The 72,089-nt window shown below is 39.0% G+C and overlaps 1 protein-coding gene across 1 annotated transcript; it reads left to right on the forward strand.

Moving 5' to 3' along the window:
* The first annotated feature begins 2,471 nt into the window (after window positions 1-2,471).
* On the forward strand, window positions 2,472-43,547 carry rybpb (RING1 and YY1 binding protein b). The gene is made up of 5 exons (XM_077198104.1): window positions 2,472-2,786; window positions 3,410-3,535; window positions 33,409-33,681; window positions 33,765-33,860; window positions 40,278-43,547. Exons 1-5 carry the CDS (start codon window positions 2,761-2,763, stop codon window positions 40,525-40,527), a joined length of 771 nt encoding a protein of 256 aa, XP_077054219.1. The 5' UTR covers window positions 2,472-2,760; the 3' UTR covers window positions 40,528-43,547.
* The last annotated feature ends 28,542 nt before the right edge of the window (window positions 43,548-72,089 follow it).

The following is a 72,089-nucleotide window of genomic DNA, read 5'->3' on the forward strand; positions in this document are numbered from 1 at the left end:
CGTTCTGTGACACGTGAAATGTTTATACAACATTCAGGATAATGCAGAAAGAGCCATTCACTATAATGACGATGTGTCATGCAAAGAAAATGGATTCCTTCAAATTATAGTCTCAAACCTATACATATCCATATCTATATAGTCTACCGTCAAATATACTTTAGTATATTTAGTTTAATATATTCATTAATAGTATTAACAATTAAAAATATATACCATATTAATTACAATATAAATGAGAAATAAATACGTTTTAAAATACTTATCTAAAATATGAACATCCTGAGCCATTTGTGTGAACCAAATAAGAGAAAGTTTAGCTTTTTATAATTTTTTCTTTTGAAAAACTTTTTCTTTGTTAAAACCCATGTATTCAAACACTGTGGGCTGTTAAAATGTATCATCAAATAAAGGTTGACCAGCCACATTGAGAACAGAAAGAAACCATGTTCTCGGTTTCTGTCTGTTTCATCTGTTCGCTAGAGTCTCAGTTTTGATTGCAGCATTCATCTGAGTCATCTTTCTAATTCACCTACTCCCACATCACATCTCATTGATCGTGAGCTATAAATCTGTGACATCAATCTGGTACCAGAGGTGACAGCCAAATGTACTGTTCTAATTTTAAGACATCACAGACAAGCTCTAAATTAAGGATCTGACAGGTTCTTACAACTTTTCTACAAGTAATCTGTAATCAGTTATGAATCAGTGTTTGAAGCAGAGTGTTAACTTGATTTTTGAAAGCTCAGGTAATCAGTACTGTGTAATATTTCATGTTTCGTCTGATGTGACTAAAAACACTTTGACAGCATCTGTGTTGTATTTAGTATATTTACAATTGTGTGATTCTAGTATCATTTTCTTATACTGTATTACTATTTGAAGCTCTTGGCTTTTCCGAACCTTAGATGTTTGTATTCTCAGCTGTCCTGGATTTTGTAAGGAACCATCTGCAAAGAATTCCAGATCAAACCTCCGATCAGCATCAGCCGGTAATAAACTTGCAAGAGTCTGTCATGAAGTTGCAACAGAGAATCCAGCAGCACATGGAGAGAAAAGGGGGCACAAAGGGACTGGAACCCCAGAGAGCAGCTAATGATTCACATTTCATATCCCCCCACACAGGGGCCCTTGTGTCTACCATGAGGGGCCTCTTCGAGCGTTTGTTTTCACTGTGCAATCCAAAAATAAATGGGAGCCGCAGATGAGGACTGGACACTTGAGAAATTGAAATCATGAAGTCCGTAAGAAAAACGCTAAAACCCCTCATATCATTGTCTGTTGCTCAAGTGTGTTCCCTTCATGATCGCTGTGTAGTGATTGGATGGTATGTGTTTCGCACCAAGAGAAACTGGTGAGGTCAATTGTGTTTATAGAACTACTTGTATCCTCCATAAGACCGCCATGCATGTATTTTGGCTCAATTAGTCATGCTTGTCAAAGCAGATCAATAGCCATGACACACAAAATATCAACATGCTGATGTCAGTGATAACAAAATGGCATTGATTTTGGCAATGATCTCATGTATTCATTCATTTATAAGTTCAGCATTTTAAGATTAACTTCTGCATGAAATAAAAAGTCATCCTCTATTTGGTAAACCAATTCAAATCAATTTACTTTTTTTTTTTGAGCTTCTAATTTTGAATCAAAATATAACTTGATCTTCTGGTAAAACAAAAGACTTTTCTGGTATTATGCTTTTCCCAACAGTATCAAAGCTTAAATGAATCTGATGTGGTCTGGTACAAGTATGAGCTCTCAGAAAATTCCAGTTTACAAGTTGTAATTACAAGTTCTACGAGGATGTGAATGCTTTTTGCAAATTGGAATCTCGTAATTACAACATGGCGTGAACACACCTTGACATATGCCCTGTCCAACTTGTTTTCATTAATCTGTTTCACTCTACACACAATAACAGAAGAAAATATCCATTGTTACATCACGACTTTAACAAGTAGACAGGCTAAATATTCAAAACATTATTTGTGACATCAAAAACATCTTAAAGTAATAATAATAATAATACATGAAATATTATTTTTATAACTAGTTGTTTTATCAAAAATCTGAAATAAAATAATTAACAACAGGTTCTTCAGTTAGGCTATCCAAGACTTAAAAATATACAATATTGTAATCAGTGATAAAAAAAACAGCTGCTACTATGGTAAACTTGTTGCACACTGAAGAATTAAAACTGGTTATGTGGTCATTTAGTCCTTGCATTTCCATGGCTTACTTTTTATATATGATTTGAGGTGGTATACCACAAGACAAAGTAAACTCCTGTATTCTTCAGCATCAAGGTGTCCCAAATTGAACTTGACTTTTCTCCCCATATATCCCAACTCAACGCACGCTCCCCAGTGCTGCTGTTGATATATAGCAGAGTCATTAAGTCATCGAGTAGGTCTCTCACTGCTGCTTTCTCTCACTTCGACAGGCACACAGTCTAATTACGTTTGGCAATCGGAGAGTGTAGTAGTATTACTCAATCCGTGCCGATTATTTCTGGCGAGACTTTTAAACCGACGACAGCGGTGATTGGGCGGCGCAGTCACGGGGTCCGCAGTCTCTTCGCCCTGCCTAGAGTCAGTCAGTCAGTCGGGGGAAGGCGAGACTGCCTGCAAGCGCTTCTCTCTGTGTGGATCCACCATACACACACATACACGCTCACACGGACCTTCACACACAATTATTGTTAATTACTGAACCATTTTCGGTCTTTTGAGAGTCTGTTTTTCCACCATGGGCGACAAAAAGAGCCCGACCAGGTAAGAAACCGTAAGCAGTCGATAGTTTCCGAGGCGATTTTGGTGACCGCGCGGCTGTTTTTCGCTCGGTGGACATTCGGATGCTTTTCTCGAGGAGTGTTTCTCCTTTCTCTCAGAAACAAGCGCAGCTATGGCGGCTTTCTCTTCTTCACATATGACTCTTAACACTTCTCAGTGCCTCTCAGACAAAGAGATGTTCCTCCTACGGGATACGCCTGGCCTCTTCGGACGGGTTTTTTGGTCGAAGTTCAACGTTAAATGGACCGTTTTTGACATTCAATTTCACGCCGTTCACCGACGCGATATCTTTAGCTCGCTGGCTAATGTTAGCTGTCGTGCCAGCGGACACCAGTCTAGAGAGTGTATTATATATGTGTTAAGCCCGGTGACTAGGAGCTGTGGAGAATAACCGGGGCTAGTTAGCTGGTTAGCGTGTATTTCCAGTATTTTCCGGTTCTAATAAACCGCCCTCGCGCGTCACGGGTCGGATTTTCTGTCACTTTCTGTGCCACTTCGGTTACGTTAAACGAATTCGAGACAGAAAAAAGTAGGGGTGTAGGGTGTTAGGAGGGCAAACATGGAGGTTGACCTTTATAATTTGGGTTTCTTTTTTGTTATTTAAGGCCAAAAAGACAAGCCAAACCGACAGCGGACGACGGATTTTGGGACTGTAGCGTGTGCACTTTCAGAAACAGTGCCGAAGCCTTCAAATGCAGCATCTGTGATGTACGGAAGGGCACGTCTACCAGGTATGGGCATTTACACTGTACTTCTGCAGCATTGCAATCCTTATCTCATCCTCACTAATGCAGCTGGTTGTAATGCTTTACTTGTTGATTTGCTCTTTAAGATGCATTGAAACACCAGTCCTCTCATGCAAGTTAAATGTAATTTATTCAGTCTGATGACTGGCACTAGAATGGAGTGTGGCAGCCAGCCCGTGCAGTCTCTGCAGTGATGGGCAAACTTTCTTTGTCCTGCATTAGCTTGAACACAATTTATTGCATTGGATTTTCGTGCAGATGCTTGCACTGCAGCTCCATGGTCATGCATGCTTGCAGATGCTTACCTGCTATTGCAGTGCTGCAGTGTTTGCATGTGTGGCACCAGTCAGATTTCCAATTTAAATCCATGGCTGGCATTGGTTGGGTTTGATCAAAGGTATTTCATGTCTGGGTGTGTGTAGAATGCGTCAAACTGTTTTAAAGGCATTTGCTGTTAAGATCAAGAACAGGAAACGAAATGTATTGGGCTTTCTATCTTATTAAAGCGGCTGCAACAGTTTAAAGGTCAATCAGGTGTCAGATTCTTTAGGATGTGCCATTTGTTTTGACACATCTGCAAGTGTAACAATATCTGCTTGATTTAAGAATTAGTCTAACATGGTGCTCACTTGAAATAAAGCTTAGGGTGAAGAACCAAGCTTTAATGTTGTTTTTTCTGGTTTGCCTAATTGAATGATTTCATTACTCTCATTTCTATTCTGCTCATTTGGAAGCTGTCCCTAATGGCGCTTTTCCACTGCATGGTACGGCTCAGTACGGTTCGGCTCGGCACGGTTCGGCTCGCTTCGCTTTTCCACTGCGTGGTACGACTCGGCGCGGCACGGCGCGGTTCGCTTTAGCTCGGTTGCTTTTCCACTGCAGTTAGTACCGCTTCAAAGTGGGTGGGATTATAACTGAACGTTATAGTTTATCCGCTCCTCGGCAACTAACAAGAAGAACGTCTGCGCTTCTTGTCCACTGAACACGATTCAGCCATTTCTTTTTTGGAAGTTTTTTTTCTTCAAGCAAGTCAAGCAAGTAGTTTTAAAACATTGGAGGCTGTTACTGGCTATTTAAATCTAGCGGGTTTGATGTCTCGCAAATACAATGACGCTGGTTGTGACAATTCTGTCTGTCTGACCAATCAGGGATCTACAGTGCTTCCACGTCACATTTTAGTATCGGTACGGTACGCTTGGAACCTCAACAGAGGTGGTACCATTTAAAGCGAGCCGAAGCGAGCCGTACCGTACCGTACCATGCAGTGGAAAAGTGCCACAAGTGAGCCGTACCGAGCCGAGCAGTACCGTAACATGCAGTGGAAAAGCGCCAAAGCGTGCCGTACCGAACCGAACCGTACCATGCATTGGAAAAGCGCCATAACAGGTCTAGGTGTGCTTGTCCATTCATAAAGGTAATTTATTCCAGTGTTTCTCATTTTTTATCCTGGAGGCCACTCTTATGTGACCCATAGTTTAGGATGTCTGGCTGTATCCTTTGCTAATTGTCTGTGTTGTTAAAACTATTTACCATGAGGATCAACTTTATTGATGCTATAGTTCTTTGCCATTGCCATTCCTTGCCATTTTTCCCAATTCTAATGGCTTCTAAGCACCTGATTGGATGTCAAAGTGACTACAGGCTGCACGCTCCTGTATTATTCGCCTGTTGTTTCATTTTTCTTATTTGACCATGCAATATATTTGATGTACTGCTTTTTGCACACTATATTGTAGGTCAGTATGCTGATCATATTTTAGGTGTACATCAAATATATTGAAAAAATGGCAAGGAACTATAAGCCACTGATTAAATCAACAAATGAATGTGTTTGGTTTGCCTGAAATGCCATCGTGGTTGTATTCCTGTAAGTGTATGTAGCTGTGTATCCTCAGTTACGTATGTTCTACGTTTGTCTTGTCTGCGCTGTGTTTATGATGTGTAAACCCGCCAACACTTCTCATCAGCTGACTGATGTGGTGTCTACAGCTATGAGTAATATGCGGCTACACACAGTAATCCCCGAGCTCTAACCTTTTCATCTGCTCTTTTACACCCAGTGGTTTTCTGACATTTGGGGGAAAGAAGAGGTGTCGGGACAAGTCAGACACTCCAAAGCGCCTCATTTGTCAATAACGATTAGTCAGTTTATTCCCTTCGAAAACCCAGCTTAGCTCATGGATCTGTTTGGAGAAATCAGTTGCGTAACGTTCATAGTAAAGACAGGAAATGATGCCATGCTTGTCGGAAACCCCTCGTCTCACTCTCGCTGGCAGCAGCCCAGCTCCTATCAGTCTGCTAAATAGAAATTGTACGATATTGCTGATGAGAGCCGCTCTGTCTCTGTTTGATCTGCGCTGTCAAGCTTTGATGGATGCGATTGTTTGCTGATGTAAGAAGCCTGGCTCCCTTTGTAATGAGGACTAATTATCCATCTTGTCCTCGTTTGATGTATTCCAGTGGTGCACGGGGGGGGGGGGGGGAGTTGGGTGCTCGCAGAGAAACGATGAGCTCTCTTACAAGGGTGCAGAAGTAAATGCTCCCAGCTCAGCACCTTTTATCTCTGTTTCCCTCAGTGAATGGGTCTTTGTGGTGTGATAACGCATTCCACTCACCAATTATTTTATCTATGTTGGTCTTTGGAGTTCAAAGAATGCACTAACCACCTGTGCAAGGATGTATGTAGATTATCAATGCATGTTGTTGTTTTTTCATCATGTAAAGAAAGTGTGTTTAAAGTGTCGGAATTGTTGCATTGCTTAATCTGATTCCTGAGCACATTGGGTTCAGGCAGATTGATTATTTTAATGCAGCATGCCGCAAACTTGGCTGCAGGAGATTGTGCAAAAGTTGGTAGACTTTTAGGATGATAATTAAAGGCAACTTTTAGGGATAAATGTTAATTAAGCATAACAGATTCTCTTTTGCTCAACTGAATCACTAACTAACAGACCTCAAAGGTTTGGATGTTCACTTATCGACTGGGCAATTTGACGCTCAACAATGTGCTAATGAAGTGTTGAGTGAATTATATGTATGGCTTTCATGCTGGTGTATCCGCAACTTGCAAGATTGTATGATTTGGATGACATCTTTGCCGGAGGGAATGTCTCTCGTTGTGTTTTTTCCCACACAGCAGCTGCACACTTCATAAACTCATTCGCTTTGTGTTGCCATGGCAGTAGAGGTTATCTAGGGTTATGCTACTGTCAACCCAGCAGAAATTGATCCTGAATCACTGTGGGCTTGTCGTATGATGTTAGACGTGTGGTCTATATTATTTGTGAGGTAGCACTTTTGGATTCAAGTTGTCTTAAGATGGCTTTAATCTTCCATTCTTACTAATCTGAACTAAAAAAAAACACCCTCAAGCAAAACTTCAGAACAATCTTCTTTCCTCTTAGCCCATCGAAATCAAATTCCCTCACACTCCATTCTTTGCAGACCTTAAAGCATCATGTTTTAATATTAGATTGGAATCCTGAGAACAGGAGTGAAGAATGCGACACCTTGTTTCAGTATCAGATTCCCTGGTTTCTATGTTCCAAGATGCATATCAGTCACCCACAGGTTAGAGGGAAGAATCCATTAGGGGTTTCTTAAGTTGATTGATGTGCTGGATCATGGGGAAGTGCCATTTGGCCTTTGTGTTACCTTGATCTTCAATGCGGTGTACTTTTACTTCCCCTGAAGCTCACTGCCAGGTCCCAGACAAAGTTTTTCATCCTTTAAACTAGTGTTCAAGTAGTTTTGTTTCTTCCTATGTCAGTATTGATAAAAAATAAACATTTAAGAGACAAGAAATGTTTTACCACTCAATGATAGAGGTGGGGAAAATCGATTGACAGATGCATTGCAGTTCCTTTACGGTTCTGGACTAAGCCGCAAAAAAATCATTCGTTTTTTATTTATTTTACATTATTAAATATTCTGTTTATTGATAAAGCATACACAAGAAAAAAACATTACAGATATAGATGTTTGCTGCAACCTTGCAGAAGTGGATTTTTAAATGCATTTGCAGTAGCATAAATACATTTAAAGGGAACATGTATTTATTAACTCCTCACTGTATATGTATTTACACACACTCAATAGTTGATTAAGTCTTGTGCACATCCACAGAAATCAAGACACGCACTGATTGACATAGTTGAATATTTTTCCGATATGTTATTTCATTTACACTGAATGAAAACTGCAGAGGCCCGCCTCTTATTGTATTTATATTGATTGACCAGAGCAGACATTTTAATAGGGCTTTTTTTAACTTATATTTAATATTTAACTTTTAAACTCTTTAAAAGATTTGAGTCGCTGACTCAAAATTCAATCAAATGATGAGGTGTCTTCAACATTCCCACACATACTCAGACTGTTGTAGTGTCTCTCTCGTGTGTCATGTAAAGGTAGACACACAGCGCAAGCCGATGGAATATTAAGTATGTCACGGTGCAATAATTTCATACAATCTTTGTGATTCCATGGGAAATTGAGACTTTAAGTGACTTGTTCCGCTTGGAATAACATAATATTGTCTATGACACTATTGATTCGTGCAATCAACCAGGATGGCAGAGATTCTTTGTGTAATTGATGGAGTAGAGATTTACAATCCAGTAATTTTCTTCGCCATTGCTTGAGTGCAGATTGTTGAGGATAATGAAATTACATAATCAGACTGCTAACACTGTCAAATTCCCCCATGCCTCTACAAACACACTTAGACACACTTTTGCTTATCCACAGTTATCAGCATTTATACCTGCTCTAAACCACAGGCATAAGCTTTTAATCTATGCCAGGGTTTAATTGAGGGTTTAAAACTTCTGAGATTGCAGACATTTAAGCGAAATGAGGCACTAGTCATTTTTCGCTAGAGCAAAAATGAGAGATCGGAATGCATGAGATTATGTCTTGTAGAGGTCAAATAGGATGTGTTGAGTAGTGATAGACCAATAGCCAGATTGATTCATCAAACAATATATGGCCATTGAGATTGGCAGAATCTACCAACAGGTAATGAACATGTTATTGTAAAGTATTTTAGTGTCCAACACTTAAGTTTTTCACTTTTATGAAGACTGCATCTTATTTGCTGTCCTTATAGTGGGGTCCAAAAGAAATCGTTCTATTTTAAATGCATGATTCCCCCCCCCCCCCCCCCCCCCCCCCCCCCAATCCAACGACAGTATTGTTAAGTAAATTTTAGAGATTTTCAGAGTATTCTCAGACTTTTGGACTTCTCTGCCCTGGTGATACCGGTTGATGCTTAGTAGTAGTGTGTGTGTGTGTGTGTGTGTGTGTGTGTGTGTGTGTGTGTGTGTGTGTGTGTGTGTGTGTGTGTGTGTGTGTGTGTGTGTGTGTGTTAGTTATAGGGATGGCTCGATACTCGATACACAATTTTGGCTTCGGTACGATACCAGGACCTAATACCTTGGTATCGATACTAAATTGATACCACAGGTAAAAAAAAAAAAACTCTCTCAAAATTTAAGTGACACTTCAAAAACACTGCTTGAAACTCTCCACTACCAAATTTGCTAATAAAAGATATCAAAATGTAAAATAATAATAATTCAGTCAGGGAACATACAGTAGGTTAAATTTGATTTTGAAAAAAACCATGAAATTATACAATTAAAATAGGTTAATATCTATAATAATAGATTAACATATAATAATAATAGAATAATGAAATGACATGTAAACCATTAGCTGTCATGCATCAACAGAGAATTATCAACATTTATTGCATTTATTCATCTTGGTTTGGTTACTGTCTGGGTTCATATTACTTTAATGCATTGCTAAACATGTATTAGTATATTTAATTTTCTAGGTCATTTAATTACTGATTGATATAGATTAATAAATGCTATAATATTGTTAGGTCTAGTTACCTAATGAATGTTGACAAATGTAGCTTAATTGTAATATTAGTAATATTTATATTACTACTATTACTCTCTCTCTCTCGGCTTATTCCTCTAGGGGTCGCAATAGCGGCTCTAATATGCCATTCATTTTACTATCACTAATACTAAAATTAATATTATTCAAATTGTTGTTCTTTATTCATTCAAATTCAATTAATATATGTTTGTTTGAAAATGCACCAATTATGAGACCTAAACTTAATTGGTTCTAGCCTGCCATGCAAGCAGATTTGAGCTTTCGTGTTTACCGTATCATATATAATTGATAAGCTCTTACGTATGTGCGCTGTTCAGTGTTCAATAAAAGTCTAAATTAAATCAGTTGAATGATGGACTAACCTGTCGATCTCTGAACTCTTTGAACAAGTCAGGATGAGCAACTGACAAGTCAAGTGCTTAGGCAGATTTGATTTGTTGCCTCCCCGTTTGTAGAGTGGTGCATTAGATCTGTTTCTTTACTTGTCTCATTACTTTTGTAGGCAAAGTAATGCCTTATTTCACTCATACTGCTCGCTCTATTTATTATTTTCGGGCGTGTAGAAATTCGAATGAGCTTCGTTTGATCCATCGTGTTCCTCTGTTGTCGCCGTTTGCCGGTTTCGCATGACCCGCGTCAGTTTAGGTAGCGCACTGCCGCCTAGCGGTGAACTTCGAAACAGCAGCGCATTAAATACCGAAATTGAACAAAATTAGGATATTGAACCGTTTGAAATATAATAGGCTATATACCGGTATTTTTGCAGTACCGGTATACCGCGCATCCCTAGTGCGTGTGTGTGTGTGTGTGTTTGTTTGTTTGTGTGGGCTGCAATAGGCTTGAAAGTGATTTAGCAACAGAGAAAGTGCTGGACATGTGATTCTGAAGGGAGACAGATGACAAGGCACCAGAGAGGAGATAAAAAAGGCCCCAAAAGAATGGAGAGAGTGAATGAATGCAAGAGAGCGAGTGTGCGTGTTGTACGTGTGCACGCTGTGAGGAGGGGGTTGTGAGCCACTGCATGCTGAGCTTGATAGACGGCTGTGTTGGGATGTGCTCACTCAGCCAAGAGGCTCTCAGAGGGAAGGCAGAATGGAGCACATCATTACCCAGCACTGGGCTCACCCTCCTTCAACTCCCGCTCTCCTCCGCATGTCATTCAGTCAGCGAAGCAGAGGAGGCTGCCGTTCGCCTGACTCATGCATCTCTCACGTAACACAGTCAGTGACGTTTGGTGACCACACTTAATCAGCTAACCGAGTATGAACTGATGCGGTTGTGCCTCGCTGTAGTCTGCGGAGCAGAGCGCTGATGAAGATGGTAAGGCAGACTGACTGGTAGAGTGACTGACAGCTTGTCTTGATTGGAGCTGGAATCTGTTTTTGCCGGAGGAAGTATAAAGCTATTACAATCTGCAGCTCTGCTTGTATGTAGATGTTAGCGCTAAGAGGATTAGTCAGCCTGTCGTTATTGTTTGCTGTTTTTCTATGACATTAAATTCTTTAGACCATAAAGGCATGGATTTGCAGATAATGTATGAAAGTGATGGCAAGGGAAATATCTTTTCTGTGAACTCTTCATGTGAAGGTTTTCTTTTACAACAGCAGTCTGTCACGTAGCCCCTAGAAGTTTTTCGTCACATAGCCTAGTCACATACAAAATATCAAATCAAGCAACATCTGAAAATAAATGCTGCTAGAGCCATTTTTAAATTACTTTAACTTGATTTGAAAAAAAAAAAAATTCATTAAACAAATTTTATTTGACAACCTGTCTCCAAATACAGTTTGTCTTAAGGACCGTGCTTCTATTGTTTTAATAATTTTATACTTTATGAAATGTTCTGCATGCAGATTGAGCTTCAAAAATTTATTTAAATGCCACTTGCTTTTATATTTTAATGCAGTGATTTAAAGTGTGACTTTAATGTTCAAATACTTTGTAGGCCCACAGTCTCCAGATATTTTAGTTGTGTTGGAGTAACTACTTAGTACTGAAACTTTTCTCTCAGTGCAAAAGTGAATCACAAAGGAGCAGTTCAGTGACAAGACATGGTTTCCTATTTGAACGCTTAACAAAAAGTGCTTCTTTGTTGCATTTCTACTTATTAGTTTAGCAGAGCAGGCCAGTCTAGACATAAATATTCAGTAAATTGTTGTGTTGAATAGGGTGCATATTGCACAGCCTTTAGCTCGTTCATACTAATTTGAATAGTGACCTGTAATTATACAGGTCAGAGGCAACGGTAGGACACAAGGTTGAGTGAGTCTGATAAAGTATCACTCTTTCAGGTCATCATATGAAAAGAAACGCATGACAAGCCTCTGCTGATAGATGGATCCCTATGTGGGTTACACACAAACTCTACACCTGGTTTGCAGTCTGAGTGATGAGGGGAATTGTGTGGTTTTCTTTGGTGAAAGGTCAGACAACACAGGACGCTTCTTTTGGATGGATCAAAAAGAGAAAGAGATGTTAAGAGAGAAAGAGATGTTCATGTTTGATTTTTTGCTAGTTTTAGACAGGCCCACACAGAATCTGTGCCTGATTTCCAAATACAAAATGCAGGTCATGTTTTTTTATGCCACTCCATGAACAAATTGGGTTGCGAGGAAAAAACCCTGGTACTACTTGCAACGGTCTCTTTTTTTGTATTTTTTCCATTTTATTTACTTTTTTTATGTTATCCGCTAACTAACTGCCCTGTTTTCACATTGCATTTCACATCCACATCTTGTGAGAGCAGTTAGATTTTTCACCACTGCTGAGATCTTCTCCCCAGAGAGCAATTTCCTCAGGGAAGAAGGAGGGCAGATCCCTCCAGAAGGTGGAGATGAATGTTTAATGTCCTCCACCCAGTCGAGAGCGACAGCACGGGAGCCCAGGGCCTGTTCTCTAGGTGCTCTCTTCACTATCTCCGTTCTGTACAGCAGGCACAAAGCCACTAATCGCTTAGTAGAATGGCTTATGGGAGCCCAGTCCCAGAGCTTGTTCAACACGCGCGCACACATGGCAGCTTCATCATCCCCCACCAGCCAAACGCTTAATACTGCTACGCCAGAGGATCAAGGCGCTCCGCGAACTGCCACTGCACATAACTGTCGCGTTTGCCGTGATGTAAGAGGCGAACCATGTTAAATCTAGTGGTGAATCTCACAGATGCTGTCAGGAAATGTCTAAAAAGTTAGCATATTTTTAGGACAAATATGAGTTTTTTTCACTGCTTTCTTTTTATTCAGAGTCCTCCATCTGAGATGAATTAAATCCATAGGCTCAGTAGAGAGTATGGGTTCAGTTTAACTAGCCTTATCCTTTAAATGACAACAGCTTGCTTATTAGATTGCAGTCTGCCAATAAAGGTACAGCACCTTGTAGTCCAATACCAGGCATAAGTATCAGATATGTATCCCATTGACCTGACTGTCCTCTCTCCAGGGCACTTTGTGGCCTCATAGCATGCAAAAGTCAATGACTATGATTGCCTGCTTATTCTGCACTTGAATTGGAGAGCTGTTAATTGAGCACTTTTTGTAGCCTCTCTTCACCGGAGCGTTCTCTCATTCGGTCTTGCCTCTACATGCAATCGGTTTCATTTAATGCAGCCATAATTTACTGCACCGCTAACGTTTGTGTAACTGAAGCTTAGACTGGAGCCTCACCGAAATGCCAACCTCTCTAGGAATTAAAGAGCCTCCATGTGTGGTGTCATTAATTGCAGCGCATCAGTTTAAAGTGACACGTACCACCATGGGGGGCTTTTTAGACCAAGGCTTGTTTTCACACAGTTCTAAGTTTACAAAATGACCAGTTGTATATTTTTTCCAAATAAAATAATTTATATAATGCCTTTTAAAAAATATTTATAATCTACTTCAGTTTGAAAAAAAGTAGTATTATTATATTACATTTAATGATATACAATAATGTATGTCTAAATTGGGTTTTCACAGATAAAAGGACAATACTCATTCCTCTACTCCAAAAATACGTGACCACACTTCTAAATAGACTCTAGTGCTCTTTCTTGCTACAGCGGCCATTTTTTCGATTGCTCTAATACATTTAACTAATGATTAATATTTAATGATTGTTTAGTTGTCCAATGTTGAAGAATAGTTTTCTTGGTATAGTAGAACACTATAAACTTTACATAGTGAGGTGTTGCTCTGAGAGATCTCCTAATAAACAGAGAAGGAGATAATGGTATTTTAATCTTAAGAATAATGTACAGTTTCTCCTAAACCGCTGACCTTCTCTGAACCGCTATTTGATAATGATAGTTACATCTCAGTAATTATTTTATTTTTGTATATTTTGTTTTGTTGTTTTAATATTCAACAGAGAAAGGGGAATAGCCATAATCGCACTAAGCCAAGTCGCAATTTCGGTTTAATTTTGATTAATCATGCAGCCCTGGGATACAGTGTTCTACACAGTGCGCTATTTTGTGTACTGCAGATTTTGTCAAGTGCAAGTCATCCAGATGTTCCATGCATAAAGAAAATGCTCAATACACAGTCAGTATAAATACTCTATTCAGCAGAAATGGACCTTAGTTAGAGGTAGGCAACATTTAATTTAATGCAAATGAAAATAAGGTTATGAGGGAGGGAGGTACAGCAGTTTGTCTTTAGATAGCAAATTTATTTGGATTTTTGTCAACAGGAAATGTTTTGAAAAGACGTACTGTTTTGTCAGCTGAATGATAGACACCAAAGTATAGGCTACAACTGTAAATTGTCTTTCACAGCGTTGTGTTCATTCAAGTGAAATTAAATGTGGCATAGCCTATCCCCTGACTAATCCATAAGAGTAGTATGAAATTCCAAAACACAGTCCCTCAACCACAATGACCACTCTCTCATCCAACTCCATTCAAGTTTCCCTCGACTTGGCAACCAACATCTGTTCGCTAATGTGAGTTTGGTCAGTGTCCATCTCAAACTGTATGCCATTTCTCTCTTTCCATTGGAGAGGTGCCACCTGTGTTCATACTCGAGTCCCAGTCAACAGGGTGAGGTTGTGATGAGGCATCATGCGTCGATCAATAAATAATGCATTGTGTGTGTTTTGTCGTGCTCAGTGAGTGTTGACAGTAGGGTTGTAATGGTATGGCAGTTTATCACGATATTGACATGTACGATTATCATATCGTGAACATTTGAACATTAACAAAAATTAAACCAGATCTCACCTGTGCATATGTAACTTTTTTTCCCTTGACTGCTTAGACTCCACCCATACCTGTACAGCAGAGAAAATGTCTGAGATAGAGGCTGCGAATTCTAATATCTCTATCCCCCGCCGGAGAAAAAATTGAGTTAAAATCTCCAGTGTGGGAATACTTGGGTATACAATAAATGCAGGGTTGTCCTTGAAGATGGATATCCAGTTGTGTTCAGAAATAGGGCTGGATGATTAATCGAAACCGAAATTCAGAGCCTATAACCGACGTAATTTTACCATGTCGGTTATTTCGTTATTTTAATCCTATTAATATTTCCGCCCACTGTGTGTTAATGTACTTTCCCCTTAAAACATACTACCGCGTAGTCACGTAACTGTCTCCACCCCGTCCAGTCTGTGAGATTGAAGCAACATGAGCCCCTTTCACACAGCGCGTTGATCCCGGGAAATTGCCAGAACAAACACCTTCTGTGTGAACGCAAACACGACCCGGGATTGATGCCAGGTTGGGGACATAGTAACATTGCCGTGTTCAGTCCCGGAACGCCCGCTGTGTGAACAAAAGCCGTAATCAATGCCGTGTCGTAATGATGGCGCTAAGCCGGGATCGTTCGCCAGTGTGAAACGGTTCGTTATGCGCTAGTTTATGATCGAATCAGAGAAAAAAAAATGCACAAGCGTGGTTTCTCGAGAGAAATCGCAGCTCATAAGCAGACTATAGACGCCGCTGGGACATGTCATGTGTCTTTGCGGGTTGTGTGTGTCTGTGTGAACGCACTCTCTTGATTCCGGAAAATCACTGGCAGTGTGAATGAACCAAAGTCAAACGAACCCGGGTCAAATCCCGGGCCACTTTATACGTGTATTTTCCGGAATCTCTGTGTGAAAGGGAACTCAAACACTGAGTCAACTCAGCAACAGGAGCCGCTTGTACCAAAGAAACACGCGGAAAAAAAAGAGAGACTGACAAACGCCCAGCAACACGTGCCTCCACTCCACAAAGCAGGTTTCAATAACACAAGCATTTACAAATGCTACATAATATGAAAAGGATTCGTTTTTTTAGTTTTATACAAGTTATATTTTACTTTTAAGATGGCAATATTTACAATAATTTATTTTGTTTACAAAAAGAAGTATTTTCTACATTTATAGGAAACTTTCTTTTTGCATTAAAACTTAATCACTTTTTTATAAGACGTTTTAATTTCAGGCATTGTATGCTTTGTTTGATTCAATTGTTTGAAATATTTAATAAGTAAGCATTAAAAGCTATCTGTGCGTTTCCTTATTTTAGAATCACAAAGATAGGATTATGCATTCTTTCATTAAAAAAAAAATAACCGTGAACATATTTACAGTATAATCCTTGCCAGTGACACATGAGAAAGAATTTTATTTGAATAATCATTTAATAATCGTAATCGAGGTAACTTGTTCGATTAATCGTGATTATGATTTTAGCCAAAATCGTCCAGCCCTATTCAGAAATGTGGACAAAGAGTGGCAGCAAAAGGAGGAAATACATCGAACATGTTCTCCCATATTCGCGAACACCATCCCTCCCTGCAGATAAAGTTCCATTTATAACTTAAGGCCATATTATTTCCGTGTTGCTGAGGGAATTTACATTATAACGCAGATGTCACATAAAATGCACGATTTGATAGATGGATGAATAAATCTAAAATGTAGCTGTGCAATAAATCAGATCGCTATATGAGTATATACTGTAAATCTATATTCTGCGTGTCTGAGTGAATGAGCAGCGCCATTTCTCCTAGTACATACTCAAGTATGTGTGACGCTCATGGTGTTTGAATTGTCTGCCGTCTCACTCACTGTATGAGGACGCAAACACAAGAAACATATCCAGAGCTGCTCTGAGAGAACTGAATGAGCATTTCATTGTTTCCCCTACAATGTATTCAGTAGCGGCGCAGCGCGGCCGCTGGTTTTTAAGCGCCGCTGCAAAATCACGACATTCACTTCATTCACTTACACACCCAAAAACACTGTCATGGCGACCGGCGGCGCTGCATGCGGTGGCTCTGAATCCCCTTGTTAACAAGGAGGAAAGAGCCACATATGGAAATATTTTCGATTAGTCTAATGTCACGTTGCCACAAGGGGCCGTTCACATAGCACGTTTTTTGCGCGTGCAAATTCATTATTTCAAATGCGGCCGGCGCGCGCGTTTTTTCAAGCGCGCCTCTGTTCATGGTTGCATAGCAACGACAGACGCCACGGGAGAGCAAGCGCTTGTGGAAAGGAGAAAGCGGTACGAACTGCGCTCTCCATGAGGACGAGGAAGTATCACCTACTGCTCATAGTCCTGATAGTTAACGTTAAATCATATTTAATTTTTCAGATGAGTCTACTAAACTTGTTGGTGTCCTTCAGACATCATTCTAATATGATGATACGTGATGCTCTTTTTTTCTTTCTTTTTTTCTTCTTTTTTTTAAAAGATTCTTTGATTTAATAAAAAGTTAAAAACAACATCATGTAATAATATTTCACTATATTAGGCTACTGTTTTTTCTGTATTTTTGATTAAATAAATGCAGGCTAGATGAGCATAAAACTTCTTGCAAAAACAAAAAATACCCCCACAATATCATTCAATTACCAAAGAGCCTTAGAGATCTTCTATAAAAAGCCCAGAAAAATTAAGTGCTCACAGATTGGGTTTGGCCTTTCCCATTAAGATAAAATTTTCAATAAATTTAAAAATAATCTTTTTCTGGGTTGTGCTGTTTCATTTTTCCCCTAAACAATTTCTACCAAGCTGAAAATGAACACAAAAGAAAACATGAACAATCCTGTCTAAAATTATAAAATTAAGGTATCTGTTTGTGACTGCAGTTCAAGGTACGTGCTGCAATAATCATGCCTTGAATCAGTTGATGGTATGTCATATTTGTTTTTCTCAAAATGTCCATTTCTATCGACAAAACTTGCCAGATGTCATGGTTTAAGGGGTTATTTAAAAAAAAATCTTCCAGGGTGCATGCCCCCGGACCCCACCACGCGCGGCTTGGTAACAACCTCGGGCACATAACAGCACCTCTGCTGGAAAAATTTCTAGGGGAAACACTGCATTTCATAATTTTATTTAAAAGAATCATCGTCAAATACACTCTGACTGAAACTCATAGATGTTTAGTACAACCTGTCAAAATAAGTTCGGTTTAGCTTAAAGGGGCATTCGGCAACTCTAGCCATCTCATCGCTGATTTTCACTTTTGTTGTCGTGTGTTTTCTCAACGAGCTACCCCTACAGCTATGAGGCGTATATTTCACAACAATGTCGTAAAAAAACTCACTTGCGGCACCCTCCTCCCCCTTTCTACCGCTGCTCATGTGCATTTGTTATTATCGGAGCCGGCCAACTTTATCGTGTGGAGCTATGTCTACCGAGGTGGGTAATACATCAAACACATTGAGGGCGGCCAGTGTGTTTAAAAGGGGCCGAATGCCCCTTTTAAAGAAATAATTACTAAAATATATTATTACTATTATTATTATTATACAATAGAATGTAGCCAACTTAAAATTATAACAACAACAATAATAATAAAGTTTATGTAAACATTATTTAAGAAATAATATAGTTTTTTTGTCTAAATTTTTATTATTTTAGTTTATAGTTTGTTTGTATTAAATCATAGAATCCAGATAAATTATACCAGACAACCCAGAGTTTCTGAGGAAATAAAAAAAATCTCATACCGTTACAACCCTAGTTGACAGCAGTCCTGACATGCCATTGAGCTCTCGTGGCCGAGTTACAGCTGGCACTGATTCATGGCTCAAACACTCAGCCTGTTTCTGTCTCTCTAAACTGCCCTTGATACAAATCTCCCCTCGTGGCAGGAGATCCACCAAGGGAAGGTTAATCAAATCAATCACAGGCGTGTCTGCCGCTAGACTCCCGGGCTGACCTCAGGTTGGAAGGGATTTCTGGATCCCCCTCAGGAGGTAAACTAAGCCAAGTACCTGTTAAGTGGAGGATCGTGCACTTTTGACAGAACTCCAGTCTGGATTAGAGCAAATTACCCAGTGCTAAAGGTACTACAGTGGATAGACTGAACGAATGGATGCATATATATGTTATTATGGTGTAATGGTTCTCTGTAAAAACAAAACAAAAAACATACCGTTCTCCACCCACGGTTTGGCACACATTTACACCGCGGTTAATCTCAAATCAGAAGATACATCTATAATATGGTTTGGTGAAGAAAAAGAAAAAACACGTACAGAGTTCCGCTAATGTATGTTTCTGTCAATGGATATGTGCCGCATGGGTTTCACGTCAGACTAGCTGTCCAGTCAACTTTTAAGTATGTAAAACTTAGGCCTAATCTGTTGTGGACATCACAATTCCTCATGTTGGTGTGTTGTTGATCTGCATGGCAAGTGAGGGAGATACGCTGCTGATAGAAATGCTGCCTGTTGGCCTGTCACGATAAATAAATAACCGTCTGATCGCGATTACTTTGATCTAACCGCAGTATTTCAGGCAACCACCATTATTGCACTCATTTATATGCCTGCGGCATATAGGGGAGCCATGGACCAAAAGATATAGACAAGCACTAAGTTTTCCTGCAATATTTTCAAAGTCATCTGAAGGCATTTCATAGCTTAGTGTGAGGGACAGAAGTATATTTACATAATTAAATTTAAGTTCACGGAAACTCGTCTTCCCTCTTCTACAGCTGTCAATCATTCTCCATTCAGCATTCAAACAGCTCACCTCGTCCGGTTACGACAGGGTGCACGGTAATACACTCTCCAATATGATATATTCACGTTATAATGCTTGATCTATAGAAAAGTGGCTGTGGATTTGCATAAATTACTTTAATATGCTGGGGTTTGCTGTTTCTAAACGACTTTCTACCGTGAGCCCACATAGCACAAGGACTATGAATTGGCATCAAACGCACAATTACTGGAATTTAAATCTATGAATAACCAAATGATCAATAAACTGTTGGACCGATACACTAGGATTTGTGCGCTCAACATTTCTTCGCTTTGTGCCGTGAACTTTTAAATGCACACTTGCGCTGCGCACTATGACTCCATGTTGCTCTAAGCACATCATTCTGCACCCACGATGCGCATACACACTTTGTGCCGCTTTGTTTTGAAGCATTTAATTTATATTATCACGGTTTTGCGAACCGAAAGATTATTAAAAGCCTGTTTTGTTCTGTCGTATCTATCATATATTGTTGCCCCATTAAAAAGCTGCACAATACAATTCAAATAAGCATATTTTAATTTAATATTATTTGTGTGTGTGTGTGTGTGTGTGTGTGTGTGTGTGTGTGTGTGTGTGTGTGTGTGTGTGTGTGTGTGTGTGTGTGTGTGTGTGTGTGTGTGTGTGTGTGTGTGTGTGTGTGTGTGTGTGTGTGTGTGTGTGTGTGTGTGTGTGTTTGTTTGTTTGTTTGTGTGCTGGCCTAAACACTATCAGAATCACTGACTTGCACTTTAATATATTTTTTCCATGAATGAGTATTAAATTAATATATCTTTTCCATGAATGAGTATTAAATTATTCCCAATAGTCCATTCTCTTAATTTCATAGCTTTTCTCTTGTTGTGCTGCTTCCAGCAGTGTATGTTTATGTTAGAGCTTTTATCCAATTATATTTCTGCCGTCATGTGTTGCCATGGCTAAAAAAATCTGCCTTGATGCCTTCAGAGTCAATAGTGCGGCACCTGTAGCTTACAACGAATGGCAATGAAACTGTTGCTTTAACCAATCAGATAATCAGTCAGATTTAATCAGCCAATCAGATTTCGCTTTGACTGCACTGGAGCCATCTGGCAGGCGTACAATAACGTCAGCATTTTCACATGCTTTGATTGGATGGTCAGAGTGCGTACTTTTACTGGTAGTCAAAGCTAGCAAACTGCATAAACTAAAATATATTCCTGTAGATTTAATAGTTTTTCAACCCACAAATTAATATTTCTTTCCCTCCTCGACCCCCGGCAGGTTCATACGTACTGGAAAAAATCCCTTATTCAGCCATATCCAGCTTAACGCAGAGTCACGGCACACTGTTCGATCTGTCCGGGTAAAAACAGAACTGACTGTATTGTATACCAGGTATGATTTTGAAGGCAAAAGTCCCGCTGATCTCATTGATTTCGTTCAAAACTTTGTGTGAGAGCATGGGTCACCTATACACATCGTCATGTGTTGTGGTGGCTTTCCCTGTGTCCACTGCTTCTGTCGAGTGGACACTCTCAGCCCTAAAGCGAAGTAAAACTTATGCCAGAACTACGAGACAGACTCTACTTTCAGCATTAGCCTCGATGGCGATAGAAATGGTTGTTGGGACTGAAACGCACAGATAACCTGTACAACTGAGTAATTTAAGTCTTTTTTTTTTAGGCAAGAAATTAGGATGGATTTTGTGAAAAAAAAACACTAACGCACAAGCCGAACTCACTCGCTCCTTTCTCTCTACCGGCCTTTTCCGAACTGACCGCATTAACACATTAACTGCCGGTGCAACATAAAAACAATAATTTCACAACAATTATAGAGAGTCTGTGCGCTGCTACACTAAGTTATTAATTCAGGTTGGACACCACTGAAGGCCTAGGTGTGAAATGCACGGCCCGCCACTGATATTCTTTAGATTCATATAGCCTATAAATATAAAAATTGTTAAATGTATAAGAGTACTAATAGTAATTCAACCCTCTACAATGCGAGTAAATTTCACTCTGGGCAACTAAATGTCTAGGCATAAGAAAAAAATTAGATTGGTTCCGGTTTCCGACCGACCCTGTCAATTTATGTGCGACCCAAATTTATTTTATGAGCTTGGGGAAGAGATAATACAAATTAAATAAATACACAAATAAAAAACTTTGAGGCGAACTATAATTTATGTTTTTGTACAGCACCGTATTTGTATAGCCTGTTGTCCTCCAGCAATGCTAACAAACGAGGCAGCCACGGGCGTTCACACATCGTTGTTGTCATATAGATGCACTGCTGCAGGCGAAAGTATAGGCTTCACCGTCTCAAAACTAAGCCCTGTCTTGCTCTCTCTCCCTCGCACATATTAATCAAAATAAATCGACACGATGGCAAGGTCGGAAGACTAAAGTTTCATGTAGAGCATTCGGAGATTTCTTTTTTCCTGAATTACCGCTGGAATTGTGCTAAAATACGTTGCCTTATCTTCTCTGAAAAGCGTTCCACACATTCAGCTAACATATAAACCACACTTTAAATAAACGAAAAAACTATCCAGTGATGAAATGTTTTCTGTGATGACACTAATCTTGTGGGATGTCCTAACCGCCGGGATAATCACACAACGCGCACACGTCCGATAAGGCTTCGTCCAATTCGCGAACTAATGACTCATTTGAACCGATTCGTTTTAATGAATGGTTAAAACAACTGATCTTTCCAACACTGAACTCACGAGACGTCTGACGTCCCGTTTGCCCCCGCGCACACATTTAAAATCAGCGTGTGTGTGTAACATGCTGGGACACACAAGGTTGTAGAGTACATGCTACAGGTAGGCTATGTTATGAAAAAATAGAGTAGCTTTTCCATCGCTACTGTAAATAAAAATTAAAAAAATAATAATAATAATTTCCTTCCTATCCCTTGCTGTCACTGGACAAAAAAAAAAAAAAAAGTCCCTACCGACCCATGACCTCAACTGACAACCAACCAGAACCAAACTTTTTTTTTTTGCCCTATCATTGGCTAATAAATTCTTAGACTTTACTAGCCAGTGCGTGTTAGATGCCTAGTATAAGTTTAGCATAGATATATTTTCACTCGTTGAACACACTGTGAGAGTTTCGCTCTCCGTCAAGCGATCTGTACCTGTATTTGACATACCGTAAACTCTAGTGTGAAGGCGCACGACGTCGCGTTTCTCTCACACACGAGAGACAGCGAGAGTCTTACATAACACGCAAAATCGGCGCGCTACATGTAAACTATATTCTTGTTTGTATTTTTCTGTCAAAATAAGAGTTCATCTGCAATTATTCAGCTCTTAAAGGGGTCATATAATTCCATTCTCATACAAGTTAATTTGATTCTTTAGGGTCTAAATGAAAAGTTTGTAATATACTTTAATTAAAAAATTTTGTTAGTATTGTAAGAAAACACAAATTTTACCTGGTCAAAAATAGCTCTGTTTTCAACACGCCATTTCAGTGCATATTCCTTTAAATGATAATGAGCTTCGCTCACTCCACCCCTCTGTTCTGCGGGCGTTCATAACAGCGTTATGACCACACCGCACGTGGAGTGTTTCCTTGACAGCAGTTGAGGGTATAGGAAAAAATTGGCAGCGGGAGTCTCTGAGGAGGACACATCTGTGCAACCTTATCAGTTTGAACCGGAGTCGGAACAAGATGACGGCCTGAAGAAGTTCGACAATTAAGGCTCGAACATGACGTTTCTGAATGGTTGGTTATTATATTGTCACTTTGATCTATCTTTGTGTACTGGCAGGGTAGAGTAACTTATTGAGATGTACGAACGCTATGTGTTTACTGATGTAAGTTATACATACTCAGTTTGTAATAACACAATAACCATAACGCGTTGTTCATTATAAACGTGGGATTATGAATTCTATTGAGAACGTCGTACATAGAAAACATGCCGTATGTACCCTGAGTGTAAACCCTTAGCCGCATTCATCGTGAAGCGATTTGCAAAGATTAATATAAAGGTTAATACAATTTTACACTTACTTTTTCTGGAGGTTCAGCAGGGAGATTAGAATAGTTGGTAACGATTCTTTTTTCAGGAGCAGCTTCTTATCAAAATCAGCTTTATAAGTTACTTCCTTCGTTAATAAAGCAGTCTGGTGAGAAAAGATTTGTGAATCGCGCAAACATGAAAGCATTGACGTTGCTCGTGGGGAATATTCCCTTCGAAAACAAAACTCAGCCACTGTGTCTTCAGCGGTTCGGATTTAGGAACATCAAAATTACTGCTGTGTTCGTTATTACACCCAAGAACAGAACACCACAATCGCTTAGACGCCATTCTGATCCAGCGTATCAACAATGACGGACTATGATGACTGACAGCACGCTCAGGGCAGGGATCTGTTGAAACGCTGCTGTCAATCAACAATCGTGGGATGGGCGTCCGATTTAGTGACATCACAAAATCGAACGGCTCAATTTGAGGCTGGGGAAAACATATAAGGAGATTAAAACAAAAACACTGGATAGATTTTTATCATTATATGATGGTTGTGTATAGGCAGTGCCAACACACATTTCAGTACAATCAACTTGAAAAAGTGCATGTACCATTATATGACCCCTTTAAGAACAAGCAGAAAATATGCTGGTTTCTCCGGGAGTGGGCAGAACTAGGCTAATGCACAAACGGCATTGGATGGTGCTCATCCCAGTTTTAATTTCAGCAAATCAGTTTGAGCGAATGCTGACAACGTGATTGTAGCAATGTTCAGGGAAGAAGGAGAGGGGAACCGGCGAACAATCAAAGAAACTTTATTTAAAATAAAGCAAACAAACCAAAATACCACCAGCAGCCCCTCGCGGACGACTGCTGGCTACCGAAAATAAACATAAAGAACTGCCAGCAGCCCCTCGCGGACGACTGCTGGCTAAAATAAAATACAAAAACCAAACACAACTAAAATACAGGCCTTTTCCTCTCTCGATCATCAACGTCGTAGCTCCTCCTTTATGCTTCCGCTCCTCCGTGAGAGATGCGAGACCGTTGTGCTTCACAGGTGTTGCTCATTAGCAATCGCACCACCAGCCTCGCGCCGTTCTCTCACGTCCCTCGGCCGTCCTGTTCGCCACATACCCCCATCGCCCCTCACAGGCCCGGGGGGTACCCACAAGTACCCACGAAAATAACATAGGGTAGTATTTTAGTCCTGACTAAATTAAATACATCGACTATAAATCCAGATTCCTTATAATTAAAGCTATCTTTTGTTGTTTTGACAACAATATTAATCACAGACACATATGGCTGCTGTCACTTTAAGAGCTAGTGCACGGATCCTGTTTTCATTATACTGTCACATGCATTTTATGCTTATTTAAGGCATAACCGACTCTGTTGGATACCCACCAAGACATCATTTTGCTTGTTTTTGTCTGTAAACGTGATATAATCCGTGAAAAAGAACTTTTGTTACTCACAGGCTATTTGTGAGGCGGCTTTACTCTATGTATGAATGCAGAGAAAACCATCTGTCAGAGAGCGTGCGAGTACTGAATAGTTTAAAATCGCTTGAATGTTTAGCGTGGTAAGACTTAAAAAGACGAGCGAATGGTAAACTTAAGTGACAATGTAATGCTCGCCCGAATATGCCAGTGAATATTCCGTCATGTCCCAACTCCTAAAAGCGTGAGTATAGTATCGCCATCTTCTTGGGCAGACGGCAGGAGTCCCCCGCTCCCTGCTCCTCCCGTTCACTGGTGGACGACAGCAGGCTCCGGCCCGCGGCGAGCGGCGGCGACTCCTCTCCCTCCCGGATGGCAGCCGCCCCTCCAATACCCAGGCGGCCGCAGCGAGCTCGACCTTCCCACCGGCAACTCACTCCAGCGCACCGCTTCGAGCGTCCATGGCTGCGAGTCCCCCACTCCCTGCTCCTCCCCTCGTTCGGCGGATGGCAGCAGGCTCCGGCCCACGGCGAGCGTCGGCGATTCGCGCACCATGCTCGATGGCACCGCGGATTCCCCACACAACGGGGACTCTCTGACAGTGCGTTCCTCCCTCTTCCCGGTTTTCGGCATCAGTGTAGCAATGTTCAGGGAAGAAGGAGGCGGGAACCGACGAACAATCAAAGAAACTTTTATTTAAAATAAAACAAACAAACCGATACCGATCCCGACACCGATGCTTAATATACTTAATATAAGACAAAGATAATTACAAACAAAATGGAGCAGTCTGATGCAGCCCACAATCTTAAATTAAACATTGTCCAATAGTAAACTTTGGAGGACAACATAAACATTTAATCACCTGAAATAGAGAAGTCTGATGAAACTTAAACCTTGTCCAATACAAGTCTGAGCAGGACAAAAATTAAATAAATAATTTAAACTCCTAAAAGAACAAATTGAAGCAGTTTGATGCTACTCATTAGAAGGGATGGGCATTTCAAGGAAAAATGATATTCGAAGATAGCTGGTTATTATTCGAAAATCGCACCCCTCCCCCATATGCACGCCCACATGCATGTATAGGCCACACACGAGAAAAGCGGAGTGGTCTGATGTTTAAATATAACTTAAAAACGTAAATATTTCATATTTGTTTTATATAACGTTATTTTTTTTATTTCATCTATGTTGGTTATATGAAAAAGGAACCGCATGAGATGGCTAAGATAGGATCATAAGATGTCCAATATATCAGGAAACATTTGGAGTGAGTCAGACATGATTTTGACCACTTAATTAAGTTTTGTTTTGCAGAAAGCCATTCTTTAAAGTGAATTTCGATTTTGTAAACATTGTATCTTAATTTCAATCAATGTTTCATCAATATGCGGAATATAGGCAATATTACGATAACGCTCATTATGGTTTAGTATTTTCTCCCATATAAATTTAAGTAATTAAATTAATATATGTGATTAGACTAATGGCTTAAATGAACTACTACTAGTCAACTAGAAAAACTTTAGTCTTGCACGGGCAGCCCAATTTATTTCACATATTTCCTAACCAGCGTGTCACTGAGGCGTTCTGAGCGGGCGGAGCTGTGTGGACTGAGCGAGCGAAGCGCCTACTCTTCAGAAAGCCGATCTCTCTGGAGGACAATGCTGCTCCACATGAGATTACTTTGAAACATACATGGCACATAGCTCATTTTTTTCATTGTTTCTCGACACATCATAGTAATTCCACACCGGTGATGACATGACTGCCCAATCATTTAAATTCCCACGCATCATGTACCTTCTCACGTTTTGACGTAATCAAATTGTGATCGGTTTGTGAGATCCGCCAAGTTTAGTGAGTACGGACGAATCATAAAATGTGAATATCGGCCGATGCCGATCGATCGGAGCATCACTAAGCGACACTGTTATACAGCGCTGAGAGATCCAGTAAACAAAGCATTTGAATTCGCCACTGAAGTAATAACATGACTGCGAGATCTAGTGAGAAGCATTACAATTTCTCCCGTTATTAACGGATCAAACAGCGCTGACGTGGAAACCAGGAGAAACATTGTTCCATGAATGAACTAGTTATAGGTTTTAAGTCCACAGATCAGCAACAATCACCATGGATTTACTGTAGTAACACTCACTGTAACCATGGAAGATTGGCAGAAATAGTAAAATGCTTTGAAGTACATCACACATCTTTTCCAGCACTTCAGAACTCAAATATTATCTTTGAGTATATTATATTTAAATGTTATTTTTAATGTGATGACCAAAACATTATTTGTTCATCCTTCAAGATTACCCCCATTTATAAAACTAAAAGTTTCAAGATGTAGGAAAACTCACACTTATTAAAAAAATATGTTTTCTTTTAATAAATAGGAAGTTTCTCTGGCATTTTTCTTTTCTGCTGTATTGTATCGAACCGAACCGAGTCGTGACACCACTGTATCGTATCAAACCGAACCGTGAATTTTGTGAACTGTTACACCCCTAATACATGCATGTATGAATGTATGTATGTATGCATGCATGCATGTATGTTTAGATTTGATAAAAATATATGTGCTGATTTTTTCAAGAATTACTTTTTTATTGCTGATTTATACACTCACTAAGTTTAATAAAAAATGGCCATAGCTTATGATTATATATTTTTATTAACATGTTTTCTCTATAATGAAGTAGTGTGTATTTAGTGGATTCTGGATTGTGTTAAACAAATAAAAAAGTGACCATTAATTCATACTGTATATGAATGATACATTTTATGGTTTTTTCTGTGATTGGCCAGTTTGTGATTGGCCTGTAATGTTATGCTGCAAAATTATAATTTACAAAGGATTAAATTTATCAGACTTATTTAATGAATGGAGTATACAAAAAAATTATGACAAAGCCCTAAAACAGACTAATTAATCGGCATAATCGTCAAAGCCATAAAACAGACAATTAATCACCATAAAACAGACAATTAATCGCCATAACCACAATAATTTTTTAGACAGTTAATCCTCAGCCAAATTTCATAATCATGACAGTCCTAGCTGCCTGCATCATAAACATCTCTTGTCTGGGAACATTCTGGCTTCCCAATTCATTATAATTGTGATGGTCAAAAAATGTATACACTTTGTAAACTTTGTTCAATGCGAGTGCCGTATGCTTAAGACCAGGGGTCTTCAACAAGTCGCTCGCGAGCTACCAGTTGCTCGCGAGCTACCAGTCGCTCGTGGCATGATTTGAGGTAGCTTGCAAAGGGGCCGTTCACATATCGCGTCTTTTGCGCGCTCAAGTTTATTTCAAATGTAGGAAGCTCATAATTGAAGCGACACGCTCATTTTTGCCAGGCTGAGAGAGATGAAAAAATCCATTAGCTACTAAAACTTCTGTCATTGTTGAGAGAACAGTGCGTGGTTGCATAGCAACGACAGACGCCATGGGAAAATCTGACCTAATTTTACTATTATTAATAAAAGATAAGCTAATGTGCATTGTAAACGTCAGTAATTTATCTTTTTTGACTCCTTCTTTTTATAAATATGATTTAAAGGCTAAAATATGCAAGGTTACTTTTTATAAATCTTTTTTGTCAAAACTTTATTTGAACTTGTAGGCTACATGTTAGTAGATAACATGTCGCAAGACATCTGGCCATCATTTTTAATGTTGTTATTTTAATGTTTATGTTAAAGTGCATATTAATGCTAATTATATTTGTTATTTGCTGGTTTTCGACATAAAACTTGGTGAATTGATTTTATTGTGTAGTATTAGTACTTTTTGAACAGGATTCTGTTTGATCATTTTGGTCACTATAATCATGAAATGCCAAATTTTCATGCCATTTCATCTCTAGTTATATAAAATACACTATAAAATCAACTATAATTATGTGTTTGTACAGTAGGCTTTAATATGCAAAGTACAATTATCTTTAAAAAAATTAACCTCTGATTCTGTTCTTTTCTCTGACATTTAAGGGTGATATAGGCCTACAAAAACTCTTAGGTCTAAAACAGTTTAGATAATTTATTAATATGAGAGTTATGAGACATTATTTAAGAGATTTAAGTATTGTAAAGCTCACATAGCTCTCGGCCACTGTCTTTTTTAAAAAGTAGCTCTCAAATGAAAAAAGGTTGGAGACCCCTGCTTAAGGCAATTCATGTAATATGACCAGTCGTGTATGTGTCATCAACCAGGTGTTGATAGTGCGCATGCGCAGATGAGACCAAAACAGCACACATTGCACACTCGGTGCTAATTCGGACAGAATCAAAACACTAACGAAAGCGCTGGGTAGGGCTTCATAAGCATGAAAGACAGTTGACGGAAATGTGCGTGTTTTTAAGGCTTGCCAATTTAAACAAGCGCACGAAGATGCGCATGACAACTTGTGCTGTGTGAAGTTTTCTGAGTGCACATCTGAAGCATGTAGGCATGTCTTAGTATCTTTGTCAAAAATATTGATATTTCAATATGTATTGATACTAAAATATCTGAAACGGTTCCAATACTCCTTTTCGGCAATATCGATACACTGATACCAGCGGCACGGCTTAATTTCGGCGCGTGGTTACAGGTATTGTGCGTAATTTTTCAGTCCCGTCCCATTTACTCAATGTCCGTCTTGTCCAGTGTTCAAGTAAATACAGTCAGTTTTGGAACGGAAATAGTTGAGAGAAAATGCATGTGGTGTAACAGTAAATTCGATTATAGAAGATCATAACACAGTGTTAATCATACTCTGCAATGCATATGTTGCCTTTAATAGCATTAATGTAAAAAGATAAATAATAACTCTTAAAATTGTTTGCTTTTCCTTAGTTATTCTGCAGTGTATTAGTTCCTGATCTCTCTTTTTTCTTCCATTGGCCAGCACAGACCTGATGCATACTATTCCCACATGGTCTAGAAGATGCTCTTCAGTATCATTTGCCAGTGGGCCCTAAAGCTCATCTAATTCCTTGCAGAGGTTGTATTGATTGGAGTTGTGCTGGCCTTTTGAACATGATTCCCCATTATGAGGGATTGATTGGCTTCACATTGGCTGGTCTCTGTGAAAAAGGCGTCTATCACATCAGTCATAGGGTGTGAAAGAACCACCGCTATCTAAGGGCCACATGTTTTCTTCAAACCACTAGTAGACAGCTGTTAGTTTTATCCGGGGTTATATATTGGTTTGAGTTGAAGGGCATCAACAGGACCATTAGGTCTTGGGATCACTGCAACTGCTTTTATCAGTGCTTCAGTTGCATTCTGCCTTGTTTATTATTCTGTGACGTCTTACACTCCTAACCAGACACAACATTACATGATTCTAGTGATAACCTTTTGCGACGAATGTTGTGCAGCTCAACAGTCATAGCCAGTCAGTGCAATGTGTGGATGAGTTGTTATTATGCATGCTTTCTTGCAGTCATAAATGTCCTCTACACAAATATGTGAACACAATGATTCAGTCTCGATTTTACATTCCAAAAGTATTCTCGGGTTTATTTTCTGTGGTTACCTTCCGTGGGAACACATGTTAAGCGGGACAGTACAATACATTGGCTAAGCCTTCATGTTTGTGCATTTAAGTGAGTATATTGAGTATGTCTGGCCTTAATCTTTCATTCATGAGTTTTAAGAATCTAACCGCCATCTAAACAGCTAAACATTCCCAACTGCGACTGATCTGAAATATTGAGGTGAAGAGGACTCCCGAGTCTAAATGTTTAGACAAAGCAAAAAAAAAAAAACACTTGTGGGCTTCAGCTTCAGCCCCATGATCAGTTGAAATCCTCTGTTACCCCCAGCTGCTGCCAGATGTTGGCCATTATGCTTGAGGAACGTGAGTTGGCTCGGGCTGCATGGCGCGCTGCCTCAGATCTAAGACAGCCCCTTGGCTTTTAATTAACTCAACACCGCGCCGAGGAGAGAGAGCCTCCAGCTTTCCATCGTTACAGAATGTGTGTGCGCACAGAAGCAAAAAGGTTTCCTCACCCATATAGATACTATTCTTTTGTAAAGAAATTCATATTCTCAGATTTATAAATCACTTCTTACCTGGTAACTTTTAAACCTGGTATATTCATGATGCACATGAGAACAGATGAATATTGTGCAGTTTCAGGCTTGCACTTTTTGTAAATTAAGTTCTTGTGTTTGAACATTCAAGCACATAACGTAAGTCTGAGAGCAAGACATTATATAATATCTGATTTCACTAAATAACTTATGTTTGGATCTACTCCTCAGACAAAGCTATTGTAGGCCTATGTTTATATAAGACTTGAGATCAAGTCGTATGGACTATTTTTATGGCTCTCTTATGGTACTTTTTTTTTTTTTTGAGCGCCCAGATATTCTGCTTTTGTGAATAATATTAATAGTGTTTTTGACCATCATTTTTTAATAATCTTTTCCCACTCTGTGCTACTTTTTATATACCCAAAGTTTTGATATAGCTTGTTTGTTTGAGAGAACAGCCAGAATGAAAACCACTTTCTATCCGGTTTGTGACAAATGGGGCCAAACCTTATAGCTAGCTAATCTGATTAGTCCCCATGACAATGACATGCTGCAAATGTCCCACCCTATGATCCTCACAGTCATTTATTAGAGTAGAGTAATGAGATTACACATTCAGCAGACCCACACAGCTGGCGATGGGCTGTCATCACATTCGGGGACCAGTGAAAGGGTTTTAGTCACAGAAATCCCTGCAGGGGGCATTACCTGGCTAGGTATGCCTTAAAGTCTTCACAATTCGCTGAATCTGTGCTTTAAAATGGTTTTGTGTAAACACTGACTGAGGTGGATTACATCCAGACATGTGATGGAGAGGAGACTTTTTGATGCTGTACATTGCTGTACAATGAATTTCTGGTCAAATGTTATTAACATGATTCTGTATATTTGCTCCAAAGAGCGTTTTTAATAAATATAAATAAAACTAAACTTAGAACTTATAAATAACTTATCTATAGTTATGCAATATTTCAACTCTGTCATATTATATACATAATTAAATAATTATTAAAAATGATTTGGTATTATACTCATTATAAAATGATTTTATTTCTATATACACACACACACACAGGGCTTGACATTAAGCCTTTTCATGTGTTTCAAGTAAATTTGTCAATCACTTGTCCGAGTAAAAAAAGTTGCTTGTCCGAGGAAAAAAAAAAAGTATTGTAAATATAATTTATTCTGAAGCAATATCCTCATCAGTGTTCAATCAGCTTATATATTTAAATCTGCATATTGTCATATCTGCACCTTTAAAGGGCATTTCCCTCCCTAATCTTATTAAATGTATGCTTCATCTTTCATTTCAAATTCCTAAATTTGATGAATAAATTTAATATTTAAAAATAAGAAGACACTATAGGGCTGTTACCCTAGGTTGGGCTGATCAAATTAAATAATTTACACTGAAAAATTACAACTGCATTAAATAATGTTATGAGATTGTTTTAAATATTTTTGAATATACAAATAATAAATGTTGGAAAGAATGATACTTTTAAACATAACACTAAACCGCCAGTGGGTGGTGGGAGGCGAATTTTAATGAGCGAGTCAATGAGTCATTCATTCAAACGATTTGTTCGAACTGCTTTTTATCATTCAAGAATGAGGCATTTGTTTATGAATGGACCATTGAATCTTTGACTCAACCGATTCATTCAAAATGCTGAATCATTCAGTGTTGCTGTCAGATGCGCGTTCTGTTGTGATCTATGTTTGGAACTATTTGCTGCTAAAACAGAACAAAAACACTCAATATTGTGTCTAAAATGTAAGTGACTTAATTTGAACTGTTTATTGAACTGTGGTATGAAATCATGTCACATTTTCAATCGTGATGGTATTCAAGAAAACAACACTCGTCTTGTGAGGTTACTTAACTATCATATGTTAAAAATATAAAAACTCCACATTTAGAATTTTTATCAGCAGTATGTTGTTAACTTGAGTTTCTTTGTTTCTATTTCTCCTCGAGCCTCAACAGCGCAACCTTGTTACCGTCAGTAATAGCCTACATTTATTATCCACTATCAATCGTAACTTACAATAAATGTAATAAAACCAAAACCATTCTCTCGTTTTGGTGATACCCTACTAAAATTTTTTGTTATTGACGTAACAATTATGCTACTTGTCCGGTCAGCCAAGTAAATTCTCTTTTACTTGTCCCTTAAAAAAATCCACTTGTCGCGGACAAGCTTTAATGTCGAGCCCTGATATAGCCTGATATAGCCTATATCCTGATTGAGTGCATTTCACCTCAAATTTCTGTTGTAAGTGTATCTAAATGCAATGGGTTTTTCCCCCGAAACCTGAGGGACAAAACAAGGTTATTTTCTGTGGTAATCAAATGCAGAGATGTTTGAGCTTGTGTTGAACCAAGAACATTCATTTGAAAAGGACATTATATTACTTTAAAATAGATATTGAACTTGTACTTGTCGATAACCTAAAGGCTCACCAGATGAGTGAAGTTTACTCTATTGGTTTGTGCCACTCTGATACTATTTACTCTGTTTGGCCCCACAGGAAACCCCGGATAAACTCCCAACTGGTGGCACAGCAGGTGGCCCAGCAGTATGCTACCCCTCCTCCCCCAAAGAAAGAGAAGAAGGAAAAGCCAGAGAGGCTTGAGAAAGATCGGGCCGAGGGGGAGCGTCCCGACAGAAATACACCCGACATCGAACGCACAGACACGGACAAGGACAAATGCGAGAAGGATCAACCTGACAAAGAGAAGAAGGACCGGGAGAAAGAAATTACCCCAGCCATCACCAAGAAACCCAACAGCAAAAAGAACAAGTCCGTTAATCACCAATAAGAATTTGAGAAACATCTGATTTATGCTTTATGGCATTTGTAATCAAAAGACTTTCTCTTTACAGACCCAAGTCAGACAGCCATCAAAGCCCACCCAGTGAGCAAAACAGCATTCAATCTGGCAAATCCACAACCAAAACTAAGAACTCTCACATCTCCAGGTATCTAACCTAAATTTTTGTATTTATTCCTTTTTTTTTTCTTTTTCTTTTTTTTAAGCAGTGACAGGATCAGCAGTCAATCAGTCTGTCTGCCTACTAGGGATATGACAGTAAAGATATTTTTAGTTCATTCCTATGGAAAAATGCTCGCTCTGCTCCGCACCTTTATGAATGTACTTTTTACATTTTACTCTGTTTTGCTCGCTCCACACCCGCTTACACGTGCGGCCGTGAGCATTTTAGTTTCTCTTTCAAATTAGCGGCAATTTGGGGACGGGTTGCTTGAATGGTGAGTTCATTAGCCTATTACTCTTAATGAAAAACACAACAACAACAAAAGTGATGGGCAAGTGATGTAACCGGTGTTTCTTCTGAGCACCAGTAACACAGTCAACACTGACTATCGTAGCAAGCCTACTGCCTATTTTCCTTGCCTACCAATAAAACAAAATGCCAGTACTTTTTACTAGGTATGTAACGATACACTTGCAACCGGTTGAAAATCGATAAAAATGTGTGACGATTCAAGTCGGTTGAAATGTTAAAACGAATCGCGATACACGTTTTAAGCAGGGGCGTTTACTGTAGCCTACTGTGAAGTTGTGAACCTCGCTTTACAGGCACAATAGCAGCAAGCACACACTGGCGTGAAGCTAGCGAGTGTTTTCACTTCATTCATGGAACTTGAGCTTGTGTGAGCCAAGCTCAACTTCTATAGGAATGGACTGAAAACGCTCGGTTTGCTCCGCTCGCGCCGCGCTAGTGTGTGCCTCACTGGTGTGCACGCGCCGTCAAACACATGACGACGGCAAGCGTAGATATTGACTCATCAAATCGGAGGTGTGGCGGCATTTTGACTTTCCGTAGACTAATAATAATAATCATCACCACCTTGAGAAGCACAAGCCACCTCCGTTTTCATGTAAAAGGCATTAATACGACAAGTGCGAGAGCCACGGAGATCACAAGGTGCATTAGTGTTTCCGTGGCAACCAGGTGTTGTATTTATTTTACATCTCTTTCTCTAAATGTGTACATGGATATATTTTTTTTATATATATAGAATTTATTGATGGTTATGGCATATTTTTCTATATGTGTTTTTTTTTTTTCACTCTTGCTAGTGTAATGTTACAAATTATAACAAAATTAAAACCCATCTAAATGTGGTACTAATTTTACATAGTCTTTTACTTAGTGTGGGAAGGTACAAGTGTCCACCCTCTTGACCAGACAGACAGACAGAGTTGAAACAACCTTGAAGGGATTTTTTTAAAAATTTTAATGTAGTTTTTTTTATTTGACAAATATATTTCAAAATGAAAAAGAAATGTGCAGCATTTTGTCTGAGAAATAATAAAAGGGACACTTTTTCATTTATAATTTCTTAAATTAATCATTTGTTAAAAAAATCGTGAGAAAATCGTATCGTGAAACCAGTATCGTGAATCGTATCGCATCGTGAGTTGAGTGAATCGTTACATCCCTACTTTTTACACACTCCTGCTGTTTATTAGATAGTCTATCAACTTTGTTTAACATACACTACTTTTCAAAAACATAAATCTGCCAATGCATTTGACAGTACAGTAAAAAAATTATTGGTAAAATACTGGCAGCAGAGTCGCCAGCAATTACTGTAATTATATGGTATGAATGCTGTGAAATTGCTTTACAGCTTATTGTAAAAACAAAATCCAGTATTTGTTTATTTTACAGTAAAATACTGGCAGCAGAGATGCCTGCAATATACTGTAATTCTACCGTATTAACTAAAAATACATGCAGTACATTTCTGTGATTTTTTTTTAATTTATTACACGCTCTAAAAAATGGTGAGATAAAAACAACCCAAATGTGTCATTTTTGGGAACCTCAAAATAGGTTGGGAATTAAAATCACACAGGTAATTACTACAGTAATAGGCTAATAAAAAGGTGAACATTTATTTACAAGCAAGAACACTCAAAATGGACAAAAATATAGTAAAAGCAATGTGAACGTTTGTAAGAAAAAGTGGAGAAAAAACTCACACTTTTGTATAGCTTATACAGTTAAATGAAATTCGGTTTTAAAAGCATGACCAATTTTGACCGGTTATTTCATTTTTTTTCTTTTTTTTCGCCAACAAGCACTAGATGACTAAAACCACCAGGCTGAGTGCCACTAAGAAATACACAGTCTGAAAGCCTTAATAAACACTGACATTTGGGAATTCATTGTTTTTCAGTAAATCGACAGGATTTTACCCTCTCTATTTAAGGCGTTTATAATCGCTCACTTGTACGCACACTCGAACGTTATTCCGGCTTGTTCAGTTCCAGCTCATCAGTCACCTTTCGAGTGATTTGGATGTGAGAGAAAATATTCTGACCACCTCCAGTTTTAAAAGGATGTGCTCCTCGCTGCAGTCAGTTTCAAAGTTCTCTCTTACGAGATTCAAAGTGTCATAATTGGCGCAAACACGAACAAGTTAGTTTCAGGCATCGCTTTTTCAGTTTAAGTTCTTCCTGCTCACCACAGTCACCGGTCCAGTTTTAAAAGAACGCACTCCTTGCTGCAGTCCGTTTCAAAGTACCCTCTCCTTTCCGCTTCGTTTAGTTTTCACCACGATCACAGATAGGAGGACTTACTCGTACTCAAACTCCTGTGAAACACCCGTTCAGCGCCATTATGCTAATACTTCAAAAATGCAAGAGCCCACAATGCATTGGGCACTACAGTACAAAGCCATAATACATAAATACAGTAGATTAATATTGAAAATGAGCTGTAAATTAACAGCAGTTGCTTACCGTGAAGAATATTTCCCAGAATGCATTGTTTTTTACAGCACATTACCATTTTAATGGAAAACGGTACGTTACTGTCAGAATTTGGCCATTTTTTACAGCAATTTTGAAAGTAATATTTTCTGTTCTTTTTTAACCATATTCATCAAAGAATCCTGGAGAAAAGACTATTGGCGGTCCAAATAAACTGCTTGTACAGGTGCCTGCATCCTGCCCCTCAGCAATGCTCACATAGTCTGGAAAGGCGAAGACACTTCTATTAGCACTAGACACTGCCATACAATTTCAGAAGCATGCTTAATGCTGCTGTTTAAAAGCCCAAATAATGGTAGTGTAATAATAAAAACTGATCTGACTTGAGAATGTGTTGTAAGTCACTCTGACAGTGAACAAAGCTGGCAGTCAGCAGCGACGAAAATCACTCTAGAAACTGCTCTGATTCACAAATGCCTTCTCTCTCTCTCTCTCTATCTCTCTCTCTCTCTCTCCCTCTCTCTCTCCCTCTCTCTACCTCTCTCTCTCTCTCTACCTCTCTCTCTCTCTCTACCTCTCTCTACCTCTCTCTCTCTCTCTGTCTCAACCCCTTTCTCTCTGAATGAGCGAGTCGTAGGCTGATCTTAAATGAGCAGCACAGCTTTACTCCCACACGCCCTGTTGGCTGCCGTCCCACCATTCTGTTTCTGTCTGCTTCTGCCAGCAGAGCTCATTGTGTCACCTTGTCTTGGAGGCATACTAACAACTGAGGCTAATGCCAATCAATGAGATTTAGCTTTGTGCTTTTGCTATGCACACAACCCAGGAAATATGTCTCCATTTTTTGAAAGATTTTATGTTTGGCTTTTTGTGTAAATGTCAGTTTTGGTGATGTTTAACTTTTGAAATGTCTGCTGTTTAGTGTTAGTCTTGCTGATCTCTGTTTATATTTGTCTACTGTGAGCAGACGAATGTTTAGGAAATGTGAACCTGGTCTTATTTTCTCTCAAAACCCATCTTTTGACCATACATTTCTGCATTCCAAGCAATGTTTAGGGATTTTTACTTCTAAATGTTAGCGTTAGTCAGAGAGTAACATTTTAGTTACTTCTGTCTTTTGCATTAAAAGCTGTGTGGGTGGACTGTTTTTACTGTGGACAAGTGTTTTTGACCCCTCGACGTGGTTTGCATGAAACAACCATCCTTTTCTGCATTTAACTAAAAATCATGCAAATACTGCAAAAGGTGAAAAGCAGGACTTTTCCCCTTTCTTACCATACAATACTCATTGTTTGTTATGGCAGTTTGTTATGGCATTGTTTGTATACGTATATATATATATATATATATATATATATATATATATATATATATATATACACATATACACAGGTCCTTCTCAAAAAGTTAGCATATTGTGATAAAGTTCATTATTTTCCATAATGTAATGATAAAAATTAAACTTTCATATATTTTAGATTCATTGCACACCAACTGAAATATTTCAGGTCTTTTATTGTTTTAATACTGATGATTTTGGCATACAGCTCATGAAAACCCAAAATTCCTATCTCAAAAAAATAGCATATCTTGAAAAGGGTCTCTAAACGAGCTATTAACCTAATCATCTGAATCAACTAATTAACACTAAACACCTGCAAAAGATTCCTGAGGCTTTTAAAAACTCCCAGCCTGTTTCATTACTCAAAACCGCAATCATGGGTAAGACTGCCGACCTGACTGCTGTCCAGAAGGCCATCATTGACACCCTCAAGCAAGAGGGTAAGACACAGAAAGAAATTTCTGAACAAATAGGCTGTTCCCAGAGTGCTGTATCAAGGCACCTCAGTGGGAAGTCTGTGGGAAGGAAAAAGTGTGGCACAAAACGCTGCACAACGAGAAGAGGTGACCGGACCCTGAGGGAGATTGTGAATAAGGTCCGATTCCAGACCTTGGGGGACCTGCGGAAGCAGTGGACTGAGTCTGGAGTAGAAACATCCAGAGCCACCGTGCACAGGCGTGTGCAGGAAATGGGCTACAGGTACCGCATTCCCCAGGTCAAGCCACTTTTGAACCAGAAACAGCGGCAGAAGCGCCTGACCTGGGCTACAGAGAAGCAGCACTGGACTGTTGCTCTGTAATGGTCTGGGGTGTCATGTCAGCTGCTGGTGTTGGTCCACTGTGTTTTATCAAGGGCAGGGTCTTGGAGCACTTCATTCTTCCATCTGCTGAAAAGCTTTATGGAGATGAAGATTTCATTTTTCAGCACGACCTGGCACCTGCTCACAGTGCCAAAACCACTGGTAAATGGTTTACTGACCATGGTATTACTGTGCTCAATTGGCCTGCCAACTCTCCTGACCTGAACCCCATAGAGAATCTGTGGGATATTGTGAAGAGAAAGTTGAGAGAGGCAAGACCCAACACTCTGGATGAGCTTAAGGCCGCTATCGAAGCATCCTGGGCCTCCATAACACCTCAGCAGTGCCACAGGCTGATTGCCTCCATGCCACGCCGCATTGAAGCAGTCATTTCTGCAAAAGGATTCCCGACCAAGTATTGAGTGCATAATTGAACATAATTATTTGAAGGTTGACTTTTTTTGTATTAAAAACACTTCTTTTATTGGTCGGATGATATATGCTAATTTTTTGAGATAGGAATTTTGGGTTTTCATGAGCTGTATGCCAAAATCATCAGTATTAAAACAATAAAAGACCTGAAATATTTCAGTTGTTGTGCAATGAATCTAGAATATATGAAAGTTTAATTTTTATCATTACATTATTGAAAATAATGAACTTTATCACAATATGCTAATTTTTTGAGAAGGACCTGTGTATATGTGTATATATATATATATATATATATATATATATATATATATATATATATATATATATATATATATAATTTAATTCATTTAAAATATAATTTTAATTTAAAAATAATTTGTTTAAAAATGTATTTATTTAATCAAAATACAGGAATATTTTGGAATATTTTGAAACATGTTTGCTATTTAAAATAAATGTTTTCTATTTTACTTTAGTTTAAAATCTTATTTATTCCTAGAATTGCAAAGCTGAATTTTCAGCAGCCATAACTCCATGATGACTTGTTTTTCAAGAAGCATTTCTTATATTTATCTATGTAAACAGTTGTGCTGCTTAATTTTTTTGTGGTAACCATGATCCATGAATATTTTTCAGGATTTCTTTTAATAGAAAGTCACTTCTGATCAATTTAATGCATCCTTGCTGAAGAAATTTATTTTCTTTAAAAAGAATAAAAAAATGTAGTAACACTATTTTTGAATGACCACAAACTTTTGAATGGTATTGTATACCCAACTTAACGTTTAAAGTCTATATATATATATATATATATATATATATATATATATATATATATATATATATATACATATAAAAAAAATTACCTACTTTAATTAAGTTACCTTGGTTTCGTAAATTGCAAAGGGAAAGCAATGGCATACATGAAAACATTATTTTATCTTCATTTTAAAAATGATAGCCATGACTCTACAGGTGAATGTTACTTCACTATCTTTGCTTGCCAAAAGTGATCTAAATTGCGTTCTTTGTCGCACTACCCCCCTGAATATTTCTCTCTCTCCCCACATCTGCAGGCCCAAGCTGAAGAACATTGACAGGAGCACAGCCCAGCAGCTGGCCATCACCGTGGGGAACGTCACAGTGATCATAACAGACTTTAAGGAGAAGACCCGCTCCTCCTCCACCTCGTCCTCCACAGTCACCTCCAGCGCCGGCTCTGAACTGCAGCACCAGAGCTCCGGTTCCGAGAGCATGGACAAGGGCTCATCCCGTGCTTCGACCCCAAAGGGAGACCTCTCGGTCGGGCACGATGAGTCATTCTGAGCGCCACGGACGCTGTCGAGACCGCAGGGATGTACTTTGCCTCCATTTTCCCCTCACCTTGCCCTGAGCCAACTCATGTTCATTTCCATTACCGAAAGGGGGATTTATGGTCCTCTTACCCACACACACTTACATGCGTACACATACATTTGTGTGAATGGTGCAAACTGGACCATGGTATTGGGTCGTTGGGCGACCTGTACCTCCTTTCCCTTTCAGGAGACATCCCACTCTTGTATGTATTGTTTTATATTTGTACGTGGATGTGCAGCTGAATCAACTTTTCTTTCTTTTTTTGTAAAAAAAAAAAAAATGTTTGTAAATGTCCACTGTGCACAATAACCACCGACATTTTAACTATTCTGGACCATTATTGCTCTTATTTATTATGTTGCATCTTTCTACTTTAAGAGATTTGTTTTTACTTCAGTTTCACACAGCTAAAGTAGCTCAAGCCGACGGCTCCCCTTTAGTGTTGAAACAATCTTGCCGGAGATTCCTGAGAAACTTCCCGCAATGGTGCTAGATACACTGTGAAATGATTTCAGTCCTCAGACTGACGTTCACACCATAGAAACAGATCCCTCGACTCTTGAAAACAATGGAAATGCTTGTGTCCTGGTGTCAGGCTGCATTCTTCTGTTGCTTTGTTTTGGGATTTTTGTTTTTTTCATTTTGCGAGACTGGTCTGAACATTTGTGCACTGGGGTTCCCTAGATCTGGTTTTGTCAATGAACTAAACGGATGGTGTTTTGCATCCGCTTTATGGAGAAGACAGCTGGGATTCAAAAACTGCAAGGAGACATTGCAAGCATGACGTCAGCTTTGGATTTGAACATTCAGAACTGAGCTTTCTTAATGCTCACTTGGCTTAACGTCTGGTTTTGCAAATGTATTTGAAATGTTTTATTTGACAGCTTTTGATGTCCTTCATGTTCTACATATGATGTATTGTAAAAACACTAAAAGGGTTTGACTTCTCAAAGGTCCGTAGGCCTTTAACGTTGAAGAACTTATTTTGCAATTTTGATTTGAAAGAAACCCATTTTAATGTTAGGGCTATATTCAGCTTTGTTTTAATCTGAAGCCAAACGTGTGATTTTTCTCCCCATTATTTTCAGAAACTTACGTTATGGAGAGCAGTGCTGTATTTACCAAAACAGTCCCACCGCTAGAAATCAGAGACATGCTGAACATGAGCTTCAAACTGTCATTGAATGAACGGGAACTCTAACAAGCATTCAGGACCAACATTTTTTTTTTTCATTTGTTTACTTGAGTGTCATGAAAAATTGACACAAGCATGATTTCACTCAACATTACGGATCCCCATTGACTCAAAATACACAAGCTGTCTAGCTGGTGTTTCCCACAAATCTAAAAGTCAGCAAATCGTCCCTTTGAACTGTATTAAACTTGTACAAAGTATGTGTATATGATATGAGTTTTATTTATTGAAGGACCAAAGGAATTTGATATTGATGAAATGCTAGGCAAATGAATAATTCAAAATGTAATTTCCATATGTGTGATATATAACATTTTAATAAAGTCTAATATAATCCATTTCAAATGTGTAATTCTTGTCCTCTTGATATATGCAGAATATTTGTATACTTGTAAATTCATTGACATTCAAGTCAAATCTGTAAAGACAACACTGACTTCTGTCATTGTACTGCGTGTTAATTCTGCTATGGCATAGAATTATTACAGTGATTTCCCATCAAGCTGTTTTCCCTCCTTGAATTGTTCTTTTAATCTTTTGTATGTTTTGAAATGAAGAGATAAATGGACACTTTGATGCTTTGAATGGAAATCTGCTTCTGTTAACAACCTTCATTAGCAGAAGTAGACAGACTAAGGATCTTGTATAAATGAAGGCTTAACTGGGTTGTTTTGAGAGGGTAAATGTGTGTCTTCTGTATTTGTGATGTTAACCAACCAAACCGGTATTGATCGTTGAATACAAAGCATTTCAGTTCTATTGATATTGATTTTGTTTTGTTACCCATTTAGATCAGTGCAATTCAAGATGGACACTATTCGTAAAATCTTTTCTTTTACTCAAAGTATGCAAAGTAATAACCAGAATGGGAGATGTTTGACATCACAAATCACTGGGGCTTTAATTATTCTGCATTGTTCAGATTGTTGAGATTTTACTACATTTTAACCCCTACAAAGTTATTGAATTTGCAATGTACAGCTTAAAAAAACATTTCGTAAAATGTATGAATATAGCCATTTTTTCACTTGCCTTATCTGCAGTCAGAAACGGTTACCTGAATTTTGTAAAATTGTAAAGGAAAAAAAGAACAAACGATGAATTGTATCTTGATTTATTCAAATTTGAGGAGAAAAAACAATTGCTGAATTTAAATTGCTTATGTATAACTCAAAATGGTGCAAAAGCCAACATAATAGGAATGGAATAGCAATGGAGCTAAACTTTTGTTTTTTAACGCGCAAGCAGTTCTGTTCTTGTGTACGACCAGTAACCTTAATTTACTGTGTAAAGATGGTTACATTTTTTTTAGCTTTTTTTTCTTTTCTTTTCTTTTTCAGAAACCCAAATATAGAATGCTTGTTTACGTATGCTATAGCGTTAACCTTGTGAAATTTCAGTTTACCTGTATAGTCCTGGCTCCTTTAATTTTGTCAATATCTTGTGTAAAATGCTTTTTACAGTTTTCTTCTGCATAATAATTTTTAATTTTGTTAGTAAAAATCTTTTCTTTCTTGTTTTGTTCTTGCTAGTTGCTGTTATTTGTAAATTTTGTATTGAGCTCATTATTTTAATTGTAAATGTAAATTTTACTGCCCTTTCTCTTCATTTTTTTAATTGATCACTGCTCCTTGTCTATAGCTGATACAATGCTAACATTCGACAGACTTCTGGCATGTGCACGACTTTGCTTTTAGAGACTTCTTTATCAGTTCCCATGCTTCCAGTAGAAATGTCTATTAATGCATTTTGCTTGTGTTTTTTCCACAAATAAAATGTTCAATTTATCTAACGTGATGTTTTTGGTCTTTTTCATACAATTGTACTTCAACACACCCAAAGCTAAAATATCTCTCAAATACAGTGACCCCAAAATGCAATTAGACACTTGTCCAACTGACCTCAAGGTTGGTTTAGACCAGGAAATAATCCATTTAATTCATCATATCTTCCTGTTATATTTCTTTAAAATAAATGTCATATGTTATCTAATCCAATGACATTTAATGCAGCTGAAGTGTCCAAATACTGTAGAGCTTCGATACTATTGTTTTGACCGATAACCTTTAATAGCTTTTGATGCAAATAATTTGGTATGCAGAATAAAAGCTTTCTCCTCAGCACATTGAGTGATGTCTGCAGCTCTGATAGCGAGTCCTGGTACCCTGAGGCATGCTGGGAGCTGTCTCATCTGGGAAGGAGATGTCAGAGTAGAGCTATCACCCTTCATGCAAAGCATTGACACTTGACCAGAGCAAACCAAGTGCTTCAACCCTACTAAGAAATGTAGCTCCTTTTCTATTCCTCTGGCTAAATGAGACGCATCAGTGTTCTACAAGCCATTGAACTATTTGGAGGCCGTGTTGCAGGCTGGTCAAAGCTGAAACTTTCAATCATTTCAACTGCTGTTTGCTGGCGACTTGTGAAACAGGCAATGATTACCAGTCAATTTGCATGATACATTTTTATGTCTGGTGTCGCATAAATAAGACATGGAAGAGAGGCATGTGTCAGTCACATTGAAGCTGAAGTGTGTCATTTCTGTGCCACTAGTGCCACTGAAAAGGGACTGCAAAAATAAACATTGTTTTCATGTTTCAATTTGTAATTTGTTAGTATTGTTATTTATATTTTATTTATTTTAGGAATTTTAGAACCTCAGCTTAAACTTTTCTCATTTTCATTTAAGTGTTGAAAGTCTCTGCACCATTTCTTGTTCAAGATCCACCTATGGGAAGGGCATCCGTACCTGACCTCTGCAGAAGCATCCAATTGCACCAAGTCTGGCTAGACAGACAGAGGCGCTCAGCCAATGCCAGGTAAGGCCCCACCCCCTTACCTGAGGGCATATTACGCCTGCAAGCGCTGCTACTCTCCAGTTGACATTCGCTACTCGCAATCTCTGCACTTACACAGTTTGGTTGGATTTACACTGCACACTTGCATGTCTTCTGGAGGACATATCGCCTGGTCAGCCTCCGCCAGACATGACAGTCGTTTATTCAGCCTGATTAGCTGTGTTCTGCATCTGTAGCCGCCCGCGCTCTTGCTTCTCTCACCTGCTCCCCCTTCCAGGGCTGCCCGCCACAGATTTTTCTGACCTTCACTCTGTCTGCTTGGGCCTCAAACATGCTCAAGAAGCCTTGGAGAACCCGGAGAAATGCAGTCAGTTCCTTATGCTGCCCAAGAAGCTTTTGCGATGGCGTCTTAAAGTCGCAGCGACCCAGTATGCCGAGCTCTGCCTTTCTGACTCAGATGGGGGACACGGTGACGACGATGCGCTACCGGGGGCCTCCCAGGGCGCTACTTCACTTATTTGGGCTGACCAGCCCAATCATGCGTTCCACGGAGAGAACATCTTCGCAGGCAACCTCTCGCTCATCGACGAACCCTCCTGTCAGTTCCGGCCCTTCTTGGGGTCTCAGAGGATGAGGAGGCCACCCCGCCCTCTGGCGTTCCCTAGACTTACGCCCCTGCGGCCTTGCCTCAGTCTATTCTGTCCTATAGGCGAGTGGCCGTAACCGTAATCCTTACGGTTAACGACCTCGTCCTCCGTAACGCTCATCAGACCGTTGAAGCCTGCGGGCGCTCTATGGCGCTTTCTGTGGTGGGAAAGCGCGCGCTCTGGCTTAACCTGTCGGCCGTCCTGACAGTGAGAAGAGGTGCATCGCAGGCTCTTCGTTAGAGCCCAGCTGGGCTCTCTTTGGCCCTGCCGTCGCATTGATGCAGCAACGATGTGACGACAAAAAGAAGAAGGATGAGGCCTTTAAATTACGCCTTCCTAGGAAGGCGGCCCCACGCCAGGTGCCCCCTGTGCGTTTACCTAACCCCCTTGTCATGGGACGAAATTTCCATCTGGGCAAGGAAAGGCTCCTCAAAAACTGAGGGTCTCCCATGGATGGGTCGGTTCTCTCGCGAGTCACAAATTGGCTTGGCAAACTTTTTCGGCTCCCGAGTGGGTGACGCGTACAATAATGCATGGCTACAGACTGCAGTTTGCAATAAAACCCCCGCATTTCAACGGCGTTCTCTCTTCACACACGGAGAAGAGTGCCGCACAAATTCTGAAAAGGAAATATCTTCCCTTCTAAACAAGGGAGCGATTCAGGTGGTGCCCCCCAAATCTGATGAGTCAGGGATTTTATTCTCATTATTTCCTCGTCTTGGTGCAATTGGATGCTTCTGCAGAGGTCAGATACGGATGCCCTTCCCATAGGTGGATCTCTCCACTCGATGTTTTAGAGAACTGGGGTTACGATAGTAGCCTATTGTTTTGAGAAAATTAACCTATGAATGGCTTACTTAATAGTTATAAATTGTTTTAAATCATACTTATCTGACCGTTATCAGTTTGTAGCAGAAAATGAAGAGATGTATTATCGATCAAAAGTTTAGTATGGCGTACCACAAGGCTCATTACTAGGACCATTGCTGTTCACTCTATACATGCTACCCTTTGGAGATATCATTAGGAAGCATGGCATTAGTTTTCACTGTTATGCTGATGATACTCACCTCTATATTTCTTCATGCCCTGACGAAACTTACCAATTCACAAAATTAACGGAATGCATAGCTGATATAAAAAACTGGATGACTAGTAATTTCCTTCTACTTAATTCTGAAAAAAACAGAGATTCTAATTATTGGACAAAAAGTCTGTAATAACCTAGAATACCGTCTAACACTTGATGGCTGCTCTGTCAAGTCTTCGCAGTAGGTTAGGAACCTGGGTGTGCTCTTTGATACCAATCTTTCATTTGAAAGTCATGTGTCTTGTATCTGTAAAGCATTTTTCCATCTTAAAAATATATCTAAATTACGTCATATGCTCTCAATGACAAATGCAGAACAATTAGCTAATGCGTTCATGACATCAAGTCTATATTATTGTAATGCTATTATGGGTGGATGCCCTGCACCCTTAATAAACAAACTACAGCTGGTCCAAAACACAGCAGCTAGAGTTCTTACCAGAACCAGGAAGTATGACCATATTAGCCCAGTTCTGTCAACACTGCATTGGCTCCCTATTAAACATCATATACATTTTAAAATATTGCTGATTACTTACAAAGCACTAAATGGTTTAGCTCCCCAGTACTTGAGCAAGCTCTTAACGCATTATAGTCCTTCATGTCTTTTGCAATCTCAAAATTCCAGCCAGTTGATAATACCAAGAATATAAAAATCAACTGCTGGCGGTTGATCCTTTTCCTATTTAGCACCTAAACTTTGGAACAGTCTTCCTAACATTGTCCGGGAAGCAGACACACTCTGTCAGTTTTAATCTAGATTAAAAACACATCTCTTCAACCTGGCATACACATAGAACACTATACATTCCTATTATTCAAATCAGTTGATAATTGATTTATGATTATTAGGCTGCATAAATTAGGTCAGCCGGAACCGGGAACACTTCCTATTTCACCTGATGTACTTGTTACATCATAAAAAGAATGGCATCTACCCTAATTTTAGTCTTTCTGTTTATTCCGAGGTTTACTGTATTCAGCTGGAACCGGTCCGTATCCAGATCAAATGGTGGACCTGAGCCTAGACACGATCACAACGCATGATGTAATCAGCCGGATCCGGGCCGTATCTAGATCAGATGGTGATCTGCGCCTAGACACGACCACAACGCATCCTTGAAGTGTCAGCAGAGCTTGTGTCAACTAGACTCTCCCCTGTGAAGGCCTCATCGACACGACAGCCACCGGCACTGATCCTCAATAAACTCGTCTCCATACGCGTGATGACTCCGATCTTCAAACAGATGAACAGCATAATATAATGTTCCGATCCAATCTGACTTCTGACCTGTAATACTGTCTGAATCATAATCATAAACTGTTCGTTCGTTGGCCAGAGGAGAACTGGCCCCCCAACTGAACCTGGTTTCTCCCAAGGTTTTTTTCTCCATTTTGTCACCTGATGGAGTTTTGGTTCCTTGCCACTGTTGCCTTTTTTGCCTTTCTTCGCCTTTGTTGCCATCGGCTTTTGGCTTGCTTAGTTTGGGACATTTAATTTAATATTTAAAAATATTATTACAACATTATTTTCCTTTTATCTCTGTAAAGCTGCTTTGAAACAATCTGCATTGTAAAAAGCACTGTATAAATAAAGGTGACTAATATTGTCACTTAAGAGATTCTCCTATGGCTATAGCAGCTATTGACCTTATTCACAGCACTTTAGCGCCTGGTGACAGATATCAAGTCAAGTCAAGTCACCTTTATTTATATAGCGCTTTTTACAATACAGATTGTATCAAAGCAGCTTCACAGTGATAACATGAAAATAATATAACAGAGTTGGTTTCTAAAAGAAAATTGAGTCAACGTCCACCTTAAGTAAGGCAGATCAATAATATTATTGAATATTAAATGTCCCCAACTAAGCAAGCCAAAGCTAAGGCAAGAGTGGCAAGGAACCAAAACTCCATCAGGTGACAGAATGGAGAAAAAAACCTTGGGAGAAACCAGACTCAGTCGGAGGGCCAGTTCTCCTCTGGCCAACGAAGGAACAGTGCATGATTTATGATTCGGGCAGCATTACAAGGCAGATTGGATCAGAACATTTAGAATATTTATCCAATTCCATCTTTTGGAAGTCCAAGTAATCACGCCGGTGTTGAGACGAGTTGTTGAGGATCAGTGCCGTCCACCATAGAGGGTCCATATCGCCGGTGTTGAGTCGTCTCTTCACAGGCTTTGTGATTGGGGTATCTGAAGTCTCCGTGAAAGGCTGGATACAAACTGGAGCTGACGAACGCCGTTTTTCTCGGGACTCGCGTGACTAGCAAAAAGGGAAAATAATTAGCGTAGCTGCTGTTCATAATGATTTCCATAACAGGGGCGTAAATGATAAAAAACATGAAGACAGTGATTCTTGCGTCCCAGAGTCACCCCCCTCCGTCCCCCACTCAACTCAGCCCTGCTTACTGACCTCTACATCCCTCCTGCTGCTGAGACCCAACCACAATCTCACAATCTCTCCGCAGCCCAACCATCCCAATAAATCACTTTATTATATAAGTCGTTTGAACTACGTTATAACGACCATTAATGGTTACGCGGTAATGCTACACAGACCGATCGGTTTATGACATCAAAGTAAGTTGGTTTCTGAAGAGCTTTTTTGAAGCCTAAAGTGGGCGGAGCCAGCCGTCGCCATCTTGGCAGCGCATCACCGCACGACACTCCCGGCTGCAACGCTCTGACGGAGGTACGTCTTGTGTTCTTGAGTAGGAGAAAGTTACAAAATAATGGTAAGAACTTTTTGCCATTTATATATACAATAAAAGCACAGTTAAAAGCAGTTTGGTACCCCTCTTTTCATCATCATCATCATCATCCAGCCATTGCAGCCAAAGACTTTGATCCAGCGCAGAGCACTCCAATTACGCGGGACAGATAAGTATGCTAATCTACGTTACCTTGTTTGTTTGTTTGTTTGTTTGTTGATTTACACTGTTTAACTTGTTAAACCACTTTCTTTTGACCTAGTAACCTCGTAAAATCATCTTATGTAATGCTATTTGCAGTGCTTTTAGTATGAAGGTCAAAATAGCGAATTACACTTGTGTTGAAGTCCTGACACGTGAAAAGGTTTTAATGCTGCTCTTTGCACTTTACGTACAATAATCAGACTGAATAAGCATGTCAGAAAGTGGTCAAGTTTGGCTGCGTGTGATTATTCACGGCCTCAAAACCACTTGTCTCCATCATCACCCAAAATCTGCCGTAATCCTTTAGTTGCATTCACTAAGCCTGTCTGTTTCAGCACTCGCCGGGTCTCCAGTGGCCTGTAGCTTCTATCATTAAACGGCAGAACCAATTGTAGTTTTAACTCCCCTCCCTGGGCTATCCGGTGACAGGCTTTGGATCGGCCTGCTGTGTATGACCGATTGATGCATTTCCAGACAAGCCCAAGGGTTCTCCAGAGAACCTGGCAGAGAGGGGGGCCTCATCTCTTCCATTACCCACCTTGTTCCCACTCCAGATGGGTCTCTTCCGTAGCATTCCCTCCCTCCAGACCACAGGGTGAGGAATTCCATACGTCTGTGAAAGGGAGAACATCTGCAGATAAGGGAAGAGCTTTTTATATGAAGGAAATATAAAGGCCCACTTTCCAAAAGTAGAGTATGTGATTAACAGAGACTCACTGGAGAGAAATGGGAGAAAAATGCTTAATATCACAATAAATATTGTGTTTATTCATTCATTTATTTATTTATTTATGGGTAAAGGTTTGATAAAAAGAGTCTTTTTGCATGTGTGAATGAAACTGCATGCTTTACAATATATACTACAATACACTGAGGTGCAAATAGCACTGTTTCCACTCAGTATATCTAACAACTATTAACACTTAGTGTATAGAAACTAATTTCTGTTCCTTTCCACTTATTTATATTGTTTTATTTAGTGAAACAAATTATGTATATTTTTTCTGTATAATGTTGGTGTTTAAAATAGCTATGGTGGAATCGATGGTATATTTCTGTTTGTGAGTTGTATCCATGCAATGGATACAAATTTTTGACTTAAAAAATATAAAGATGGGTCGGGGAAAAAGCAATAGCCTTTCAAAAAACAAAATCCTAAAGAAATGCTTCAATTTTATCATAAATTTGAACTGCAGTTTACTATTGTCACCTCAACACTTCAGACCCAAAAAATAAGACTTTAGCACACAACAACCCAATATAGACTGTACACATTCATGCATCTCAAATTACTCAGTGTTGATTAGATTATACTAATTGACTCCTATTCCAAAATTATTCATGTGCTTCTATAACCCGTGATATTTGTGAAATGTGTTTGGATAGATAACCTATGACCATGCATGTTCGATTGTTTACATCCACAGAAATGCACTTAGAGATCTTACCAATAAAACAGCGTAACTCCTCTGGCTTCCACATGTCAGTCTTCCAGCAGAATCAATAAGAAAAATAATTTATGATGAGTGTGAGTCAATATAGCATTGATCTCCATTGTACGGGAAGGAATTCTTGCCTGCTTAGAATTTGAGCCTCTCTTTTTCACTCCGGGGTGACTTACATGGTTTGATGAATGTAAGACAACAGTGTTTTCAAAGGTTTTAAAGGATAGTGAAGCAGTAGAGATTTAGACAGCTGTGGTGATCTGCTTTTGACTATGAGAAGTAGCCTTTGACTAGGTGATCTGTCTCTTTTCCTATCCATCCCCCATCTTTATAACTTCCCTTTAAGTTTGTTATCAATCTGGCACAGATATTACAGTATGCAAGGGTATTATATGCATTTTGAAACAACAGAATATTGACTAGACTTGAAATTGATTACTGGGTTTTGACTAGTTTGTACATGCCTATGTAATCTAGGTTGGTGACTCACTATCGACTAGGTTTGAATGTGTATGATGCCAAAAATGCTAGAGAGGAGTCTCTATACGATTTGAATAGGTTTTTAACATGCCTTTTATTCCCAAAAATGCAGTCTAGGTAGGTGATTCACTATTTTGAATGTGTATATAATGGCCAAAATGCTGTCTATATAGGACTGTCTACAGGTTTTGACTAGATTTGAACATTTTTGATGCTCCAAAAATGCTATATAAGTTAGGTAGTCAGAAATGAGTTTTGATTGTGCCTATAATAGCCAAAAATGCTGTCTAGGTAGGCGTAAACATGTGTTTTCATACCCATATGCTGCCCGAAAATAGTGTCTTGGTCTTCCAGGGTCAGATTTATGCTTGTACGTTCAGGGGGGACCAATTACAATGAGGAGAAATAATATATATTTTACAATTTTGTATTATTATTAATATTATTTCACTTTAATGCTAATACACTGTAAGACAAATATATAAATCAAAACAATTTAAAATATCGCTGCTGTCGGCCAGAAACCTTGTTTGTTTTAATATTTTTTTGGGGGGGGAGGGTTCTCACAAATCATTAATTCTACTATGGTCACCTTTCATGTCTGTCTGTGGGTTTTGTATTTATTTATTTATTTGTATTTACATATTTAACCAATGTGTCACGGAACGGTTGAACGGAGACGAGGATACAAGAGCAGGATGAGATGAGGTTTATTAAATAATACAAAATAAAACAAGCTATAAACAAAACAACCCCGAGGGGGGAAACAAGAGAGGTTTCAGGCAAAAACAGGTAACACAAGGAAACAGGAAACATTGACAACGAACCAGCACAGGACTACAAACACAGGGAGGCTAAATAGGGGAACAAACAAAGGAGGGTAACGAGCTGGACAGGTGGGACAAATTAACCAATAATCTGATAACAAGATGGACGGGGTTAGACAATAGACAGGAGAGCACATGGCACAAGAAATAACAAGACAGTCATGTGCTCACAACAGACCAGAATAACACAAACACATGACAACGTGAAACAATGAAAAGTATTAAAAACAGCTTGCGACTAAAACTCGTTACTCCATTGGATCCTCAAACTGTCAGTCAAACATCCACCCGCCTCTCGTGAATGAAGTGCCACACGCAGTGAGAAGTGTCTCTCTGCAGCCTGCGGTGGACATCCAACCCGGCCCACATCCAAGTGTGACGTCAGAAGCCACCCCCATGTTCGCCCTGCAGCCGATTCTTAAGATTTTATTGATCATGTCAATCACAGTACTGATTGGCTACACCTAACACTGATCCCTAAACCTACCTGTCACTGTAACCTAAACCAATGAAGTTTGCTGCAGGGAGGGATTTCTGCTGAAGTGGTTTGGGGGAAAAAATCACAGTTCCTTCCACGCTTGAAATAGGAAGAAGCATCGAGAAGACTTAACACTCACACCTAATTCTTTTTCATTTAGGTTAATGTAGGTTTCCGGGGCGGAACGAGGATGTATTCGAAGTATTGGACACGGGTGTGGCTTCTGACCTCACACTTGGATGTGGGTGGGGTTTGATGTCCAACTCAGGATGCAGTGAGCCCTATACTTGCACGCAGTTTGGACTGTAGTAACATCTTTTCTTTACTCAAGAAACAGGCTAATGTTTTGTTTCTAACTAGGTCTTGATTAGGTTCAGATGTGTCTGAGTAGGTAGCCCACTAGATTTTCACTAGTTTCACTTGATCATGCCTATAATAGCTGAAAATGCTGTCTAGGCATCTCACTTGGTTTCAAATAGGTTTGCATTCCTATGCTGCCCCAAAATGCCATCTAGGTGTTTGGTTTTGACTGGTTTGAACATGCCTATAATGCCCAAAAATGCAGTGTGGATAGGTGACTCACAAGTATTAACTAGGTTTCAGTGTACTCTTGATATAGGCATCTCACTAGAATTCACTAGGTTGAATGTGTCTATGATAACAACAGTTTTAAAAAAAAAAACAGGTTTAAACAAAGGTGACAATGATGCCCAAAAATTGTCTAGAAGGGGATTTAGGTCTTGATTAGGTTCAAATGTGTCTGGTGTTCAAAAATGCTGTCTACAAAAGGTATTTGACTAGATTTGGCAAGTTTTTCAAAATGTTTCAAAAAATGCTGTCTAGATAAGCAGATCACTAGGTTTGAACATGCATATGATGCTCAAAAATGCTGTCTGGTATTTCATGAGTTCACACTTACATATATTCAGATATAGTATAAAATGTGTGTATTTGGCGTGCTGTCAAGGAGAGGGCTCAGAGTTGAATTTGGCCAAAAACCCAGAGCACTAATAAAGCATAATTTCTTGCTGTTTAGCTCACTCACTAGACGCAGCAGCAGATCGTACAAGGACATAACCAAAAACACTGAATTAAACAACAAATACTCTTCCCCTAAGTATTTAAAACAGTGCACTTGATAATCTGAGCCACTGTTATCACGCTGAGCAGTCAAGTGTGTTCTCCATTGAGCAAAGCTCAATCTTTGTTTCTAACTGGGTGCTTCAATGAGCTGTGATGGAAAATGATGACTAGAGAATGAGTGTAAGTGAAAAAAGGCCCGTGGAGACAGACAAAATTTGCATGACCAAAGTCATTATGTTTAAACAAGATAGTGACAAACAAGGGAATTCTCACACAGAATGAGGAAACATGAATTAAAGTACATAGTTAGCAGTTGTTCAAGAACCAGCATGAATACTTAACTAAAACCCCATTATTAATAATTGATTACCCGGCTGCCTTTGTATCCTGTGAGAAAATGGACATATCTCCCAGTCTTGAGTAATAACTCGACTGCTGGTCATATCTTCATTTGTCTCACTTTGCTACAGCTCCTGTGGGCTTGTCTTTGTGTTTGCTTCAAAAGAAGACGTTCTGCCTCCCTATCTCAACTCTAGACAAGAACCTCTGGAGGCTTGGAAACCGAATAGCTATTTTTAAAGCATTTCGTCTGACATCGTCTACATCATCTACGGCTGTGCGCAATAAAGAGTTCCTGCCTGTAACGAGACATGTGAATGAAGATTTTGAGATTGTGTTCATATGTGTTTTTACCTTGGTTTCTTTTACAACTCCACTATATTAATATTCCAAACTCTTCCTTTGTCTAATTTGCCAGTGTAGACTATGCTTAATTTGAAAGATTAATGAGAGGTGGTATCAGCATGAGATTAAACAGACAAATCAAAGAAAATAAAAAAATAAGTCCTAAAACAACCCCAGAAACATCCACAATAGTCAATTAGTGTATGAATGTTTTCATAGTGTATAATGGTCTGATTTAACCTCAGTAATGTGAACCCCTTGCATGACTGGCAGGCAAAATTGTTACTAATTTTGCAATGAGCTACTTTGCATTGGAGCCCTCTCTTTATCACTTTTAATGCAAACGCTTTATCATTTCAAGTAATTACCACTCACAGCAAATGCTTTCACGTTGCCAGCCAGTGCAATGTGTAATCATTCCTGACCCACTCGGTGATCTGCTCCTATTAAGTATCTGAATTGCATAATGTGAGGTCCTGGCCACTAAATAATTAATGAGAATAAATTGCACCAAATGCAACCTCCATTTATCTGAGCAGAGCGCTATAATAACTTAGATTTTAACCGCCTGTCTCTAATGTCACGGCTGGGCAGCGAGTAAGTCCAAAGCAAACACAAACACTCACATACCACATATATTATAGTTTCTTTTTCCCACGAAATGTACAAATATGAATTCAACAGTGTAGCAATGTTCAGGGAAGAAGGAGGCGGGAACCGGCGAACAATCAATATATACTTTATTTAAAATAAAATAAACAAACTAAACTACCGCCAGCAGCCCCTCGCGGACGACTGCTGGCTTACCAAAAATAAACATAACGGCCAGCAGCCCCTCGCGGACGACTGCTGGCTAAAATAAAACAAAAATAAAACAAAAACACAACTAAAACACAGGCCTGTTCCTCTCTCGATCATCAACGTCGTCGCTCCTCCTTTATGCTTCCGCTCCTCCGTGAGAGATGCGAGACCGGTGTGCTCACAGGTGTTGCTCATTATCAATCGCACCACCGGCCTCGCGCCGTTCTCTCACGTCCCTCGGCCGTCCTGTTCGTCACATACCCCCATCGCCCCTCAGCTCTCTGACTCTCTGACAGCGCGTTCCTCCCTCTTCCCGGGTTTCGGCACCAGTGTAGCAATGTTCAGGGAAGAAGGAGGCGGGAACCGGCGAACAATCAAAATAAACTTTATTTAAAATAAAACAAACAAACTAAAATACCGCCAGCAGCCCCTCGCGGACGACTGCTGGCTTACCCAAAATAAAACTTAACGGCCAGCAGCCCCTCGCGGACGACTGCTGGCTAAAATAAAACACAAATACAAAAACCAGAACAACTAAAATCAGGCCTGTTCCTCTCTCGATCATTAATCTCGTCGCTCCCCCTTTATGCTTCCGCTCCTCCGTGAGAGATGCGAGACCGGTGTGCTATACAGGTGTTGCTCATTAGCAATCGCACCACCGGCCTCGCGCCGTTCTCTCACGTCCCTCGGCCGTCCTGTTCGACACATACCCCCATCGCCCCTCACAGGCCGGGGGGCACCCACGAGCCTGCGCCTACTCCCCCCCCGGCGGCGGCGATCCCTGGGGGGTATGGACCGACAAGCCGAGGAAAACGGAGACGGAAGCATGAGGAGCGACAGATCGAGAGAGGGGAGAGAGAAAAAAAAAAAAAAAAAAAACATGGTCCGGTTCCCACAACGCGCTGCCATCTGGTCCCCCACCAGCTGGGCGATCTCCTCCGCGGTGCCTGGCGGTGACGCTGGATGGCCCTCGGTGGACGGCTCGACGCCCCTCCGCCGCCCGGTGGACGGCGACGGCTCCTCGGGTGCCTTGGGCAGACGGTAGGAGTCCCCCGCTCCCTGCACCTCCCCTTCTCTGGTGGACGGCAGCAGGCTCCGGCCCACGGCGAGCGGCGGCGACTCCTCCTCTCCCTCCCGGATGGCAGCCGCCCCTCCAATACACAGGCGGCCGGCAGCGAGCTCGACCGTCCAACCGGCAACTCTCTCCAGCGCACCGCCTCGAGCGTCCATGGCCGCGAGTCCCCCGCTCCCTGCTCCTCCCCTTCTGGCGGATGGCAGCAGGCTCCGGCCCACGGCGAGCGGCGGCGACTCGCGCACCATGCTCGATGACACCGCGGATTCCCCACAGCGGCGAGGACTCTCTGACAGCGCGTTCCTCCCTCTTCCCGGGTTTCGGCACCAGTGTAGCAATGTTCAGGGAAGAAGGAGGCGGGAACCGGCGAACAATCGAAATAAACTTTATTTAAAATAAAACAAACAAACTAAAATACCGCCAGCAGCCCCTCGCGGACGACTGCTGGCTTACCCAAAATAAAACATAACGGCCAGCAGCCCCTCGCGGACGACTGCTGGCTAAAATAAAACACAAATACAAAAACCAGAACAACTAAAATCAGGCCTGTTCCTCTCTCGATCATTAATGTCGTCGCTCCCCCTTTATGCTTCCGCTCCTCCGTGAGAGATGCGAGACCGGTGTGCTATACAGGTGTTGCTCATTAGCAATCGCACCACCGGCCTCGCGCCGTTCTCTCACGTCCCTCGGCCGTCCTGTTCGCCACAAACAGATAATACATGACAAGGAAAATTATGTAATTTATTGCTGGATGTAGCCAAATGAGTCAGTTTTACATATGCATTTCATGTCAGTATAATTGTCATTTGAATAATGACCTGGGAGTATTTATGCAGTGTCCATATTTGTTACTGCAACCATGGTTTTAGAATGTTGAAAAAACTTGATAGACGTGCAATATAATCAGCGTAATGCTTAATTTCTTTTCCCTTTTTTTATTCTACATAATCACACAATTATACATTCCATTTCCAGGAAATGGTGTGATTAGTTTATGAAAATTTCTGAAATTCTAGAAAAATAAAAAATAAGTATATGTATATGTTAAAGTATGTGACACAGGTTAGCCTTCTGGTGAACCCCATTTTACTATACAAAATTACTTTAAATAGTTTTATTGGTTTTAAATTATTTAAATGCAAATATAGCATGTATTATTTTCTGTATTATTATTTTATATATTGTAATATATATTGCAATAATAAACTAATGTTTGCATTACACATTTAAATTATATTTAAATGATCAAATCATGCCACTAAGTTCTGTGAGTAAGTTTTTTTTTCTTGTTAATTTTACTTTTTACTTTTATTTGTGTCATAGAGACACACCATTTCCTAAGAATGAGCCAAAAAACTTTTTATTTCCCTTTTATTCATGTATGGTCTTTGTCTGCATCATTAACATTGCTCTCTGTTGGAAAAAGCATTGCAATGGCTGAATCAGGACTGTATGGGCAGTAATCGACCATTATTCACACTACATCACAGGCCATAGGAACAGGCAGAGCAGCCTGGCTGCCTACACCATATAAGTTTCCATATGAGTCATTTCCAAACTAAACTTCTCCGAACCTCAGCCAAGAAGGTCCCATGAGCTAGGAAAGGAGGTGGAGGCAAAGAGTTGGAAAGGACCAGGCAAGGCAACATAAACTCATTCACTCCTTCCTCAGGAGATGGGGGTTGTTTGTGCAGCGGTCGGCTCCTGTGAGGGTGGCCTGGGCATTGAGGACTTATTCTGTCATCTTCAAACATTTTCAATGAGCCATGAAGATGTTATCTTTTTTAAGCCTTGTTATAAGATGAAGAAGAAGATAAGAAAAGCTGCTTCGTGATACAGGTTTTCACAGACTTTACATGCAGCACCACAGAAGACAATCAGCTACTTAATAAGTTTAAAAGTTTTAAAATACCTGGAAATGATGTGTCTGACTGGCACAATAGGTTGAGGTCACAATCGTTTTCATGGTAGGTCCCACCAAGAGAGGAATTAATCAAACTTGAGACCCGCCAAAAAACTTTTAAAATGCCATTTATTATGCTAACAATAGGTTTGCGGGTCAAAAAACACTTTAATTTTCTCATAATATACATTGCAGCATCACCTCTTTTCTCACACTGTCTGAAACTGTTCGATAAAGGATTTGGTCTCTCTAAAATTCTCCTTTCTGAGAGCCTACTCTGCTCTGATTCGTCAAATAGCCCAGTCCGCTGTTATTGGTCTATACCTCTTATAAACGGGTATCGGAAACTTAATGGCCGTTACCATATCTGAATTTCGGCTGTGAACATTTACATTTACATTTATTCATTTAGCAGACGCTTTTATCCAAAGCAACTTACAAATCTGAACAATAGAAGCAGTTAAACTAACAATAGGACAACAATATGCAAGTGCTATGACCCTCCCCAGTTTAATCTAACGCAATTGATCATTAACATGGTGTCGTTGTTCACGGGCAAAGACAATCTATAGGCTGGCATTATGCAAATTTGTAACAAATCGATATATGTTTGTGCAGGAAGTAAAACTGGAATTACTGACGACTCAAGGCAGTTCAGAATCAATCCTTTTTTCCTGCACTTTGATGAAACTTTGCAGACCTTTTACATTTACAAACAGCTATTACACATACATGAAAGGTAACTATTCATGTAGTGAGCACTATTATAAGAGCAGAATTAGAGAAAAATTGCTTTTGTTTTTTGAAATGAAACAAGCTATGGTGAATATATATATATTGTATATTGTTTAATGTTTAGGATTTGGCATAAACACCACCATTCTCAAATTTTGTGCAATACACTTTTACCACGGAGGCATTCATCTGATGTTTAAAATGTATAGATTGTAGTATATGATATGTTAAATTCCATTTATTATTCTAAATTTATATTGATGGCATTAGTTTGAATCATGAAAGAATCCACAAAACAACCATTTTGATTTAATAGAAATCTTTAAGCACTATGTTGGAAATTTTCCGAAATTTTCAAATGGCCTTCACCTGTTTCTTCTTTCTCTTCCAAAATTTGTATCTATTTTCTTTGATGATACAGTCTTAACGTTTCCCTGACCGAGACTCTCTGCAAGCTATCAGGAATATGATAATGCAATGTGATGTGATTTTGCCCAATGCTGGCCGCATTATTCTTCGACTAGCTCTGACCTTTGATGGGAATGGATCTTATCATCTCCAGGCGCCACCTCTCTTGGGAGCCTTTAGGATTTCACAGGCATACCAATCATCTGCTGTCCAAGGGAGGGAAGCTTTAGGAGACATTTATGCTTACAATATTGGTGAAGAGTTATAGCACTACTTTTGTATTTCGGCTCTGAGTCACATATCTTTTATATCACAGCTTTATGTTTGGTGCTTTTTTTCCCCCTCACTGTTTGGAGAGTCACTGTTTATAGTTTGGAACCCACTTTTATCCTCTTTAAATAACAAAGTAAAACTTTGAAGATGATGGGTAAATTTGTCCTGTACCTGACTGCCTATTGATTACCACAGAGAATAATAGTCTGTCAGATTATAAAAAAACCAAATAACCAGCATGCAGATCTCATAGAATTTGCAAGTAGAATTTGCATGTATTTCTTTGTCTCAATTTCTCCCTCTCGTTGTTCTTGTTATGCTCTGAATTGATATCTGCTCATTTCGAGCTACAGCGTTATCGCTCTCTAAGCTGAGAGGGGGCTTTACGGGGTCAGTTTGGAATGATACGGTCGTTTTGAGCTCTGTTGAGGTCTGCAGGGCCCCTGAATACTTTGCGTGAGGATTCGCAGGAACTGTTGGCATGGAAGATTGCTGTCTAAAATACCAGTACCTTCAAGAGCAATGTGTTATGCCAACATGCCAGCTGGCTTCCCTACTGTAGTAACTCTACAGAGTAAAAGATTCACTAAAATAATGTCCAGATGGTAGAAAAAGGATTGAATATGAATATTAACTTTCTGCAGTGTAATTGCATTTGATGTCAGAGAAAGCCCATATTTTCATTTAGTTTACACAGTCGCTGATCACAGTCGTACAATTCTGTACAACAGCACTCTTCCGTGTGATTTTTCATAACGTCAACATGAAATCAAAATTTTTATATAATATTGAATTGTTTTTATTATAAATGATTTATCCATGCACGTTATTATTTTTTAAAATTAATGTGCCATCATAATCTTTAATCAAAATAAATTCCTCTCCCTCTTGCATGGAATGACATCTCTTCTATTTTCTGATGACCTGTTTACTGGCGTGAGGGCAGGACAACCTGTGACTCACATAAAATCACAGCAATAGCAAACCAGAACAGTTCCTGATGGACAAAACCAAGTCCAAGCCTACTTTTTTTTTTTTTTCCGAGAAGCTGTTTCACTCAGATAGAGGACAGTTCTCGGAAGAGAACACTATTGCAGCTTCCATTTCATGTTCACTTTTCTGCAGGATGAAAAACCCCCAGAATTTTTAATTGTCAAAAAATGCCTTTACTGGACTTTGAAAGTCAATTAGTGTTACATTGACTGGTGATACTTCAGGTTAGAATAGTGTTTGCACTGTGGAGTTGCTTGAATTACAAAAAAAAAAAAAAAAAAAAAAAATTCCACTTCACCTATTGTTTTTTTTCTTCCACCATCTATTTCAATATCTTGGAGAATGTCATTATTCTATAAAAGAGCTGATGGAAGGCAGAGAAATGACCCACCTCAGGCAGAGTCTTTTCTTTCTCATTCTCTGCTGATCATGATGCATAAGTCCTCAGTGTAGGGGTGGGAAAAATCATCCACATTCCCCTCCCCAAAACAGCATTAAGTGAATGAGATGTCTGTTGGCTTTCAGATATAAATTGGCAGGGCTTCTGGCATATATTTCATCAGTGGTCCAGCCTCGCCTCCATCCCAGGGAATTAATGGCAAGGATTTTCATGAATGTAAAAGCAGCATAGCTTGGCAACCCCGCACAATAACAAGATGCGTGAGCACACTTTCAGAGTATGTATATGCTACTGCTTTGCTGGGTGTGTAATTCTAAGTGTGTGTGTGTGTATGTGTGTGTGTGTGTGTGTGTGTGTATGTGTGTGTGTGTGTGTGTGTGTGTGTGTGTGTGTGTGTGTGTGTGTGTGTGTGTGTGTGTGTGTGTGTGTGTGTGTGTGTGTGTGTGTGTGCGTGCTTAAAGATGAGAGAAAGTGAAGGCATTGGTGTGAGGTATCCCCATTATAAACGAAATTTGGTTATATTCCGACATGTTAACCTGATTATCAGCAATCCAAGACAGCTAACATTTTGTCATATTAGTCTGATTTTTTTGTCATGTAAACATTTTAGATTATTAATTAGTTATTTATAGCTGCACATTTTTACATGGAAGTATTTTTGAAATTTTCTGATTATTTTTAATACACATAAAAATAAATTTACATAAATAAATATACAAATGGGTGAATGCACAGTCTTGACCTACATTTTGCAATGTGTTGTGCTTTTGTGTGCTGTTGTCAAGGATAATTGATGACTTGATTAAATTATTGTGCCGGATTATTACAACTGAAATAAATGGCGTGCATCAGTAGGCCTACTTACAAGAGAAACGAATATGCAATATGCTGACTTGAATATGGGCTTTATTTGGAAAATAATGTGCATGCAAATATGTGTACACTGTCAGAATTAATGTAAAGGAATCAAGCTGAACTGCAAGTATGTGGTAAAGACATTTTTTGTAATAACTGTCCAAGAAATGGGCCAAACACTTGTTCCCGTGACAGATCAAAGCTCCAAGTCTTCAAATATCTGCCCGCGAGTGTTAGCCAATCAGAAAACTCGAAAGCGGATCTAAGCCAATGGCGTGAGTCCTTTGGAAGAACTAGATGTGAACAGTCAAGGTAGACGAGAGGAGTGAATGTGAAATGGGAAATCTGTTTGAAAACGGTTTAATGGCACAGAAATCGTGTACAGCAGCTGTAACTGTAAACCAACAAGTCCCGAGGGCAAGCTGTCAGTTTGGGACTGAGACCAGTAGGCCTACGTAGCTATTAACCGTCTTTTAAAGGAGTTGGCTGACTGAATAAAAAGTCAATGCCATTCTTTAACTTATAGTTAATTATGGCTGATAATATCAGGATTTATTTGTAATTTTAAATGTTTGACTTTTCTTTAAACCGTTTAGGATACTCCCGTTGCTTTCGTTGGTAAAACACGGTAATATAAACAAGATAATAACGTTCCCTGGCATTATTGCATTCTTTGGATGAAACGCGTTACTGGTTTTGTCAGTAGGCCTAGCTTGTTCTTATTGTATTTTGGGCTGTATTTTTATTAGCCTGTAATGTATGCACTTGATAGCTCTTATAAGTTATAACTTATAAGGAAATCTAGAAAAAACAAAAGTCATTGTCTTTGGCTACTGTTGCTTGTATTATGACATTTCTAAATTGTATGTTTTTCGTATATAGCCTAATATTTTAACTCTGATTCCTGAAAGAGTTTCAGAAGACATTTACAGGGCACGTGGATGGTTTTTCAATGGTATTTATCTGCCATCTAGTGGTCACAATTCCGATATCTGTTTTTTTTCTGTGTGGTTTTGTGGGTCAGTTTTTGCCTTACATTAGGGACCAAATGTCCCAACATGAATAAGAAGACCTTAATTAACCTCTTTGTGGCTAACGGCTCCCACAGGGAAATCATCCTATATGTACTAAATAATTTTGTAATGAAAATAATAGAAATTCAAAAAGGATTGTATGATAATTGTATAAAAACTCCCGAAAGTCCCGACCATGATTGAAGAACAAATGTGTATGTGTTATCTTGTGAAAAGTGAGACAATATAGCCACAATCACACTTCAGTAATTCATTGATTATCATTCATTGAAGAATAGCGTTAGGTGATGTGATTGCTTGTGACACTTACTGTTGGTGTGCCAATTTGTGACACGTATAGCTCAGTTTCATTCATTTGCATCCTCATCATCATAGCTGACAGTCCTCTGTCTACTACATTTGAGATATGCAGACTGCTTTTCTCTGTCACTCTTCGCCCGTTCTCAGCCATGAAAGCCAAAGTGTGTCTATCCTCTCTGGAGCTCACATTTACATATTTATTTTCTAAACAGACTCCATCATGCTAAGGAGATTATATATACTTTGAGGCTTAGCTGGAAAGATGTTGCACTCAGGAGATCATTAGGAGCATGGCAGATGTCTTATCGCATGTTAATTTATTCCCCTTATTAAAGTGGCCAGAAACTGTAAGTGATTAGTTTTTGCTACTGCAGAATATAGCAGTGCTGCCTGTGACTTTACAGTCTATGTCAGTGTCAGTCATATGCACATAAATGTAGGTCAGTGATTTTGACAGTTTTCTGAATATGCTCTAATTGTGGTAAGTCTGTAGGTGGCGGCACTGTTTTAAGGACAGGCAGAAGGCTAAACAAATGCTTTCTTTTTTCCCTAGAATGCAAAGAGAAGTTTACTACTAAATCCAGACTAATATTTTCAATACAATTTACAATACCTGCTAATTATTATAATTTTTTTTTACTTTGAAGCCTTTAAATCTATTTATGCAAAAATGAAGATTTATTAGTATTTACTCACCCTTATGGTGTTTCAAATTCATGATTTTCTTTCTTCAGGAGCACAAAAGGAGACGTTTTGTAGAATATCTGGGCTTCTCTTTTTTTTTTTTTTACATACAATGAAAGTATCTCCAAAAAAAGGTAATATACTGTAAAAGTAGTCACTAAAGACCCATGAGCTATATATAAAATTATTTTTTTATTCGCTTATAATCTTCCACAGTAGCTCCCTTTCAAAGTAGCTCTCGATTCTTATTTGAACATATTAAACCTTTCGACCTCAAGGCACGCCACACACGTTAAAATACAACAAGTTTGTCTTAAATTGTCATTGATTCTAAACATCATTTGATTTCACATAGATTTCCAAAGATCTCTTTCTGTGTTCAATGAAAAAAAGAAATCATACCAGTTGGACAGACATCAGGGTGAGTAAGTCATGATTTTACATATTTTTGGAAGGCGAACTGTTCCTTTAACTCACACTTTGAATAATTTCCACATAAAATACCATTAAAAAATTTGGGGTCGGTAAGATTTTTTTTATGTTCACCACAGCTGCATTTATTTGATAAAAAATACAGTATTTACATTAATACTGAAATATTATTACAATTTTAAGACTAACTGTTTTCTATTTGAATTTGTTTTAAAATGTAATTTATTCCTGTGATGGCAAAGCTGAATTTTCTGCAGCCATTATTCAGAAATCATTCTAATATCAAGAATTTCTTGCTTATTATTGTCAATGTTGAATACAGTCGTGGTTCTTAATATCGTCTTAATATATATATGTGAAACCGTGATGCATGTTTTTCAGGATTCTTTGATTCTTTTTTTATTTTTTGTGATCTGATAAGGCGAAAGATGTGATAATCATATGTTTTCGTGTAACTGATGTTTCTTGTAGACATTTACATGGGTGTGCTTGGAAGTCAGCAGGACTACATTTGCTACATCATACTGCGGTGCTTCACCAGGATATTTCATTAAAAGAGAATGGTATTTATAGGCTATCTGTCTGAATATTTTATCTGAAAGTTATAAAGGCTCAGGCCGAGAGCTAGCTAGGACCACGCAAAGACTGTGAACAGCAGGCCTGTAGACGAAGTTATTAGAGCAGAAGCTGTCTTCAAAGGGGAAGCAGAAAGCAACGTATTTTATAGTAGGAAAATTCCAGAGAGGCTTGTCTCGTTCATTTCATCCTCTTGATTACTTTTAGTGAATGCTTATTTAAGACTTTTTAGTGCATTAAGTTTGTCCCATGTAGATTTCTAAGATGATATTGGTTATTTTTGTTAAAGGCGGTTGTTCAGTTTTGTGCGCTTGATCTGATTTCATCTTGCATTTGGAGATTTGAAAATGTAAGTGGTGTTTTCCTGTTAAAAAAAAAACAGGGTGTTTCTTGGTGGTTTCTTAGGGGCCTAAGTCCCATCTCAAGACTATAAGATATAGATCCCAGTAACACTTTATTTTCATGGTCCACTTTAGACATTCTGACTATAAGTAACTTTGCAACTACATCTCAACTAACTCATTAGAGTACTAGTAGACACTTTAAATTGATGGTCCCCCAACAGACATTGTTTTGACTACAAGTAATTTAAGTAACTACATGTAACATGTCAACTTATTCTACTAACCTGAACCCTAACCTAACAGTCTACCACAGTCTGCGAATACTCTAATGAGAGTTGACATGTACAGTACAGTAGTTGCAAATTTACTTATAGTTAGTAGATTTTCTAAAGTGGACCATCGAAATTAAAGTGTTACCTACTGTAGATCCCTTATTACAAAAAAGAAGTCATGCAGCTAAATTGTGTTATTTACAGTAACTGTCAGCAAACATTCTCTAAAAGCTATGAAACGCGGTCATGGTTTTGCCATGATATTTTGTTAAACATATTATATTCCCATCAAACCTTGGTACAGATGGTAATCAAGCTTGTGAAATAGCCTAGGTCTTCAATGCTTTTGACTGTGATAAGCACCACACGATTGAAATATCATGAAATGTCACATAAATATTCAGCCTGCTCCTCTGCTGGGCTATGCCAGAGCTGGACAACAACAGATGTGCTCTTACAACTTCATTCGGATCCAACCACATCACCATAACTATGTAAATATGGTAATTTGGCATCTGTTGCCTGGAGTCATCTCTTGCTCTGACAGCTTCTCACATGTCCTTTCTCTATCTCTGTGGTATCTCTCTTGGGTCTGCGATCTGCCCGTTAAACTCAACATATGGCTCTTAGATGAAAGAACACAGAGACATTTCATAAATTATCATGATTCATATATGAAGATGTAGCTTGAAGTAATTGTGAATCATCTGGTTTGTGATTTGGTTCATTTAGAGGTGAAGTGTAAGTTGTTGTTTTTTTTGGATGAGAACTATTATAGAACGATTACAGTGCTGCTTTTAAAGCTGGGATAATTAGCTAGCTGAATTTCTTACTGTAGTGATTAAAAAAACAGTTTGTGTTGTAAGGGGAGGCAGGAAGGTTGATATCAGGTGAGCTTTCGAGGAGCTATCCTCCTGTGGCACTTTGTGATAAATCTTTAAATCCCTTTTAAGCTAGTCAGAGTCCCATCTCTCTCTTTGTAAAGCTTCTCATCTCTCTCTTATGGGAGAGCCATCAGCCTCCAGGCAAACTGTCTGTCTGATCTCCCTCTCTGTTGGTCTAGTAGTGAAAATGAAGTCAGTAAAAGCCACACTACATCTTCTATACATAGTTGAAATGATCATTTATGTTCTTTCCATTGATTCTAATGGGTACATTTTGGTGACTCATGTAACGCATTACTGATTCAAAAAAGAAAAATGGTGAATGTGCGTATATTATATTATATTATATTATATTATATTATATTATATTATATTATATTATATTATATTATATTATATTACTCAAATTAGTTTTCCACAGTTGCTTAGACACTAAACCCCATTCTCTGTTTCTCAAAGTCCTAAAACCATTTGTCGAATAAATCACTCTTTCTGCAAAACTTTAATCAAGTTAATTTGTAAATCTCATGCAATCTTTTTGCGAAACTCCAAAAACACATTTTCACTCACTAAAACACATTTTGCACTGTGATGCATTTGTGTTGCAAAACCGTAAACACAAGTGTCAAAAGTTAAACACAACTGCAACACAGTTGTCATCGTTTACACACACCGGCACAGAATTGTACACACTTGTTTCTAATGATGTGATCAAACTATAAACCTACAAACACAGGTTGGCACTTGTGAACTGAATGTTGACATGAACAATGGATCGAAAAAATCTGAGAGGGAGAGGAAGAAGAGTATGTGTAAGAGGAGGAAGAGGATGAGGTAGAGGAAGAGCAAGGTGTGAGAGTTGTCAAGACTGGATCAGTCTTGATCAAACCAGAGGGTTTTTTCCCTTTGCCTGGCAAGAGACAACATTGCCTGTGATGTGGACAAAGTAGACTGGACCCTACACGAAGACATGATGCTGAGGCAGAATTAATCTCTCATTGACTTTGATTTTGCAGTTGCAAAACTCTTTTGTATATACTGTAAAATGCTATTCATTAAGAGCTTTCTTTGACCTTTTGTGCTTTTGCATTTTGGCTTCATATTTTTACAGTATTCTAGTGCTGATTATACAGACATTCAATAATATACAATATTCAATACTATACTTGTAGTATACAGTGTAATATATATATATATATATATATATATATATATATATATTCAGTAAGTTGCGATTACTACTTTATGCAACAACAAAAAATGATGTAACTACATGTTCTGGATGCTGTGTTAAATCATTTTTCTATGTAGTGTCTAAATAATGATCTGTAGTGTTTATATAATGACTGCTGTGTGTATGATCTCAAAGCATTGTTTGATTATGAGTACAGGTGAAATGGTTTTGAGTCGATTGTTTGATTTTGTCAGAAGAGTTAGTTTTTTTAATGCAATTTGAAGGTTTGTTTTTGTTTAATGTTGTTTCGAAAAAGTGGTGAAGGTTTCACGAAATGTATCTTAGTGCTATTTATGTAATAATAATTATTACAGTTTTTCACAGTTGCTGTGTTACATTGTTCTCTTGCACATCAAGAATTTGTTGTAATTGTGAAAGTCGTGATTTGTGATATTCTTGTATCATCAGTTAGAAGAATGGGTTAGAAGAATATTATAAATGTATCATAAATTATATTTAAAAAATGTTTGACATGTTTATAAGTGTATAGCTATCATGAAGGGACTGGATGTCATAACTGAAAACCTTCCTAAAAATTAAGAAATCGTTTTAGGTTTTGTTAAAGAAAACTTTCTACTATATATGTACACTCACCTAAAGGATTATTAGGAACACCATACTAATACTGTGTTCGACCCCCTTTCGCCTTCAGAACTGCCTTAATTCTACGTGGCATTGATTCAACAAGGTGTTGAAAGCATTCTTTAGAAATGTTGGCCCATATTGATAGGATAGCATCTTGCAGTTGATGGAGATTTGTGGGATACACATCCAGGGCACGAGGCTCCCGTTCCACCACATACCAAAGGTGCTCTATTGGGTTGAGATCTGTTGACTGTGGGGGCCATTTTAGTACAGTGAACTCATTGTCATGTTCAAAAAACCAATTTGAAATGATTTGAGCTTTGTGACATGGTGCATTATCCTGCTGGAAGTAGCCATCAGAGCATGGGTAGATGGTGGCCATAAAGGGATGGACATGGTGAGAAACAATGGTCAGGTAGGCCGTGGCATTTAAACTATGCCCAATTGGCACTAAGGGGCCTAAAGAGTGCCAAAAAACATCCCCCACACCATTACACCATCACCACCAGCCTGCACAGTGGTAACAAGGCAAGATGGATCCATGTTCTCATTCTGTATACGCCAAATTCTGACTCTACCATCTGAATATCTCAACAGAAATCGAGACTCATCAGACCAGGCAACATTTTTCCAGTTTTCAACCGTCCAATTTTGGTGAGCTCTTGCAAATTTTAGCCTCTTTTTCCTATTTGTAGTGGAGATGAGTGGTACCCGGTGGGGTCTTCTGCTGTTGAAGCCCATCCGCCTCAAGGTTGTGCTTGTTGTGGCTTCACAAATGCTTTGCTGCATACCTCGGTTGTAACGAGTGGTTATTTCAGTCAAAGTTGCTCTTCTATCAGCTTGAATCAGTCGGCCCATTCTCCTCTGACCTCTAGCATCAACAAGGCATTTTCGCCCACAGGACTCCCGCATACCTAGAAGTGGTTGTGCGTGAAAATCCCAGTAACTGAGCAGATTGTGAAATACTCAGACTGGCCCGTCTGGCACCAACAACCATGCCACGCTCAAAATTGCTAAAAATCACCTTTTTTTTTACCATTCTGACATTCAGTTTGGAGGTCAGGAGATTGTCTTGACCAGGACCACACCCCTAAATGCATTGAAGCAACTGCCATGTGACTGGTTGATTAGATAATTGCATTAATGAGAAATTGAACAGGTGTTCCTAATAATCCTTTAGGTGAGTGTATATATTTAATAAATAATACATATTTTGTTAGAAATAAAATGTTGATCTGTGAAAAGGGCAAGTGTAAATCTGAGCAGCTAATGCAAAGTTGGCGCCAGCTGATAAAATCTGTGAAAAAGACAACATGCTGTATGATCATGCCTTGATCCTCAACATTTGTAAAATAATATATTCTCAGCCCTCTCATTAGTAGCTGGTGCTGGAGCTGCTGTGATGTGCACGCTCATTCATGTGAAAAGCTTTTATTAACGCCTCGTGAGGAGGAATTCTCCACTCAATTAGTTTGAGCACCAGTAGCTTCAGCTAGACGTCATGCAGACGTGCGCGGTTAATGACTGTGTCCCGCTGCCCACGTGCAGGTGTGGGCAAAATTGCAGGGTGAGGACCAAAGATTCCTTCATGGTGGAGAAGGATAGGCTGCCTTTGAAATGTGCAAAAGGGCTCCTATGGAGCTTGTGTCCTCAAAAAGAGCAAATTTGAAGCCATTTATTTCTCTAGATTATAGGGGAAACCAGGGCTTGTGCACCAGCACATTTCTCAGTACATTTCTGGGAGTCAATTTCTGGACATGTTGTTATTGAATATGAAAAAAGATTCAGTTCACTTAAGAAACAGGTGGACATCATGTCACACTGAATGGGGTGAGATGTAACGAAGTAAACCTGTTTATTGACAGTTATTTCAGAAGAATACTTGGTAACGCTTTACTTAAAGGGGTCATGACATGAGAAATAACATTTTCTTTGATCTTTTGACATATAAGAGGTCTTTGTACTATTAAAGCATCCTGCAAGTTTTAGAGCTGAAAACATCCTCCTCATTATAAACAAAGAACGTATTTAATCAAGCTCCAACAGCGGCTCATTTGGATATTGTGGGATTTGTGATGTCACACGGGAAAATGCATTTGCATATGCCTGCCTCTAGAGCAAGACATAGACGAATTTACATCATTGCACCATAGGCCCTGCCCACCGGCATAATAATGATTGGTAATGAGAACCCATAATAATCACTGAAGCTGTCTAAACTGGATACGGTATGCAAATGTGCGTTCACTTGAGTCCACGCACTTGAGTGTGCCGACAAGGGGACAAATAGTTAGTTAGTTTAGTTTATTGTCATTGCATATCTCTACACAACGAAATTAAGATGACATCAATCACTCACTTAGCAGACTATAGGATAAAAAGTGACACTGTCAACAACACTTAATAGATAAATATATAATATAGAAACGAGTAATATAGAAATGGAAGGGTAAGTGGAAGCGTAAAGGAACGTCTTGTTTAAACAGCTCATTTGTTCATTTCTCCTAGCAGAATTAACATTAAGTGACATGGCATCTGATGCACAGAAGCCAATGGCACATGTCACTATATGCGTATTGGCACATCCGGTCTTCATTAGTAAAAATATTACTGACTTTAATGCGCTTAATTGATATTTAAAAATATCACAAAATTAGGCTATTTATTTAGGATTTTGTGTTACAATTCCGTCAGTATAGGTGCTCGATTAATCGGCTCTCTCACGCTGTTGGATTTTATGTTTGTTCACAGAATTTGACTGCAGATTGATTTGTAAACAAGGCACAGTATAATGTTCGCAAATAAACTTTTGTTGAAAGATAAAGCAGTAAACTGCATAGGATCTGACAGCAGCTATATTGCAAAGTACAAATAAATGATTTCATAAAGCTTTTTCTTTGTTTTTAAATTATGGTTTTACATGGATACTGTTTTCATAATACTTGCTCATGTGCAATAGCGAATGGGCATTGTTACGGTTTCCTATGCAATGACATTAGCCAATCATTATAGTGGCCGTTTATTGACAATCCTTAAAGGGTTAGTTCACCCAAAAATGAAAATTAAGTCATTAATTATACTCACCCCCATGCTGTACCAACCCCGTAAGACCTTCGTTCATCTTCGGAACACAAATGAAGATATTTTTGATTAAATCTGAGAGGTGGATCACTGCTGCATAGGCTGCCAGAGGGAATGAAACTTGACGGCCCAGAAAGTCATTAAAGAACATGTTTAAATATTCCATGTGCCTACAGTGGCTCAACTATAAGTTTATCAAGCGACGAGAATACTTTTTTCCCGAAAAAAAAAAAACATAATAACGACTTTATTCGACTATTCCTTTTCATTCCTTGTGGGCCTGAGACGAGAGTTCAAGAGATTTCCACGACGCATGCGCGAGAACTGAGAAGAGGATGTTCTTCTTCTAATACTTCTTGTTCAGTTCTCGCGCATGCGTCGTGGAAATCTCTTGAACTCTCGTCTCAGGCCCACAAGGAATGAAAAGGAATAGTCGAATAAAGTCGTTATTATGTTTTTTTTTTCGGGAAAAAAGTATTCTCGTCGCTTGATAAACTTATAGTTGAGCCACTGTAGGCACATGGAATATTTAAACATGTTCTTTAATGACTTTCTGGGCCGTCAAGTTTCATTCCCTCTGGCAGCCTATGTAGCAGTGATCCACCTCTCAGATTTAATCAAAAATATCTTCATTTGTGTTCCGAAGATGAACGAAGGTCTTACGGGGTTGGTACAGCATGGGGGTGAGTAATTAATGACTTAATTTTCATTTTTGGGTGAACTAACCCTTTAATGGAGCCACCCCTTAAAAACAGACCATTTCAGACAGAGCGTCAGTTGTCACATGTATATTAGTTTTTTTTTGTGTCTGCAAAAAACTTTATTAACAAAGTTATTAACAACACTTTATGAACCCTCAAGGAACATTCAAATAATAATAAAAAAATCCATGTCATGACCACTTTAAAACCTTTATATATATATATATATATATATATATATATATATATATATATATATATATATATATATGTGCATTATAAAAATATTTTTTATGCATTAATTATGCCTGGTA

This window comes from Siphateles boraxobius, unplaced genomic scaffold (assembly GCF_051911475.1).
Source record: "Siphateles boraxobius isolate OS27281-9 unplaced genomic scaffold, OSU_SipBor_1 41, whole genome shotgun sequence".
Classification (NCBI taxonomy): domain Eukaryota; kingdom Metazoa; phylum Chordata; class Actinopteri; order Cypriniformes; family Leuciscidae; genus Siphateles; species Siphateles boraxobius.

What these genes read in the sequence shown, in the direction of transcription:
- rybpb (XM_077198104.1), top strand. Translation starts at nt 2,761, where the DNA reads ATGGGCGACAAAAAGAGCCCGACCAG. An exon ending in CGGAAGGGCACGTCTACCAG is followed by an intron (nt 3,536 to 33,408) that starts GTATGGGCATTT and finishes TTGGCCCCACAG; the next exon opens with GAAACCCCGGATAAACTCCC. An exon ending in AAGAACTCTCACATCTCCAG is followed by an intron (nt 33,861 to 40,277) that starts GTATCTAACCTA and finishes CCACATCTGCAG; the next exon opens with GCCCAAGCTGAAGAACATTG.